This window comes from Phaethon aethereus (genome assembly GCF_964289735.1).
Source record: "Phaethon aethereus genome assembly, chromosome: 2".
In the NCBI taxonomy this organism is placed as follows: Eukaryota; Metazoa; Chordata; class Aves; order Phaethontiformes; family Phaethontidae; genus Phaethon; species Phaethon aethereus.
Genome location: NC_138582.1, coordinates 92,468,996 through 92,541,084, shown reverse-complemented (window position 1 = coordinate 92,541,084; position 72,089 = coordinate 92,468,996). Strand labels below are relative to the sequence as shown.

General features: G+C 42.7%; 1 protein-coding gene across 1 annotated transcript; it reads right to left on the bottom strand.

The window, feature by feature from the left end:
• Positions 1 to 17,171: 17,171 nt before the first annotated feature.
• Positions 17,172 to 53,773, bottom strand: CDH20 (cadherin 20; the record flags this gene model as incomplete). The annotated part of the gene is made up of 11 exons (XM_082014901.1): positions 17,172 to 18,640; positions 20,082 to 20,333; positions 26,063 to 26,180; positions 28,032 to 28,153; positions 30,687 to 30,823; positions 34,292 to 34,545; positions 39,057 to 39,244; positions 41,109 to 41,276; positions 44,851 to 44,970; positions 46,658 to 46,952; positions 53,531 to 53,773. The coding sequence occupies 11 exons, from the start codon at positions 53,771 to 53,773 to the stop codon at positions 18,141 to 18,143; spliced, it is 2,397 nt and encodes a 798-aa protein (XP_081871027.1). The 3' UTR covers positions 17,172 to 18,140.
• Between the last annotated feature and the right edge of the window lie 18,316 nt (positions 53,774 to 72,089).

Genomic DNA, 72,089 nt, shown 5'->3' with positions numbered 1-72,089 from the left:
TCTCCTGCCCTGTAAGGAGCAGCCTCTGTGCAACCTGATGCTCCCCTCTGACTACGAAGGCTTCACGCCACTGAGAGTGGATAGAGAACCAGCACCTTTTTCAGTTTGGCTTGCTTCAGTCTGAACCACAGCTCTGTACCTTGTATCTCTTGATTTCTCTTGGTTTCTTTCCTGCCAGGCAATGATAAGGTATCCTATGAATACCTAATGATAAGTTTTCAAAAATATTCTCCTAGGTAAAAAGCATTCCTCTGTAGGCTGATGCTACCTGACACGTGAAACGAAATCTATATGTTGTCTGTCTGCCTATATAGCTACTAATAATTATCTTTTTTCTTTTTTTAATTAAAGATCATCTATGTTTTGCCCATTTCTTCAACTTGATATCTCAAGTTAGTTTCTTTGCTGCTCGTGCTTTTCTTGTATGTCTGATTGGTGCTTAGTTCTGGTTCACTTAACATGCATTTATACACCTTACTTTTCAATTGAACTTTTACCCGTCACAGGCTGAGAGGCAAGTTATATTGCCAGACCTCAGTTAATTACCAGTGCCATTATATTTTTATTTGTGGTGCCTGAGCAAGCAGGAGAACAGCAGGTTAAGTCACATTTGCAAAGAGATCATGACTCAATTAGTGCTTATGAGTAAAAAAGAAAAAAAGGAATAATTAAGGATATGGCAGTAACAGCATTATATGCCTGCCTTAGTGCTAGGGAACCTGCCCAAAATAGAAGCCCAATAAAAGAATGAAGGATTAGAAAGGGTGCATATAAAGCCTGAATGCAACAGGGAATTTGTGCGAGAGAATTCTTCACACAGAGGAATTAAAGGAGTTTGTTAGAGCAGGGCACAAAATCTAGGCTCTGGTTTTACAAAACCGATGGATGCAAATGCCTTGGTTTTGGACAGTTTGCTGCATGGCTAGTTTAATTTGCGTTGTGAAAGCAAACCAAAAGGCACCAGATATTCAAGATCGTCCCTGTCCACTACGTTCAGAAAGGTCCAAAAGTGTCAAAGTTTAGCTTATAAGCTCTGCTGTCTCTCACTAGGAAAACTGTTTTTCCTTTTAGGTTCAGCTATGCTTCTGCTACCTCCAGCAATTTATAATTATACTAATTCACATTATTGTTAACTACTTGCCTCAAAAAGTGCCAAACTGTAAGCTCAAGGACTGAACGGATCACAGCATGGGGTTGGAAGGGCTGTCCATCGTTTTGTTCTTCGTTGGATGTGCTTATAACCTGGTGGTGCTGACGGTATGGACTCTGATGTAAAGCTAGCTATGGGCAAAGAGATGCAGCTCCCCTCGAAACAGGAGAGCTACAGCAGTTGGAGCCAGCTGAAAAGCTAGCTTTTTGGGTTACAGCTCCTTCCCTGAAAACTAGCTCGAGGAATATCACATACGTGCTATTTGTTAGCTTGGTGAAATCTTTCTGAATGAAATGGCAGTTAAAGGATTTTTTAAAGCAATCTTGGGGAAGAAATTATTGTACACAGTAGCAGGGATATACTGTGAAAGGTTCTCTAGCTTTTGAAACTAAGGTCCAAGCGTGTGCCTTTGAAATCAGTGTGCTGATTTCAGTGAGAGCAGGAGCTCCCACCATCACCACATCACCAGATCCAGCCAGTGCCTGGAGCTGCAGAGATGGAGCCACGGGCTCTGTCCCCTGAAAAATTCTCCAAGGATGACCCAAAGCCACAAAATGTGTAAGACCACAGTGTACAAAAAAAAGAAAATACCCCAAAAACCTGCTGTCCTCCTTTTGCTGGGGTAGAATCATAAAGTCAATTTTCTGTTCAGGAAAGCTGCATTTCTGAGCAGCCCGCAGCACCGTTACTGTGAGAACAGAGCTGGTGAGACACTTGGTTTTAGTTCGTGGCCAGCCAGGGCATGGGGGTTTCCAGAGTGCTCGAGGCCTCCAGCAGTCTCAGGTGGCCGGGTGCTGAAGCCGGGAGGAACGGAGGCCAAGACAGCCGACCCAGGCTGGCCACCAGAAGTGTTCCCTGCCATAAACCTCACGCTCACCGTGGGCTGGGGAGTCTGCTGGGAGCGGCTCTGTCTCCCGCAGTGGCTGCCGTCCCTGGAGGGTCTCACCCATCGCTCTGCGCTCCCCACGCTGGAGCTGCGCTGCTCCCGGCATCCCCCAACCCGCGTTCGCTGCTGGCAGCGCACCGCTCGCGACCACCATCTGGGCTGAGCACAACTCTATGTACTCGTATTGCTTTAGTATTAGTTTTATTGTTTTATTAAATCTGTTTCTACTTCAACCCACAATTTTCCTTGCTCTCCCCCATTTCCGTTTCTCGGATGGGAGGAAGTTTTTGGGTGGTAGCGCAACGGCTAGTGTTTAGCCCGGAGCGGGGCTAAACCAAGACACCTGTAGACCTCCTTTTCCGCTGAAGAGGCTGCTCTGGCTTGTCCTCTGCTTCCACACTGAAAGGAAACAGCCCTTGGCTGTGGTCTGCTCCTTCTCACACTGCGTATTTGTCTTCTAAGTTTGGCAGCTTGCTCGCTAACTGGGGCCGTCTCCCTCCTTGTGCAACGTACAACTGTTTGCCTCTCCTACAGGCTGCTGGCTGGGAAGATAAGACATCCTGCATGAAGGGAATCCAGCCACTCCTAAACCTGGATGCCTTGTGCTCACTTCTTTGTGGGACTGTTTTACCCTTCCTTCTTAGTTTTTTAAAAGCTTCTGTACAGCCCTTGTGATGTGAAAGTGAGTAATCAGGCTGGCAGCAATACACAGTTGGGTAGGGAAGCTGAGTTGCACACCTAGTGCTGTAAAAAATAATACTGGCATCACCACAGTCTGCGGCAATGACAAGATGGTGATTTATTTTAAGATACATTACAGTGACAGAAGTTGGTTTTGGGGTTTTTTCCCCCTTCTGTGTGTGTATGCACAGATCATCAGAAAAGGCAGATGATGGTGAATGTGATTTTTTTTTTTTTTTTTTTTTTTCCTGAGTGACAGATCCATCCAATGATAAGACCCTAGAGGAAGTTGATTCTGCAGTGGAGAATGGCCACTCTGCTGTTGCCATTTGAGTATGCAAGTACCAAGATGTTTATACCCCACGATGCCACGTAGCATACATAGGATAGCTCATTACCTAGCTTACCTACTGGAGCAGTACAGTTTGATATTGTGGTGTTCTGCTCTAGCACTGCTATGAAGCAGGGGATACTATTTTGAAAAAAATGAAATTTTAGTGCAGCCAAATCACAACTAATCAGAGTGTGAACTTTTTCTATGAAACAGGAGTACCCAGTAACCCATGAGGCCTCTGAAAACTCGTGCAAGGGAAGGTTTTAAATTTTTTTTTTTCTTTTTTTTTTTCAGGAGGGGAATGTGTGTGTTTAAAATTGCATGTGTGTCTTTTCAAAAGTTTGCAAGTATTTTCTGAATCTGGAAAAGGAAGCAGATTAGGAAGCATGCTCCTTCACAGAGCTGGTGACCCTTCAGGTGAGCTCAGTGCAACCGTAACCACCTGAGGGCTGCAGTGGTTGTGCTTGGTGCAGACATTTCAGTGGATCTAAACAGGCCTGAGGGTTTGATTACATTTGCTTTTCTTACAGAAACATTGTCACCAATCTCTTCCCTTGACAGATAAAACAAGTGGTCTAACTGTACACAGAATTAGCCATTGCTCAACGTAGGACCTGGAGCAGATTATTTTCTTAAAGGAGACATGGTCCTGAGTCAGTGCGGGCTGAGTGTCATCTTTCCTCTATCATATTTTATTCAAGGAGGATAAAGAGTTTTGCTTAGTGTGCGTGGTAGATAGATAGAGCAGAAAGTTGTCTATCAAGAGTGCTGAAAAGTGCGTTTCCTCATTGTTAAATGAGCAGCAGGGTGCTCTTATGCCTTCTAGCTGGCCTTTGGTAGAGGTGAAGTATTAACACTAGAGAGCAAAGGAGGAATATCAGTGTCCCTGGGTCATGGTATGTGTGATAGAGAGCCCTGTCAGAAATGTTTGCTGGTGGAAATCCTGACAATGCGATGGGAGATGCTGCGCTTCCCGCTGCTCCAGAAGAGCAGGAGCCCGTTGGCCTTCAGGGGCCGGCTGCCAGGTTAGTTATGCTCCTTCGCCCCGGAGCTGCAGGTTAAGATCTGGAGATGAACGGCTTCGAGGGACTGGGTGGGTCAGCTGGCTTTTGTTACTTGTACTTGGGGTTGTGCTAAGGGTATGTTCATGACCAGAGAATTAGGAGTTAATAGGGTACTGAGAGATGTTTTAATATATGGTTGATTAGTAATCATGCAGGCTGATTGATTGCCTATCTATTAAATCTTCTGTTGATAGACTTATAAAATGTATTACTCATCTGTAAAATGGTTATAACAGCTATAAATCATTTAAGGAAACTTATAATTCATTTATGACCCTATTCTTTACAGTAGGGGGGGATTGATCTTCATCTTCATGCACCGTATTTTTAAATTACACATATGATGACAGCACCTCATGTAAGTATGTCTGCCATACGGGGCAACTGAATAGAAAGGATCCCATGTGTTTCATAGCAGTTGCTTATTTTCCTCTCCAAGTTTTGGTCCTTGTCTTTGTGAAAGTTATCACGCTGCCTTTAAAGGTGCTCTATAGGGTTTGCTGCAAAACCCTGTGTAGCTATTGGAGCTGACTGGAACACAGCCATTTGCTCAGTCTGTGGGAAGTACTGCATTTTGGGCCGTTACACCACCGTGAGGACTGAAGCGTGCCTGCCAAATGCCAGGGGGTCCTTTCCAGTGGAAGCTGCTGGAGTTCTCAGTGGCTCACAGGGAATAACATAATCTCTTGGCCAACATGGGCTTGGTTTGATCAAGTTGTGGGTAGCCTGGTTTATCCTGGTGGTACTTCAGAGCATTTCTAGGGTTGTGCTCACTTATGCCTATTTGTGGCACTGAGGAATGGTTCCAGGGACTGTGGAAATTTGGGAGTGAAACTTGTTCCCAAGCCCTCTTTTTCCCAGTAAGGCCCTCTCTGTCTGAAAGGGTGAGGGCTTGTGCCAGCTTTCGGCCAGCTCGTCATTTCCCTGCTTTTGGAGAGACCCTGTGGAGGACTTGCAGAGCGTTTTACCCGACTTGGAAGTTGTGTGGTTAGGTTGACGGGGTAATTCCGGCTATTTTTATGGCCACAGTTTCTAGCACAATTTAGTACTTTGGTCATGCACTGGGACTTCTAATCCCTACCAGAGATGCCGCCGCTGTGTGCCAGCATGTCTCGGCAGGACCCGCTGGGAAGCAGCCGCACTGGCGCTACCCTGCTGAAGCTCAGCCAGCGATTCAGACAGCTCTGCTGCAGCGGGAGTGTTGGGGAAACTCACCGAGGGCTTTTTTTCTTCTTTTTTTTTTTTTTTTCTTTTTCTTTTTTCCCTTTTTCTTGTTTCCCTTTTTCTTTTTTTTCCCTGATTCACCTACAAATGTGCCATCCAGCCCCACTGCTGCTGCTGGGAAGAGACTGCCAGGGCATTTTTTAAAATGAAATTTTCAAATGCTTCCTTCCCACTCCTTTACTTTTTATATTAGCTTCTTGGAAATTGGAAATTGAAATCTGTTTCCTCCCTCAGGTTTTATTTTTCTTTCTTTTTTCTTTTCTTCCATATATTATTTGAGCATTTGATGGCTGCTTTTTAAAAGCAGCCTGTAAGTTCATGAAATGAAACAAGCAAAGAAACAAACTGTGCTATATTGAGATGGGGAGGATGTTAATACATTTTGCAGAAAGGCTTTGCGGACTTCAGGCACAGACAGGAAAGCAAGGACACTATAGATAATATTAGCATGGACTGCATCCCATAAACACCTCTGTGCTACTCTAGCGCAGAGGTGGGTTGCCAGTAAGGAGCTGGTGCCAGACGATGAAGTTTGATACATCTTTCAGGAGGTTATTCACGTAGGTCTGTCCTATGTCCTGGAGACCTCGCTCACTTGCAGAACAATTAAGAGTCCCAAATGAAATGTGTCTCATTATGGCATATACTACATTACGCCTCAGGATATGTTGTCATAAAGGCTGGATGTCAGAACGTTGGTCCAACAAATGATGCCAATTTCTCTCTGTGTCCTGTTAGTGCAGTGGGGTGTGATGTCATGCAGCCGTCTGGAGGTGACGCTGACTCAGCCTGGGCTTCCTGGCACTATGCCCCTGAAACCCATCGTCTCTCAGGATGCATCAGCACCACAAAGCGGGCTTATTTCTCTTTCCATGTGCCCTTCCCTCCTGTCAAGGGATTAACTTTAGGTATGAGATACTAAGAAAACCAGTCCCTTCTTTTATAATAAAAAACTGGCTCCAGGAGTCCTGGTCGGTGTTGCTGGCTTTGGGGATTTCATCACAAAATTCAAGCAATTTGTGTGTTTTCATTAAAAAACCAGCATCCTAAAAAAGAAGTTCAGCTTTTCAACTATTTAGAGAGGCAAGGTTTTCAGGAGCGGGAGCTATGGGACACGAGTCCAAAGTTGCCAGTGTTAGCGGCAAATTGTTAAAAACAAAATATATTTTTTCTCAAAAGAAAAACATATTATGACGAAGCAAAAAAGGTTTAATAATTTGGGGATAGATGACTTCTGGGTTTTTTTTTTGAATGCTTGTACCTGGTATAACTGTTCCCCCTTACAACAGCAACCACCAGGGTACAGAAAGATTAATTGTCCTCCACGTCTCCTCCTAATTCCAGTATGCTTTACCCTTCATCTGGATACTTGGTATTAATGACACTAAGAATAGAAATCAATGGGGTTTTTTTGATATTGTTGTGCACCTTTTAGCTTGATTATTGAGCACTTACCAGAGAAGGGCTTCTGGAAATGTTCAAATCAGCAAGCACAGTATGAGGAAAGGGGGTCCTTTTTTGTCTCGGCCCGTGGCTTTGCATGACTGTGTGACCTCCTCACCTGCATCAGAAATTCCAGCATGAAGTAGCTGCTGCAGCCATCGCTTGCTGTTCATCCTCAGGTCTTTGTTCAGGCATTTCTAACATGGTCATTACTTTGCTGTCTGCCCCTTTTCCTCTTCATCTAAAAGGATGTGAAGTGGAGTCAATGCTTTCTTGTCGTTCCTGTCCTGTCCTCACGTTCTGAATGTGCTCTTCGCAGGGATAAACTGAGCATCCTCACAGCCGAATACCTCCAGCTTCGCTCCTCTGTCTGATTCCCAGCCCTTTTAAATAGTGCTTTCTGTCCGATGTGCCCCAAATCTCCTGATCACACAGCAGCTTCCCCCCTGCTTCTGCTGCCCTTGGATCTGCAGCTCCCCTGCAGCCCTGAGGCGCCGCGTCCTCCCTTTTCACGTGAGCCGCGCTGCCCCTTGATACGGGCCCACTCGCACGCCTCTGGCGTGCGCCCTTGGGTCTTGGCTGCCCCGTTGCGTGGGTCCCACGGGCCTGCATGAAGCAACCGGGAGAGGCCGGTTGCACACGATGACAGTCGAGGATTTGTGCAGCCTCCATGGGGTCTTCACTGGCGACTGGGTGCGTTGTGACCGTCCCTGATGTTGGCGTTCCTGGCTGGAGCCTACCTGCTCCAGCACGAGCCTCAGGAGTTGATTACCCTTTGCCAGGGCTATCATGGATGCAAAGCAGTCGTTTTTCACCGTGAACTTGGCCTTGCCTGTCCCCTGCACATGGCCCCCTTACCGGCCATGCTTGAAGCAGCTCAGCACTGAGGGAAGTCCTCAGCACGGTTAAAACACACAAATGAGCCCTGAAGGCAGGAGCTTCCAGCCTTGAAAGACTTTGGTTATAAACTCAGCTTGTCCAAACACCTTAAAAATGTCACCAGGCTCCACAAATACTGCTGCAGTGCGTCAGCCCCGATGGCTTGCTGCAGGGGCAGCCAGGCTTTCCCTGTGTTGAGAGCGATGTCGTTGGAGCCGTCGTAGGGCCGGAGTGGACTTCATTAGCTACGTGGAGCACCAGGGAAGCCAAAAGGGATGGGGGGGGCAGGAGGCCAGCAGGTGCGGCGGTGCAGTTGGCTGGCAAGGAGATCCATTAGAGCCTGACCACGCTGCGGCTCCTGATCCCTTGCCTCCTGTTCAGCAAAGGGAGACACTCCAGCTTTCTTCGTGTATTGATTAGCAGGGAACATAACGTGCGCGGCAATGCTGTCGGTAGGCTCTCCCTGCAAAACTTGCCAGCCAGAACTAGGTCAGGTTTAAAAGCCTAACGTGTGCACTGAAGTGCAAAGGCAGCGAGAGGGGTGACTTGTTCCCAGTAATGATATTTTAAACAACAGGAAAGAGCAGGCATTCTCTTTGTTTAATGGCTGCAAGCTGATCGGGTATTTCACTACAGCTGTGTTTTGCTTTTAGACGCTATCGCAGTATTTACTTGCAGAGACAGGACAATGAGTTGCAGGCAGAGGCTGGCAGGGAGGATGCTACAGCAAAAGTAGCTAAATAGTGTAATTTTTCTTGCTATAGCTCTGATACATTGCAGCAGCTATTATCCACACACAAAATGAGAGATGCTTCCCTGGCCTTACAGGCAGCGTAGCTAAGGTGGAAGAGACCATTATCTCTCTTTTGTGGACGGGGATCTGATGCAAATGGAATAAATGACTTGCTACAGGTCTAAAGAAAGTCTTTACCAAAACTATGTACGAAGCCAGTGCCATGTTCTTGCATCTTGTCTTCAGTACAAACATATTTTATTTAAAAGGGATGTTGGCCAACTTGTTTTTGCTACCTGTCAGTTTGAGCAGCAGAGGTGGTGGTAATTGGTGCTGACAGCGGGTTTATCCACTGGTAGTGGCCGGTCTCACTCACCTCCTTTCTGGGCTGTACACCCTTGTGAAGCAGTGTGTGCAGCAGTACAGGTACCCAACCCGGCAATTTGGGCTCCTCTGAGATTTCACTCTTCACTAGTGTCTCTTGCACTAATGCCTCAGTGAAACCCCTCTTCATCCCTGTTGGAGATGTACAGCCAGAAGCCAGGATGCCCTCAGCAGTCCCCTGGACACCTCTGGCCTGCGTGGACACCTCCTGTGTGGCCGGCAGCCGATGGCCTGGGGGGTGAGAAACACTCTTCCAGGAGCCCACTCTTCCACTCCTGGGAAGGGTGTCTACTGTCTATAGAAGTGTCTCTATTGTGTACAGAAAGAGCTTAGACATTTAATTTTTAGATCTGTTCTACATTTTTCTGGAAAAACAGGATCTGCTGTATTATTGGTCTCAAATCCTGCTGGGCTGCACCAAGACACTCAGCTGATTTCCTTTAGCAATGGTATTAACATGTAATACTCTCCAAGGGCTACTGATAACAGAGTCACCATACACATCAAGGATGCTGTGCTGCTTTAGTAATTAATATTTGCTGTGTGCTTTGATGTTTTTGGAGAGTAGGTCTGACAAAGAAGCAAAATATTGTGACTACAACTGATAAAGTGAGACAAAGGGAATGGATTAGGATCTGGCTTGCTACAGCATTTTGCTCAAGCCTGTTCCAGGTAGGCTTTAAGGGAGCCTGCATCATCACTACAATCTCCAAGTTCCTTCCAGTAGTGTGTTAAGAGATGCTACCAACATCTGCTACTGGTGAGTTATCCTTATTTTCCTCATTTCCCAGAGCTAGAAGAGTATGTGCTTTCTGAAAAGAAATATGCAGCTTTATATCCTATCTAGCATGTGCCTGGGGCCCTAAAATGCTTAACAGTCTGCTTAAATAAATACTAAAACTCTTCACATTGTTACGCTACTTTAGAGCATGTAGCAAAGATGGTTATCCCTGTAGTATGCTGGGTGGAAAGCCACGGCACAGAGACACCTTAAAAATTCGTCATACTTGCATGTAGCATCAACATCAGAGTCAAAATCAGACCCCAAGTCTCGTAATGCCTTGGTGTTGCTTGTTAGGGGTGAGCTGGGATAACACATTTGTCAATATGTAGCTTATGCAGGGTTATGGCTGTTCACCGAAGTGTTGGTGGGAGATGCCTTGCTTTCTGTCAGCCCAGATATAAAAATATGATACTGGGATCTTTGGGGAAGGTTTCCACCCTTCCCTTCTCCTTCATCAGACATGTTATTGGGATGTCTGCTTACACTGGTTTATACAGTCTAACTCTGTCTGTGGGATGGAGCCATTTTCCTTACTGATACTAGTTTCTCTTGTGCCACGCTGCAACTGAAGTCAGGGCTGGCAAGGCACTGAGTCTAGCCCCCATCAGAAAATGCTGACAGAAGATGCTTGGTTTGTTTGGTCTTGTTCTAAGCAAAGCCAAAAGCTTACTACATCTTTGAATGTGCTGTTCATTTATCAAGCAGATCCATGAGATGGCTGAAATTTTTCAGGGAAGATGAAGGAGGCTCAGTGTCTTATAAATCGGTCAGTTTGGAACTCTCACTGTAAATGATGTTTCTAAAATGCTAATATCATCTCTCATTTCTCAAAATTACACATAATTTATGTTGTGGTTACTCACTACTCTAACAGTTTAGGAAAACACTTTAAAATTAACTCTGGATGATAAGATTTAATAAGAGCTTTCACACATTTTTGTCGTACTCATCTATTTTGAGTTGTAAATGCAACATTGACTTCTGATTTCTTTAGTGGTTAGAAGGCTGGCTGAATAGTAGTTGAGAGTTTCAAATATACAGGAATCATGAAACAAAGTTTCCTTGGATTAATAGCAGAGATAATTCTATGTTTTGGCACTATATTTCTCATTTAATCCATAGACGTGTTTATATTATCAGTAAAAAATAACTTTGCACCTGAGCTATAGCTCAAAATTACATTGCCCACCTGCCACCTATGGCATAGGCATAATTTACAAAGTCCTAAGAGGAGGATCGACAGACTGTTGGAACAGGTTATCATTTCTACAATTATTTCCTCTGAAATCTTTGTAATTTTTTAAACTTTTGTGTGCTTCCATTTATTTGTCTATACCCTCCGCCTCCAAGGTTTGCAAACACTTTGGAATCTCAGGACAAGAGCATACAGTCTAAAGGCAGAATATCCATGTTTTTCCTTCTAGTGGATCTTGCATCTAAATGCAAGATCATGGACAGTAGGCACAAGATTGCGGCTATTGAAAGTATGTACCTCAGCTAGTTAGTGTGCTTTTTGAGAACCTGGCTCCACACTGAAAGTAAACAAGAGTTTTCTAAACCAAAATGATGCCCCAAGGTTAGAAGAGGTCATATACAGGCTGGGGCTCTGTTTCTCTTGCCATTAAAAAGTAGCTTGATTGCTTTGTACCTCTCTTTTTTTCTACCTTTCCCATCCATGATACCTATGACCTTACAGAATAGTTAGTTGAGGTCCTTCAAAAAGAAGTGGCCATGTTGGACAGGTTGCCTCCCTTTGCTCCAAAAAGAATCCATGCAAAAAGAAAAACAAATAAGCCCAAACAACTCATCTTGTGTTAGCACTACTGCTTGGGAGAAGAGCAGCTTTTCTCCTCTGAGCTCAGAAACACTTTTCCTGTAAGTTCATGGTAATACATGTCATATCACAGGTAGAGAATGTGAAGGCTTATGAGGCTGTAAAAATTCTCATGTTCTGAACTACATCCTGGGCTACCCAGGGGCAAATACCTCTACACACGAAGGAAAAAGGGGATTCTTGTGTTCCCTGATTTCTCCCTCGTAACTGATTTGAATGGACCAGATTAAGACAATCTGGGGAACTTAGAGACCCACTGGGGACCAGCAGTGGCTCTGATGCTCTGCAGTGATCATGGCAGTGAACCCTCTTCCCATTGTAAAGGGGGAACAAGAGGTGCAGGGAGGTTTCGCTGTACCTGTAAGAGTGGCAGCAAGGAGAGTGGGACCAAAAGGGAGGACAGGTTCCCTTGCCATGGGATATCTTCGCTACAGGTTTCAAAAGGATCCCTCTTTCCTTTCCTTTGTCCTTCCTGCCTGGGAGGGGTGGCCCTTGTGCTGAAGGACTGGTGCCTGTGGAGCACAAGAGCATTAAGCTGTGCTGGGAGAAACAGGACACTGCACACTGCTCCAGGCTCTCTGCATGCTCCAAACAGCATCCAAATGCCATTTTCCAGATTTTTCTTTTTCTAGACTTGGTGGAAAAGGCAAATCTCATCTATACTCATCATGGTACTCTGATGCTGAGGAGGATCACATTGTACTCCGACTTACCCATGTTTGCTTGGCAGGATGAACATCTGGAAATAATAAGCCTTTAACTAGGGGTTCAGCTTCCTGAGTCCCATGATGAGTCTGGGAACTTTCACCCTTCTCATAAAACAGGACCCCACCCTGTTGAGATAGATGTTGTCATTATTATTTTGTTATATGGCATGGCAAGCACTTCTGCCTCTAATATTAAATGTTGTAGCTCATGCACCTTTCAGAAAAAATTATAGGATCCATCATTGTGGGACTGGCCTTATAGATGTTAAGATGCTAGCTTGAAAATTCATATTCCCCAGGAGGCCCATTCCTTAATAGCGGGCTTAATAACAAATGAAGTCTGAAAATGGTACTCAGACAGTGTACTGTCTTCTACATCAGCTCTTAAACTAATCACAATTTTTTAAAGTTGTTGTAAAGTGACTCTCTTCCACGTCCTCCACCATATTACCCTAATACCTCTTGGGAAATACAGTATTAGCGTTGCACTGCTGCTTATCCTCAGAGCCAGTGATGCAGGTGGCCTGGTTTGCCGCCGCTGAGGCCAGCAGTAAAATACCTTGCATGTCTGCGGGAGCAGGATCTTTAGAAGGTCGATATAGGAAAGCAAACCTGAAGATTTGTACCTAAAGCTCTCGTTTGGCAGTGAGGCTCCCCAGCCCTTATTGCTTTCCTCTGAGTCCACCTCAGGTTCACTGCTGCCCCTGCTAATTTTCCTCTGTCTGTTTAAAAAGGATGCACTGATACAGATTATTACTGCATTACAGTCCAAATGAGAGGCAAATCACTGACCTCTATGCATGGGAACGAAACCCTTAGGTGATACAGCTGTTTTGTAGCAGTGGCTGTCTTGGAGCACTCCGATGGCATATGCGCTGCCCTGAGAGAGACGGGGCACTGTTCAGTGAAGGGCAGCTCCTCCTCTTCTGAGTGCTGCAGATCTCAGCAGGCACAAATTAGGATGTCTAGGACAGACCCACTCCCTATTTACACCAGCTGCATGTGAAGAGAATACATTAAGGGCTATTTCTTGAGCCAGATGCCTCAGGCTGCCTCACATCCTGACAGACAGGAGGAGAGAGAGCAGCGACATATTTAGCTTGCAAGAGAATGGATTTCCTCACATGCTGTCCTCACTTGTTATTGAACCCACCTTCTCTCCTGGGGAGCAGCAGCCTCTCCTGGGTTTGGTCTAACTGATAGCTGAGCTGGCATAACCAAAGTGATCACATCTCACAGCACCTTAGTGAGAGACCCTGGCAACACAAAAGCAAAAGCAACAGAATATACTCAACTCTGAATTTTTCCAGGTCAGAACTTCTCTGGAGTCTGTCAGGCATCATTTGTGCCTTTTTTATGTTGTGCCTCATTTCTCTTACTCATGGCCAGGACAGGTAAGATGTGGTGCGTATGCAGGGCAGACCTCTGGGACCCATCTGTCCCACTGGTTTGATGGTTCCTGGGAGCTGTGGTCAGGCAACAGGCAATGAAGCAGGTTCTAGTTTGTGCTGTATGACACTTGCACCAAGCAAAACCCAGGCACAGGCTAGTAAATCATATTTCAAGGTGACCAAAATATAACTTTTGGGTCCCCTAAGGATCTGTGTCACTATTGGTTTTGATGAATGGCCTAAAAGGGGATCATAGGCAGCAAATGTGATGGTGGCATAAAGTGATTAAGAGCAATAAAAGCTGGAGGAGAAATGACAAAATCAAGAGGGACCTAATAAAGCTGGATAAATGGGCAATGCAGCAGCAAATGAAACGCAGCGTTGCAAGAAAATGTATGCCAGAAAGAATTATGTTAACTCTTTTTATGCATTCCTGAGTTCTGCATTTTGCTCTGAAGAGAACTGGGCTCTTGACGGACAGCTTAGAGAGAGCTGCTACTCAGAGCCTAGATGTGACAACCAACGCAGTGTAAGAGATGGCAGGTGATGCAATCTACCTTGACAAGACAGAGATGTGTGGTAGGAAGGGAAAAGGAACACATCAGAGACTGTAGCGTTTGCCCATGGTCACTCATAAAACCAAATGTAGAGCGGAGGGCTTGAGAATGTCATGCCTCGGGCCAGACTCTGAACCGCATGGATAAATCCCCAGGGGCCAGGCCATTAACTGAGAGAGAAGCACCTCCAGAGGGCCGTAGCATCATACAGATGGCCAAGACAGGGAACGAATCTCTCTCTGTCTAGCTCTGTTAGAGAGCGCGCGCTTAGATGGGTTGCTTAGGCCATATGCTCAATTTTTAAGTGGCTGGAATTAGTAAAATGACTTACACCCTCTGCTATTTTTTCCTCTGTACCATTTATTTTCAGCCACAGCTGAGACTAGGGGACTGTTCCTGTATGGTAAGTCCTTTTGTTTTTTCCTGAGAACTGGCAGTTGTGAGGGACAAAAAAAAGTCGTCAGAGGAACCAAATGAAATGAATAGTGATAAAATCTCCATGCACTGAGACTAGTCTTGGCGCACAGGGGGACTGGGGACACTGGTGAGTGGATATGGGATCTTGTCATGGCCCTCGGACACTTCTGCCCTTATACCAGGGTAAGGGGTAAGTCCTACACAGGACTGGAGCTGTCACTTGGAGGTGCCTGCTGGTGTGGCGAAGCCCGGTCTCTCCACCATGGCAGGCTGAGCTCTCTGGCTCTAAACCACTAGCAGGTTTTATGTGGTGCTGCAAATGTTCATGCACACGGCCAGGCCTGGCCTTGAGGAGCCCCAGGGCAGGAGACTGAGGACCTGCGTGATCAGCACGTTTGTTTCCCTGCTAGACATTTCCTTTGGGTTTAGAGTCTTCTCCCCTCTCCTACTTTGGGCCAAACCTGCTGAGCCCTGATGCGTCCATAAATGGATCCTTTTTATATCTCATCAGTAAAAACAGAGCATTCTTCAGTTTTGTTTGTGGGAGGGTGATAAATACAAGTGTTGGTTGTTTGCATAGAGATTTCACAAGCTGCAAAAATGCTGTCACCTGTTACATAAAACAGAAAAAAAAAAAAGCCAGGCTGTCAAGTGCCTACTAAACACCAGCTGGTAAGTGTCACAGCGTCAACCTGTCCGACTATGGACTAGGCTTACAAACTGCGGCAAACCTGAGGATAATCAGATAGCCTAGCGGTGACATGCGGCTTAGGAAGGTGGGTTCAGAGCCCACTTTCCCTGCAGACTCCCTTGTGGTGCGAGTGCAAGCTCCTAACACAAGATGGTCCTTCCCCACCGGGTGATACACAGCCCCAGAAGCTGGTCTCAGCTGCCTCATAGCCTGTCTTGCAGAGGCCACTGCTGGGGGCTTCTGTGGAGTAAAACCAGACCTTGGAGCAGATTGTCCTGGGAAAACCCTCAGTAAGTGCAGTAGGTATCTTCAAGTTGAAGGCAATATGATGCTGGACTGCATTTCTACACCCCTTCCTCCCACTCTGCCTGCAATGGGAGAAATAAACCATTGTAGTATCAGGACATGAAGAACTTTTTGTTACTGTAGGTTGTGACTAAAGGGAGAGACAGCAACGGTCTGGCAATGCCAAACCATGGCTCTACAGAGAGACGAAGTCATCTATGTGTGTTGCAGGCTTATATGGTAGCAAGGGATACTTGCCTTATACTTCCCAGGGAAGGCTTTCAATGCTGAATCTATTGATGCAATGGAAGATTGCCTAGAAAGGTTACAGAGCTTCAACAGTTGGGGGGTTTAGGAATAAACAGGCAGATGCTTAAAATATATAAAACTGATGATCAATTCAGACAGGGAAGTGGTGGAATAGACGTCCTCTCTATCTTCATCCCTGCCCTATGTTCTGTGATTCGTGTTGCGTCAGGAGGTGAGGAAGCTCTCAGAAGCCTCACCACCAGTTTTGTGTGCTGTACACCACTTCCTTGCTCATGGTGGTTGCAGTGCTTTGTCTAGTGTTATAAAATCAATGGTGTGATATGTGAGGGTAAGTGCTATGGGATGAGCAACGGAATCATTACCACATGATTTTCAGTGCTCTTTCTCAATAGTGTAAGGCGGGTTCAGGTGATAAGCAGAACCTATGGCATATTATTTTTTTGTGAAGGCACAGATTTCATTGTGTCAGATGAGCAAATGTTTGAGAAGTCGCTAAAACTTTTTTCCTTGCTGGATGCCTGGCTCTCCAGGGGTGCATGACTTTTCATGAGTCCATGGAAACAAGGCTCCTGTCTTAAATTGGTACAGCTTAAGATTGCGCAGAGTAGAGACAGCAGTGTTTTGTGCACATCTGCAACAGAAACTGAGCACTACTCTGCATATGTAAGTGTGGTAACCGGGTGGTTACATCTGCTCATTTATTTTCTGAGCAATTTGAGTTGGAGAGAGTCCTTAGCTAGAAAGAAATCTGCAAATGTCATTGCAGACTGTTCTGCTTTCAGAAGCCTTTCGCCACCTTCCATGAAATTTGCATTAGTGTAATTTCTCTGGCCCTTCCTATTTTTGCATGCAAACAAGGTAAGATCCAGGCTCAAAATTTTGATTGCAGAGTACGAATGACCATGAATGGATATTGCATGTCACAGTCTGTCATGTCTCTGAAGGCATGAGATTCTGTCAGGGTTGTGTAGCTGGGTTTCCAAGCTTCTCTGTGCCCCAGCCATAACGTTTCAAAAAAAAATTAAAAGAAATCAGCCAAGACTTTCTTTTGACTTCAACATGTTTGGAATAGAAAAGTAACTAGTCTGATGAACTGCACTTGGCTGATTCACTGCTAAGGACAATGTCCAAGTGAACACCGATAAAAGAAGCAGACAATCTGTTCTAACCTGTAATGTGAAGGTTTGTCTCCTTGACATGATCCTGATGAATCCTGTTTCTTGATGCTCAAGGCATGTAAAGCCACAGATAAGCACTAACAGCTGTGTGCAAAGTAGTCAATAAACTGCCATCAGACTTTCCCTTCTGTTTAACTTTTATTAAAAGAGGTGCTAAGGTACTGTACTGTATGCAGTACATCATATTTATTACCAAAATTAACAAATATACAAAACTTATACATGTAATTTTCTTACATCCATTTATTGGTCTATAATACTGCATTTGTTCAAGTAGGTTATCTACAGTATGTAAACATCCCTTGGATTGACTTCACACAGATTAGGAAAGCCCATCTAACCCATGTAGTTACCAAATATAACTTTTTCTTTTTTTTTAAATTTATTTGGCTTTCATTGGTAGAATCTAATCTTCACATTTGGCACATGGAAGAGACATCTACAGTGCAAAAGAGGCAGATTTTCTGGTTTTGTTCTGAGCAGTTTAGCAGAGTCATGGTTTTAAAGAGCTGAGAATAAATTTACACAAACTTGATAGGAGATGGATTAGTGTTAACACTTACAGATCAGCCATTTAAACTAGAGCAGAAATTCAAAGCCTCTTCCCCAGCTCACTTGGCCAGGTGGAAAAAAAACCCCTCAGCCTTCTTTCTAAAGGATTAAAAAAGGACTCTGTTAGCAACAGAGAGAGGAGGTTTAGTTTACAAAGAGCCCTCTGAGATTCCAGTTTCAATTTTCTGCTTTGTGGGATTTTTTTTTTTCCTCTTGTTAGCAAGCAATTTTTTTTTCCTTTTTAATGGGGGGAAGATAACCAGTGAGGAATCACTTTTCTATGCTGGCAATTTCTCAGTGAGTCAGAGATTACAGTTGGAGTTTACAGATCTTTGAACCCAGACATATAGAGCTCAGTAAGCTGCCGTGTACAAGGGGGAGAGAGAGAGAAGGAGGGAGGGAGAGAGAAAGAGAGTAATGTCATTATATTCCAGTCGTGGAGCTTTCCAATTTTTCTGTAAAAACCAGGAAAAAACTTTCTTCCTTCTGCTTCTCACTGTTTCAAAAACATGACAATTTAACTGAGTAAAGCTGATGCAGAGAGACCTTCATTCACACCCTTCTTCCCATTCTCATCCAAGCACCGTATTGCTATTTTTTAGGAGGCCTCACCCATGTTCATGAGAATGAATCTGATGAGAATGGACCTAACCAGACACTGTTTCACAGGGAAACCCCCCTGCCATTCCTCCACCATTACCACAAAGCCCCGCTGCTGTCCGTGGCACCGTACATCTCAGCTAGCTTTCTGAAGCGCGGCCCCCAGTCCGTCAGGTAGTCGTAGCTCTGGTCTGAGTCTGTCGTCACTGACTGTAGGGAGCTGAGCGACTCCGCCACCGAGCCGTTCCCTTCAAACATGTACGTCTGGAGGGAGTCGAAGGGAGGCGCCCACAGGTCCATGTCAGCTTCATACAGCTTGGCGAGCACGTAGTTGTGGACGTTGTTGTCCATGACGCACGCCTGAGGCACGTATCGGGAGAGGCTCTCTATTTCAGGGAGCATGTCCTGCCGGTTTTTCACCACCAGCTGGGCCTCCCGTGGGTTCCACATGGCAGCAATATCAAAGGCCTCCGTGTCCTCCTCCCCGCCGCCCTCGTCGTCGTACCTGACAATGTTCTCGTGGATGTTCTCCTCCTCGTCGATGATGTATGGCTGCTTCCGCTGGCGCCGCATGGAGAGGATGAGGAGCACCAGCACTGCAGGAGGCAACCGAGACACAGGGTGGTCAGTGAGGGGGCAGATCTTGCCAGGGCTTCAGGCTCTCCGCTGCCCTGTTTTCCCTCCATGAGCCCAGCCAGCCCCTTGGATTTAAAGAGCTGTGGTGGGGTGCAGGTAGAGGGGTACAGAAATCCACCCCCCTCGGTCAAAATGAGTAGCTTAAGCTTCTGCTGATCTGTCCCTTTTCTCAGCTTAATTCTTAACTCTCGGTGACAGGACAAGTCTCTCCAGTGGTGCTTGCCAACGCACCACAGCAATACTTGAGCTAGCCAGATCAGGTACCAGTAACGGTTCATCTGCAGCGGGACACAGCTCTGTAGAGATTATTTTTGCAGTCTGCTTTGGGGATGCCTCTTGGGCTGGGTTCTGCATCTGACATAGATGGATGGTGCTGAGGCACCACGGTGATACGTCTGCCTACACAGCAAAATGCAGAGCTAGCTCCTTAGTCTGCTCCAAAGCATTTTTTTATCTATCATCTGCAAGGCACTGTCTTGGGCTGGGTAGACCTACTGTCAGTTGCTTGGCGCTATCGAGATGCAGATGCTTCTTAGCATGGGGAGAAGTGGTCACACAGGCGCAAGAGGCCTTTACTATTGAAAATATGCCATCACCTGGTGACTGTATTTCCAGGGCTAGCACTCAGCAAAGGTTTTGAATGCTGAAATTTTGGACTGAGGTATCTAGGGTCCTTTGCAGAATTGAGGCACTTTCAGAGAATTTTTCCTGTATCCTACTCCACTGCTCCTCAAACTGGATCCTCTGAAATTTAAGGGAATGTTTGTTTTGAACTAGTATCTCATGACTCAAGAAAGTGAAGGAGGGAACTGAAGTTCTTTTGAAACCAACAGAGGACATAGCAGGCCTGGGCAAGGAAAGGATGACATTTATTGGTGGAGACAGAACACATGCAAGATGCTCAGCCCCTTTAGAGCAGCACAGGCGCCATTTAAATGTAGCGTCTCAAGGAAAAAGGATGGAGGTGGGGATATCTCCTGCCAAAGACAAGAGGTGGAACTGGACTTACCAATCCTGTCTCCTGTGGGAGCATGTGATCAGAAACTGCTGAGGATGAGAAAGTAACCTGTCCCCAGCCACAGCTCTCATTACTTCCTCCTGGCATACCCTTTCCAGTAAAGTGGGCCATACGAGACACCCTAGCACCTTGGGGATCTGGCAGAAATACTTGCAGGCCCTATTTTTCCCTCATTCCTACACCCCAGGGTCTGATGCCATATGCAGCTGACTACACCATCTGGTCCTTGATTTGGCCCTGTCAGTATGTGTGTGTCTACATATGATATAAACATACACATAGATATGTGTCTGTGTGTTTGCGTCCTTCACCTTGGTAGATCAGCAACCCCCTGTCCAGAACCGAAGAGTTTGTCCTCTCCCAAGAAGGCGGCAAGGGTTTACCTAGCAGGACAAAGATGCAGGCAAGGATCGCAATGAGTGCCCCTCTGCTCAGGCTGACGGGGAGGACGTAGGCCTCCGCATTGCAGGACATCACCATGCCGTCATCATCGCAGCTGCACACGTGCACCGTCAGTGTGCCCGTGCTGCTCAGCACGGGGCGGCCGTTATCGCTGATCAGGATGGGGAGGTAAAAAGTGTTCTGCTCATGTTGTCTGAAGCCAGAGCGCCTTGTCAAAATCCATGCCGTATTGTCTAGGGGTAGAAAATAAATGGAGAGATCATCTTATGTGCAGAGCAAATATATTCAGCAGAGAAGGAAGGTTAAAAAAATCAGCCCTAGGCCCACATCCCTCTGTCTTCTCTCTTTTTTGCTTTGTTTTTTATCAGTTTGTCACTAATCAGCATTTGGCCTCTGCCTCCCCTTTTCCAGTATCTTCTCAGGCCATAGCTCCAGACTTGCAAGGCATACACACCTTATGAGTTGCCTTTACCCCTTCTGACATAAAGTGCTCAGAGCAAAATCACAGCATTCAGATTCAGCTAAAGGAGCTTTCAGAAGGCAAGGCAGAAAGGAACAGTTGAAGGCAACTTGTTGCACCTCTTTCTTTTTCTTTGTTCATGCTCAGCAGCTTTTCTAGACCTTACTCTTAAGTGCTGCCACCATTTTGGAGATGTGAGTGTATAACCCTTGTGGACATGTTAAGGTTCTCTTTATGTTTTTGATGCATGGCATGGCCATCTGCTTGATGCGACAAGAAGACAAAAGGAAAAAAACCCAGCTTGCTATCCTAAAGTTGCAGAGTTGAAAATTTGTAACTAAACACTTTTCAGTGAAATACATGCAATTTCATTGGCACTTTTGCCATTGAAAAAAGTTGGAATGCTTCATGTCATCATTGTCAGAATTATTCTGCTTTGATTTGACCATCCTGCTTCATGTAGTGTGACCACTTGTTTTCTATAAGAACTTGAATCAAAATGAATCAAAATGATGCTGCTGAAACAAAAGAGTAAGAAAGAGGGTGACCTAACAGCCAGTTCCCATTTCAAGGGAAATTCCCACCTTTGTGGCTTTTTCCTCCATATTCAGCATGTTTGTTAAAATGTCAGAATTTCCCAGCGGCATTTGAATCCCTCTCTACCCCCTCCCTCAAATTCCTCAGACTGTGCATCAAGTTTCCTAATCAGAAAGAAATTGAATTCAGTAATTTGTACTTCTCAATACCAAAGCAGAATCTTTGGAGATCAATGATGATTTTGTTAGTGATGACTTTCCAAGCTTTTTGCCCTCAGAGACTTTTGGAAAGCGCAAGGCCGAATGTTTCCAATGTGATCTTGGGCCACCAGGGAGTCTAAAGGAACCTGCAGGAAAATTGTCCCTTCTTACAAACAGGTTTGTAAATCTTGGGCCAGCTAAGATAAATGGGGACCACGGGTACATTTTCTCTTTGGCAGACCTACAAGCCCTGACCCTGTGCAGTGATTCTATGGGATTTTGGGGAGCTTCACACAGTTTCTTTTACTACTTAGTTTTGTTTCCTGTTCCCTTGGTTCAAAAGAGGTCACAGTCTGGCCATCTGCATCTCCAGGTTGTTACCAATGTACATTTGCTATGCTTGGAAATGCAGGATGCCAATTAGCTGTTCCCAGGTGGATTGGCACAATGGAGCTGCTGCCTGGAAATTGCAAGAAACCTTCTGATCACAGGTAGACTGTAAAAAACCCCCGAAATATCAACAAGGGATTGTTCCATTTCTTTATTATTTCCCTGTCAATTCGCTGCTTACATTTAAATCTTGGGTGATTTTCTCCAGTGCAGAGACTCAGTTTGCATGCATGTAAATCAGCTGTATTATCTATCTGCTGTAGTCTGAACATCAGAAATGATTTGATGGCTTTTAGGAGTGAAATCAGGGGTGTTATATATAGCCAGCTATATGGAATATATGCAAACTCAAGCTAGACTCACTAGACTTGCCTGCTAGACTTAAATTATGCTTCAAGTTCCATACTTTGTGCTGCAAATCTTATGGCATCAGACAGTACTGGTGCACACAAGTATTAAGACGTCAGGCTCCACAGTTCATGAGATTAGTTTGAATTTGTGACATGTTTTTAAAAGGAATCTCAAGGTCTTTTATTTCTTGCATGTCAATGACATTTCAAGCTTTTACTCTGAAAGAAAAGATTCTGAAGGGTGCGTGCATGTCTGTATGCAAATATATAGTGAAATTGTAGTGTCTCATTAAATGATGTGATCCCAAGAGCTGGAGCTTTGAGGAAAAACCACCATGTGCAAGATGACATTCCCAAAGTTGCTTAAAACTGATTATGCGTCAATGTTTACTGATTTCACCACCCTTTGATATGCCATGCAGCTCTGAGTATGTGCAGCGGGTGTGGACAGACATAGATAATTTTCAGGAATGTGTCCCAAAATCTGATAGAGAGCAGCACCCTGCGGCTCCCGTGGCTCCTGTGCAAGGGGTGTGCTGTGGATAGGAGCCCTTGCCTCCTGCAAACCTCCCCCTCCTCTCTCCTGGGGCACATGCACGTGCTTTCTCTCCCTCGGACTCTTTATGTGCCCTCTAGTATGTGCTCCCCAGCTATTGATACCACATCTTTTCATCACTGGGTCTGTTTTACCATAAGAAAAAGCAGCCCAAAGGGCAGAAAATGGCAAACTGCCTGCATTTATCCTGTGTCAATGGAAATGTCTGAGTTGTCTTAACAGTGTAGTAATTTGGTTGCGTTTCTCTTTCCTGGGTGAAAAACTCACTCTCTTTAAGCTGTCTAACAATAGAAGCCACAACTTCTATTCAGGTGACAGCAAACCTTCATTTTATGTGAAATTGCTCTTTGTGAGGGAAAAATAATTAGCTATTCTGAGCTGGTCATACTTTGCCTGTAAAAGAAGTCACAGGCAGTGAACCTGACTGAAGCTGTGCAAAATCAGGTAGTGAGAGATCTCAAGTGTTTTTAACCATAATTCTTTTTTCAGGCCAAAACCAAGTTTTTATAATCAAATATTGAAAGATATATATGTTTTGTTTTGTTTTGTTTTATGCCCTACTGGAAGTCATGTACCTCCACTGTGTAGGTCCCAAGCCTGATGTCAGAGCTAGCCACCGTTCTCACAAGAAAGTCTTGGTTTCTTTCTGTATGCTTCTGTACAAGAACTGTGGATGATTAGCCCAGAACTTCTGTTAGTTTTTAAAAACTAATTGTAATAATTATGAATAATTAGGAATAATATAAAGAAATATTTCACCAGCATTGCAAGAAAGAGCACAAGGAAGCAGGTGTTACAGACCACCAGCTTGAGGAAGGGGTCACATTTTTTCTTGGGGATTTTCAGGTCACTGCTTTTGCACTCTACCAAAGCGTGAGGTAGACCACAGTTTTAGGGAAGGAAGAAATAGCTAAAAATTTTCCTAGGACAAATTTAAACCCAAGGGGGAAGACTGCCAAAGGCTTCCAATGACAGGCCTGGTGATGGTATGACACTGATGCCTACACCCATTAAAACGGCTACTCTCTTCATCAGTTCCTGGTACCCAAAGATGGAGGGCAGCAGTTAAAGTTCAACAGAAGATCATCTCAGAGTTTAATCTGGAAATGCAGCAAGCTTATTTTGTTGTTTATCCCATTCTTACAGAAAGCTTCTTTGCCAACTTTTTCCCAGCATAATCTCACCTAGATTCAGAAGAGGGGAAGATGGCTTGGCAATGCCCTACATCAGTAACCAAATAGATGGGAGACCCCAGCTCAATTCCTTGCTTCATCACATATATCTTATATGGCCTTGGGAAGTTGTTTAGGCCCAGATCTTTGCAGATACTTACATGTCTATCTCCCACTGATTTTACTGAAGTCAAAAGGAACCAAGCATGTATGAAGCTTAATTTCTCCGTCTATAAAGTGGAGAACAATAGGATTTCTCTGTCTGCCAGAGATATGTGGAGAATGAATAGACTGAAGAAGTTCTCAGAGACTAAAATGACAAGGGCCAAAGAATTATGTAAAACAGCTCATCAGAATGCAAACTGTGATCTATCTGTTGCTTAGTATAAATCAAGGTTTTAATTGTTTCCAGGAAGGCTGCATATCTTGCAGTTTCTCTTACTACTGTGTTGGGCAACCAAGTAATCAGCACAATTGTTAATCTTAATAGTGCCTTCCCACAGCCTGGGAAACACTGCTGTCTCATGTTTACGTGCACAGGCTGTGACTAGCAAGGTGGATTATGTTTCTTGTCTTGCCACCCTGGACAGAGTATAGCTACACTCTCTGTGAATAAGTCATATAATTTATATAGTCCTTAGTGGTCCCTATAAGAAAATATAAACATAAATTATTGTTACTGAAATGACTACTGCACTCCAAATTGCTGAGGCAGTAAATTAATCCTTAATGTGCGTATTTCAAATAGTCGGTGGTTTGATTCTTAACATTTTCATTTCAAATTTGTAACCAATAGTACCCTAAGCTTCTTGTGATATATATCTCTGGAAAATGGTATTTTACAGAAAGCGGGAGGCACAGCCATTCAGTTACTGCTGTCACTATAAATTATCCCAAGTATGTTCTTAGACAGAAAAAGTGCATCTGATGCTAGGAATTTTGTGAGTTACTTTACTTTTTTTAGAACAATGCCTTGAGGATGAAAAGAGCCTAGTTTGCCAAATGTTTTAGCAATAGTTGTGTTTTATATGTTCACTTATTTTGGCAATACATATTAAAAAAATAAAGAAGAGGGAGAAAATGAGAGAGAGAGGGATAAAAATGTGAGAAATTGTGTGTGGAGGTTTCACGGACACCATAAGAAAAAAAATGGTTTTGAGATGAAAACACAACAGCATGCTGTGGAGGGCTCCAGACCCTGCAAGAAGTATCTTTTAAGACGTTTGGTTAGTGAAGGCAGGGGGCTTCTTTATTAGCCTCTATGTTGCTCTCTCATATGCCTGCAGAGGCATAGATGGGGCCTTATGGAAATAAGTGTGACAAGTCGGCATGTGTGGGAGCAGGGGGAAGGCACTCTGCTTGAGACAGATGCTCCAGGTCCCTTTTTCCCCATTTATTCTGGAATTACATGCTGATTTGTGGTACTCTACACACTAAACTAAAATCCAGCCTCTTCATACTGACAAGCTCTGCACAAGGTCACTCAAGGTTGTCCGTCTTTCCCAATGAGGGCTGGTATGGACTTGACCTTGGCACCGTTGTCTGCCCATGGAGATCCTCTATCAGCAGCAATCATGTGAAGGCCTGCCACAGTGGGGTTTTCCTGCAGCTCCAAAACTGAAGCCTCCATGAAAGAAGCAAATTCCACTGGTTAGGACACTAACCAGCTAGTTAGCCACTGCTTTGCCATGAGTCTTCCCACCGGTGTTTCAGTTTCTACTTAGCACGTCTTACACAGACTTTTAGCTATATACCCTAAGGCTCTGCATCTCCTCCCTCCCTCCTTTCCTTTCCTAGGGAAATGAGGATGTGCAAAAAGGAAGAAAAAAAGTGCTTGGGGGAAAAGACTGGAACAGTACAAGAACCTTCTCTTTCTGTGCCTGGGAGAAAACATGAAGACTACAAAAAAAGAGCAATGTAATCCCTTTCAGATTTGTCTCCTAGTTCTGGTTGCTATCCTACCTTTAAGGACCTCCTTTTGAACTAATGCAGTTTCCACTCTGGTAATCTGAGATGCCTGCAGCCTGTCCACAAGACCTGAATTTGCACAAAACTTTGGCACATTTCCTCAAAGAAAAAGGGGCCTATTGCTAAAGAATATTTATAGAGAAGAAAATATCATATAACCTTCAAGTGTATTAAGTAATATGTCATTTTCTCACTGCCTTTAAGGAGCAGGTGTCACTTGGTATTATTTGAAATGGCAGTCTTATCACACACTGGAAGCCACAGCCTCTCAAGTCCAACTCAGGCATTAGAAATTAGAGTAGCTAACTGTCCGTGTCCACTCTGATTACCTTGATTGTCCCTTAGAGTAAAGTTGGGATTGTTGGCTGCCTCCGGGGCCAGGCTGTAGTAGAAATGCTGACCCTCCTGTGGGTCATCCCTGTCAATGGCGCTCACTGTCTGGATCAGCTACAGAACACAAGAACAAAACAGAAAAAGGTGAGAAGCAAAATATATATAATATGAATAAACAGATAACATATATATTTATGTGTATAAATAAAAGAAACTGGATGATTTGAATAAAATTGTCTTGCTGAGGTACAATAGATGAATCAAGAAGACACTCCAAACCTTGCAGGCTTCATTTATTTTGCTGTGATCATGCAAATCACTTTTAAACAAAGGAGGAGATAGTCAGTTTGGTTCAAATAACAGTTACTTTTCTCCAATGTGTCCCTATCTTCTGTTGCATGTTTCATTTTTCTTTTCAGGGCCCAGGGTGTTCAGAAGATGCATTGTGCATTACAGAGCTTGTAAGAAAGCCCATACTTATTTTCAGCTTCATTTTGCAGGTAGAAAAGGACTTCAGGTTGACTTAATTTTAAATCAATTAAATTCTTTCCAAGATGGCAGTGGAAAAGAAAGAAAGAAAAGGCAACCATGCAGACACTCTGCATAAGCAATAAATAACAACATGGAAAGCATCTAGGACAATGCTAAATCCAGAAAAAGATTTGTCACTTCAACTATAGAGGCTTGGTAAAGTAGGTCTAACAGCTTGAAGGACAGTGAGCTGTAGCTCTGTCTGAATAAACATTCTGACATCTTTTTAGACGAGGAAAAAACCTTCACCTGGATTTTTGCATTCAAAAGTTATTTTTGGATTCAAAGGCAAATGACAGACCCATAAAGTCTTATTTACCACCTTAAATCTGATTTCAGAACTTTTCAAAATGTGGCAACAGAATTTAGCTTTCTCCACCGAAGGAAGTAGTGTAAATTAGCACGCATTTCTTAGAAAGCTTAGGATACTCACTCTTCAAAACCAGGAAAAAGGCTAGGCAATGATTTCTATTCCTTATGTTATTAAGGACCTCTGTAAATTAGTGAGATGAAATTATCTTCTATATGATAGTTGTGAGGACAGTTGTCCCAGCAGTGAGTAGCTATTTCATTCTGCTTCATGGCAAGCTGGGAGAAGCTTCAGCAAACACACAGTGATATTACTAAAATAATTTTTCCTTCACAGATCATGAGTGCTGTGCATGTCTTTTAAGTCAGCTTTGCATTAGGAGACATGAGTCCCCACCGTGGACCCTGGGTGGTGAAGCACCAGGTCACCTCCCAATAAGTGATCAGCAGTAGAGCTCGCAGCAGCTCCAGCGAGGGAGAGATCATGTCTATGTGACACAGATAGACCTTGTTCAAGGGCTTTGATGGGGTTTTGGAAGGGACAGGAGCAAAGAGGCATCACCGCTTGCTTGCAGGTGCTGGTTTACAGTGTGTGGAGCAGCAAGTCCTGTGTTGTCTATGACTCGCTGTCATCTCCAGTTCACAGAAGAACAATTCAGTTTGTCACACCCCTTTGGAAGTGATGTAGTATGTTACGTCCAGCTCCCCTAAGTCCAGGAGTGCTTAAGGCTCTTTTAAATAGAGTCTTTTAACAGTAAGCCTTGTCTGTCACATGTGGGCTGGGCTGCCTCTGTGGCACTTCTCATAACTGTTCTCCTCTCTTTGTCACTGCTACAGGACGCAGCGGTGTTTGCCTGCTGGCACCTGCCCAAGGGAAGGCTTTATTTCAGCCGTGAAGTGTATCGCACAGCGAGCCTGGAAACTGCTGCGGGAGTAAAAAGAGGTGCTATATACGACTCTAATCCCGGTGCAATGTGCTTGCCTTCGGAAAGCAGCAGACAGCTGCTGGCGAGAGTTCAGATGAAATGTGTGAGTCCTCTTTCCAACGCGCACCCTTTCTGGCACGCTGTCCCCGTGTAGGACAGCATCCCCTCCCCAGCCCCTAGCATTACTAACATTTCTCACCTGCCCTGCTTTGGCGTTTTCACAAACAAAAGCTTCATAAAACCTTGCAAACTCTGGTGCATTGTCGTTCACATCCAGGACTTTCACTGTCACGGAGACGCTGCCCACCTGCGAGGGGTTGTCTGGAAGGACGAGGCACAACGTAAAGAAAGACAATGTATGGGAAGGGGATTCTCCTCACTCTGCTCAAGAGGTAAAGCAGCTTTTTCGCTACTGATTTGTGTTAAATGACATTTTCCCATTGGGAACTGCATCGCTTGTGGGTTGTGTGACTCGGAGTGAAGTTGTAAATGCTGCTCTGTCTGTCCTGTCCACCTAATCACATCTTTTTCAAACAAATTCCTTGAAAGACTTTGACCTGGTTCAGTCCAATGGGACTATTTAGATAACGAAGGTTTTAGACAATGCCCCATAGTTTTTTTATTGCCCCTTGTCTGGACAATACTGTTTGTTAAGCCTTGGTGCTGGTGGCACGAATTAGGAAGGAACTCTTTTTAAGGATAAGCTTGTTATTTAGAGCTTGTTTAAAGTGGTAATTCTGCAGTCCAGCTATGTTTTTGCTCAGAATTTATGTTCCTTGAACTCAAAAATAGTGTCAAGTTTTTGATACTTTGTACAAGGGGGTTCAAAATGTAATAACACATGAAATTGTAGAGAAAAGTTTTCAGTGAAGCTTAAAATTGCAATGAAAATTTTACATTCTGCATGACATCATTTGTGATATTTCTGTCCCACTGGTTCATTAGCTCTCTTTGCCAGTAAATCCAGACATCATTTCACATATCTTCACAGTTTCCAAACTAAGTGGCCACAGAATAACTTTTTCTTACTGTTTTTTTTTCTGCTCCAGAACATCTTTTTTCCTTTATTTAGTGATAAAATGAAACTCTAAGCAGAAAAAAAACCCCCATTATTAAGAGGTCAGAAAAGGTGCAAAAAGGTGAAAAAAAAAATTTGCAAGAAAATTCTTGAAAAGTAGTATTCTCACCTTCTTTTCAGTCATAGTACTTCATGCATTTATCTCCAAATATATCTCCCTTTATAGCAAGAAATGACATGTTCATATAAACAACAGAGTATTTTCTTACACTCTGGAATTTTCTTAGAAGTTCAATGTACTGTATCCATAACGTGTCACATTGTATCACTGAGATAATACTCTTAAACTATATTGTTTCTCCCTAATTTATAATTTAATCCTTCATCTTCCCACATATCCATACACATCTTGCTAACACACCTGTCATTGTGGCAGATGAATGCATTTACACTCTTAGTAATATTGATCTAACTTTTAAAACTAGGAGCTTTATTCAGGAATGCACAACTGCAATGTTTTTGAAACTATTCAGTAAATTGAAATATTGTGCTGCACATATACAGAGCAAAACTGGCAGAGGATCAATGGAGGATGAGTCGAAGGAAGACATGCCTTCATATTGTGCTCACCCTTGAGTGCTGCTACAGGGGCAGCTTTTACACTCACCTGTGTATGTGGATTTACATGGAATTGCAATGGCCATCAGTGGCTGAAAATAAACTAGCATCAAAATAGATGGGGGTGAGATCCTATCATGTCACCAACCCCTCTCACTACCTAAAAAAGGGGACAGGAAGGCATTGAGTACTGGTACAGCCCACAGGTATGTGGCAGAGTCACCCTGACTCCTGTGAAATATTCTTTCTGCTAACTTCAAGTTGGCTGATTTGGTTTTGGGCAGGCTTCTCAAAACCTTTTTCCTCTCAAACTGTCCCATATCTCTGGTACAGCCTGGATGTGCAGGAAGCTCTCAGGCATGAGGAATGGCTCAGCTATTGGCAGCAAACTTCTGAAAAGTTGCTGCCCCTCAGTAGCTGAACTGAGATCCTGAGCAAAACCTATGTGGACCAAAGGGATTTCAGGTGAAGACTGGGTGAATCTTTCATTTTATTTGCTTATATACCCCAAGCTTCTTTAGGAAGCTCACATCTGTTAGTATTTCAAATTCAGATACATTTTTCATACTGACACTATGCAATGATCAGCATGTCCTTGTTCTCATAGCCTTGGTACATACCTGGCACAGATGAATCCTGAGCTGAGTTTTAGCTCATTGTAAAACCCCAAAGCATAATGAGTTCAGCATACTAGACAATCCCAAAACACTCTGGCCCAAATTATTTATGCAGCAAGCAGATGGTGATTACATATACTTGCTGCTGAACCAGAGCAGAGTTCAACTAGTCATCTAGCAGTGTAGGATCATTGCTGCCTACCAGTCCCTGCACCGCTCAATCCTCCCAGGTAGGACTGGCAACTCTGGCAGGTATGCAGCCTTTGCAGCATCTGCTTGAGCTGCCTAGCCCTTCTGAAGAGACAGAGGTCTTGCAGAAACACATTAGGAAAAGTTTTAAATAAATCCCTGGAATACTAATGAACTGAAAAAGCAGCACTCTGCATTCAGTTGCCAGTCTCTACTCCTCCCACCACCCTGTGAAAAGGAGCACAAAAACCAAATGAAATGCAGTATTTGCTTGTTGATGTCAGAAGAGTAATTCAGTTAATACGGCTTCCCACTCAAAGCACAAGAACATGTGAATTGCTGAATTCAGGTCTCTCAGCCTGCTTTGTCTATTGTATCTCTTTAATCTATGTACAGTCTGCATTCTCCTTACTCAGCTCCACGGCCAGCACAGTGATGTTGTGCCAAGAAACATCCTCTCGGTCAAGAGGTCTTGCAGTCATCAGTGCTCCTGATGTAACGTCGACATAAAAGAACCGCCCCGGATCACTGCTCCTGTCAATCGAGTATCTGCAGGAGTACATATTAAAAATATTATGCAACCCTTGTGAAAACTGTGTGTTATAGCCAATGACGTACCCCACCAATGGGAATACTTCATACACAGCAGATCCACATTCTTCCACAACGGCATTATGTGCTCCATTGACTTTTATAGGTACAGAGAAAGGTGCTCAAAAAACTAGGAGTTCATGTGGCTAACAGCATTTAATGGTGAGTACTACTTGGACGGAGATGGAAGACAGGACGATTTAGAGGAAGAAGCCTCAAAGCAAGGCACAGCTCAGCACAGGAACATCTGCTTTACAGAGAAAATCTGTCAGTGAGGAGTGTGATTTCTTTTTCTAAGCAAAATAATTATGTCCTTTCCTTGGGCACATTTCAGACAGGGTGAAAAAGACTTTACATCAGCTTATTCTCTGGGTACCTAGGCTGATGAGGAGGAACCGTTCCCTTCCTCGTGCTTTTGTATTCTCTCCTCCTTCAGGGGAATAAACTTCACCTGTATCCTGGACCATCTTACTGACTGAGCCGTATCCAATGCAAGGGGAATGATGAGTGGCTTTCTTGTGTCATCCAGCCAGAAATACAACTCCCTCTGTGAAGTTGGTTCATCATAATTACTGAACCTGCCTGGCCAATATCATGTCAGTTTAATGCTGGGAACAAGCTTCTTGCACCTGTGAGCAGAGGAGTGTGGTGGTACCTGCAGGCCAGAAAACTCAGGCAGGGAGAAAGCTGATTGACAGCTGTCACTGCTGTACTCGGTCAGAGAGACTCTTTTGCAGGGCATGTAAAATACTCAATTTTTTGCATCACCTTGCTCTTAACAGCAGTTTGTACAAGTTGCCTTCCTAGCTAATGGTGTTGGCATCATAACGGATCCTTTGGCAAAAGCCCCACATGTGCCTATGTAAATGCCACAGCCTAGAACAGAGTTGTTGGTTCTTTCTTCAAAGTTGATGGGAATTGAAAGTATTGGTCATAACGGGTCCTGAACAGGGCTCGTTCTTCTGAATTTTCTCCTTTCAGCACAGATGCATTCATTGCAACAAGCATGCCAGGCTGATCTTTATATAGGGACTTATTAAACTGGGATACAAAATATTATTGAGCTATGTTGTTGGGAAGTTCTTTTACACTTCTTTTTCCAGAAAAATCAAAGAGGGTGGGATAGCAGGTGTGCTTCCCTTTCCTTCCCAGTCCTTCCCATCTTTTCTTAAGTAAAGAGATTTCTGAGGCATTTGATTTATTTAGGAAATAAATATGAGCGTTGCTATATTTTGCTATAATAATTATTCTTGTATGAGGGCTATAAAAAGAATTTCTCTTCAACGGTTTAAGGGCAACAAGTATCTGAAATTGAATATGGCCTTGTGATTAGTGGTGTGGTATTAATCATTGGTATCAAGAGGCACAGGTGGAATCTTTGTCTGGATTCTCCACGAAAGTTCTCCTGTTAATAACACCTGCTCCTTCACAGTCATTTCCACTGTAATCTTTAGGTAATCACTTAACAACAATCATGGCATATTTCCAGCCGTCAGAATTTCACAGCGTGGGAGCACAGATACTGGATGCTGGGAAAATGAGGATTTGAGAGTTCCCTTGTGTTTAGTCAGCCCTTCTGAAATGTGTCTTGGCTTTCCATACTTGAAAAAAATGGCAAAAGGAGGGGCCAGATCACAGGTTTAATTTCAGATGGATTTCAGCTTGTGTAACAAAATACGTATGTGGGATTTTGTTTTTTCTTATCTTGCCTTGCCCTGTGCAAACTGAATGCAGCGCAAGACTGATGCTGCACAGAGTTGGCATGGATGGTGGAGACCACATGAGAGGCAAGGAGAACCTATTCTTAACATCTGCATTTTAGATAGCATTACAAATGGTATTTGTTTTTTATTTTCCTGTTGCCTCCACCCCAATCATTTACATTTGTATGTACTAGGTGTGGGGGAAGAAGAAGGGAAGGAAGAAAGAAAGGGAAGTGGGAAGGGAGGAAAATGGGAAGAAAGAGAAGAAGGAAGTTGGGAAGGAACACAGTTACAAAGGAGTCTCTGCATATTTGCACCCGCTTTTTTTTGAAAAATATATCTTTGGTGATGCATTCTGTGCTTTACAGAGTGCTGTTTCATCAAGGGTAGTCACTGGAAAGCTCTGAAGAAAACTAAGACAGACCTCATTAAAAACAACAATGAACACTTCTACTCTCTGATAGTCCACAGAACTATTCTTATACTATTTTAAGCAGATTAGCACAAAGCTGTTGGCACTGCAGTGTTTGGATAATGCTAGACAGTAATCAGCAGAATAGGATGCAAGTGGAAAAAGTTTAGGGTAATGAAATTGTGATGCAGACAGTATAATACTTAGTATTATTGAAGAATTTGAGACATTGTCATGAGAAGTATGATAACCTTATAATGTAGGTAGAAAAGATAGTTATATTAAGGTAGCAGAGATGAAAAAAATTATTAGAGCAGCAACACAGAAAGCAAATGTCGTTAAGAAGAACAGGCTTTGTGTCTGCCCAGATCTCCTAGCTGAAGCCCACAGAGTTGCTCATACAGATTTCACTTTCTTCAGAAACTCCAAATACTCGATGTTTCGACTCCCTCCCATATTTCCCAGGACTGTTCCCAAACACAGGCAATTCAGAAGCTGGACTGACACAAGGTTAGGCAAACAGCAGCTCAACACCTGAAGTATTTCTCAGATGAGAGATGCAGCCGACCTGCTGGGATTATTAACTTGCAGTCACTCGGAGCTTCTGCAGGTTGTGAATATTAGTATGTGGGCTGGCCTCAGAGAAAAACAGTCTTCTCTGATAAACTGGGCTGACTTGGCAGCCACTATGGAAAAGAGCGCTGTGATCACACAAATCTGCTCCTTTGGCTCCTTCCTGAGTTGCAGCTATGAAGCTCCCGTGGCTGTAAATACACCTTTACCTTTCTTAACTCCTTATGGGAATATCTAGCTCTACAGCTTTGACCAGACACTATATAATTTAGTGGTTCATGAATATGTATTAGTATGCATCCAATCTACTCCAAAAGTAGCTGTGTATTTGAGCTGTTGACAAAGGCAGGCCTTGAAACAGAAGAGGGAGAGAGAAGTGATTTGATTACCTTCCCCCTGGTATGGCAGCAGATTCTCAGCAATGCTGTCAGGTTTTGTGCCAGCAAAGGCATGAGAGTCTGGGACTTGTTTTTAATGTACGCTGTCAGGACACACCTGGCCATTTCATTCCAATGCTAGACACAGACATTCTCCATGCCATAGAAAAGGCAAGGGCGAGCTCCTGCATTGCTTTGGCAGTCATAGCAAGGCCCTTCAGTGTGTGAGATCTGGTTTGACTAAACCCATTGATGATTACCACAGGCTAAAAAGAGAGTCCCTCCCACCAGCCCCATCACCACCCCACCAGCAGGATGTACCAGGAAGCGCTCCCGGGGGCCACCCAAAGAGAGGACAGACCTGATCGAGTTGTTGGTCACATCTGGGTCCTTGGCAGAAATGATCTGTATGGTGGTTCCAATCTCCACGTCCTCAGGCACTTCCACAAAGTAGAAGCTGGGCTCGAACACAGGAGGTTCGTCCACATCCTCCACGCTGATGTGGACGGTGGTAGTGTCACGGAAGGGACCCAGGTTCAGGAACCGCATTTCAAGGTGGGGGTTGGCACCCTCTACTTTCAAGGTGTAGCTTTTCTTGCTCTCAAAACTTAAAGGCTGAGGAGAAAAAAAATATATCTACCATTAGGCACACTGAACCATGTGATTTGGTCCACAGAATTTTAATTTGCAGAAGTAACAGATGCCCTCTAATATAAACTGATGCTTCTTTTTTTAAAAGAAATCTTTACCATGATTTTTAATCATAAGAGTAACAGAGATAAATATTTGCAGATGGAGACAAAGCATCGAGTGACAGTAGTATGAGCAATGGCACTGTCTACATCTTTTTTTTTTTAATTTGACAGTTGAACTGAAAAAGCCAGAAGAAATATTTGCAGATCACTTCAGAATACATATTCTTTCATCCTCCTTGCTGAAATGAAAATAAAAGTGGCTGCACCACCATTGCATTGTAATGCACACAGTGTGTTTCATTCCACTCTGGGGAAAAAAAAGGTAGAAACAGACAGTATTGGAGCACCTGAAAGTAAGGTAAAGATACGAAGAATCAGTTCCTCAAAAATGTGTCCTGGTGGCAGGGACAAGGGGGCTCACATGTGTGGTGGATGTCCCAGTTAGGATCCTCTTTTCTCTCTAGTGAGTCTTGTCTCCAGAGCACCCTGTCTGCCAGGTTGCTAAAGGGATCCAGTGGGAGCAGGGGACACAGTCAGCCTCTCTTGCTGGATCCTGCTCCATTTTTTATCAGTAATCCATCCTTTCCAGCACTGGGGTTTTTCATAGCCTCAGTAAGTGTCCTAAACACAGGTTCACAATATAGGTGTGCTGGGTTTTAGGATTTGAATCTCCTCCCTGCTTAGAGAATAGCTTAATTTCAAAGCACTGTGAACTACCCCTGACCTCTTCCTGCAGAAGCTCTTCCACTTTGTATGAAATACTCAAGTATTATTTGAAACAGGGAGTAGGAATGGCTCTTTTTTTCCCCCCTTCCCCCCCCCCCCAGATAATGGATAAAGAACCAGCTTCCTCTGTTAGTAGCTTCATTAATTTGATTCCCTTTCTAGATAAAACTACTTATTTGGTGAACATGGATATAGAAATAATTAATGCTGGCATTGAACTTTTCAATAAATAAATTTTTCATCTCCCTTCCCTCTTCTCTTCCCAGATCCCTGAAGAAAATAGGGCCTCTCCAAAACCTGCTTAGAGTTAAACAGAGAATTCCTTATTTAATGTGCAATATACCGTTCTTGGTAAGAGATGACTAAAAGCATCTGACAAATCAGAATGACAGTATGGAAGGATCAGTCCAAAGTATACAAAAAATTTTCGCCAGGTGATGTACACCTTACAGAGGACACAGTCATACTTCCCAAGTTGCAGTTAGTTAGAAGTTACAAGCAATCCCACTATGGTTAAGTGGTCACAACCCTTTACTTGTATAATCTGGGCAGTTTTAATGCTTAAAACCAGCACAATGGGATTCCCTTAGCTGGCACAAAACCCGAGCAAGACAAACTTTGTACCAGGCAAGAAATGGCCCAATTCTCAGGGCCACCCAGTGGGACATGCTCCTTTTTGTTACATGAATGGCTTTCAAAACATGTGGCTTCATTCGTACATAGGGATTTGAGCATTGTGTGTGGAACTATCACACACAACCTCTGTTCATTCAAGACTACTGTAAGATCATTGATGTTCCCATCCAACACCCTTGCTTTTCCTATTCAGCTCTTTCTCTTTGAAGACCTAGACTGGGGCAAGGAGATGAGTGGGAACACAGAGAAGGAGGATGCCAATGTAACAGAAGGACAAAGGTAGAAAGATCATTACTGTAGCAGTGAAGTCCTCCTTGGCCAGTCATAACCCATCTCTTTTCTGCCCTGCTCAATAGTGCAGTGGAGAAATTCTGCAGCTATGAGATGTGTATTAGTTTAGGCAATATCAGCAGAAGTTTCACATGCTCAAGCATGTCAGGAGTATATACTACGGGCCTCAAAACACCCCCCAAATTCAGTGGAGGCTTCAGTACTTGTCTAGTGCCACAACAGCTTCATTTTTCAAAAGTGGAAATATTGCAGTGACATAAAAAAGCTCATGCTTTCACAGTAAAATTACCAGTATGGAGGTCCTGCACAGGAATGCCTGATGAAAGATAGGAGTTCTTGAAATTAAAAAGACTAAAACTTACTCAGCATTTAGTATATGGGGTTAAGGAATGACGACTGGAGTGGGAACTGATTTTCTTGCACTGGGGGAGATGACGGTCCAGTATTTTTGGAGATGCTGTGCAGCAATACATTATGAACTGTGCAACCTGTAGCAGCACGTACAGAGGATCTGAAATTGCTCCTGCTGCCCTTAGTTCTACCTGGTAAATCAGTGATTACTGCAGGCATAGCACTTGTCAGCAAGGATTTAGCTTGATCTACAAACTTATTACCCATTACTACAGAGTCATTATGGTCTACCAGTTGCATATTTATGCATTGTAAAAATAGCAATAAAATATATTCACATGACCAAGCAACACTTTATTGTCCATCTGGCAAGAAATGTGCAATGCACAGCTGCCTAAACATATAGTAAGAAAGAGGCCATTATATCTCATGGTTTCTCATGTGAAGAAAACTGTGAGAAACATTGCACATACATGAAAAAGCTAAGATATAAAAAAAGCAGTTAAATCACAGAAACACTTAATAGCTATAAAACCCAACTACTTTAGGAAAAGACATAACCACCTACAATGATCGAGTTAGAAAAATGAGAAAAATCAAATGAGTGTGCTAGGCCACTACATTTTTGATGCTCCTGGGTTCAGACACCCGCAGTTTGCCTTGGACTCCTTCATCATCAACTGTGGCTTTACCTCCTGATCCTCTCATGTGCCAATGCCTCAACACCGCTGCCCCCTCAGATTTGTCTTCCATGGGTGCATTCAAACCTCTTTCCAACACCAGTCCCATGGGGAGGGCAAGCAGGATGCCTTCTCCTGTGAACCCAGCATGTTGTAAAACACAGCCAAGAGGACTGCTGAGACATACAGGCGGGATTTGGCAGGAGCTGCTGTGAGAAAGTGGTTGGCCGGGCAGTGTCTGGGGAGGAGGGCAGCGTGGGGGTCCCCAGGTGCTGGGCTCCGTGCTGGCTGGGTCACCCACCACCCTGCCTCCCATGGGCAGCGTGAAAGCGAAGGCAGGGCGAAGGGGTAAGCTCTCACTGGGGTGAGTATCAGCCTCACGGGCAGGGAGCTTGGAAGGAGCTGTAACTCTTCGGGAGGCATTTAATGTTTTGTGGGATTAGTTGGCTGAGATAAGTGGTCACAAGACTGCAAGTAGTGGTCTTATCTGTAAGTGCAAATTTGGACATTTTGTTGCCTATGATAGAAGTGCTAGTTACTTTGTTTGGGAAATCTGTCTAGAAAAATAAAAGGAAAGTTTTGCTTCCTCTCAAAGAAGATTTCCTTCAGGGTTTAGAAATCCCTTCTCTCTCTCCCTCCTTCCCCCAATTTTGATATCCTTTGCTATGTACCTGATGCCAGTACATCTCTGGTATGATTGACACCATAAATTTTTATAACTCCTCCTCCTACATACATGAACATCTAGTAAAACCATATTCATAATAACAGAAGTCAAGCTTATCGATACATTTACTCCAAAGAAACTATTTTCTTTCCTCGATAAATGAGTGAAAAATTACATTAGATTTTGCATTCAATATCTATTTCATTCTAGCAAAGCACTTAAGTACATGCTTAACTTTAGGGACTAGTGTGCATAAATAAGAGTTGGAGAAAGGTGACCATAAATACATGCTTAAATGCTTTGCTGTAGGGCATAGAGGCTTGCAGGGTCAAATCTCTCCCACGTGTTGTTCCATTTTAGTGCACAATTCAGTCCCAGGCTACTTACATGGAGGCTATACTTCCTTATTAGTACACTAGATATGCTTAGGCAGAAATATGGTTACAATTTCATAACCTAGAAAGAGAGTTGAACTTTTAGCATTTATGTAAGATTGTAGAATAAATATCCTATAGCAGGGAGTCTAAGCAAAATACTCTATTCCTTTCTGCATAGCCTACGGTACAGAGTACTAGCAGTTTCACAGTTGCCATTTTAGAGACAGCTTCTTCTAGCCTAATTAGCATTTATGGATCTTCAAGCAGCAATTAAAAAAAACAACTTCCTGGGTTTTATTGGTTTATAAATAATTCTAAGACATGCTTTACTGTTGTTTGTGGGACACCAGAGTGAAAAATGTGTACAGTTCAAATGCAAATATTGATCTAATTTCTTGTGTTGTAGGATAATTAAGCTACAGAGAATATTTAAATAGATAAACAGTGAATCAGAACATTCCTTCGGTGGGAAAAGACATGTTTATGCTAATACTGTCCCTACTTTTTAAAGGTTGCTTCTAGGAACACAGTCTCCCTTCATTTTTTAGCAATGAATGTTAAAGAAATGCGTTTTATAGCTGGAAAGGGGCTACTGTCATGTAATGGGAACCAGGTCACTACAGACATAAGGGAATACTGCACACATAAAATGTAACCAGGACTGTTAGCCATATAAATTACTATAAAAAGAAAACTTTACTACCTTTCTCACAGTTATGATGCCAACTTGGTAATTAGGATCAGTGTTAATATCAAAGACATCCAGTCCATCTCCATCCACAAGGCTGTATTTCATCTCCGCATTAATGCCTTCGTCCAGGTCTTTAGCAACCACGCGGCCCACAGTGGAGCTGACGGGAGCAGACTCCAGCACACTCATCTGATAATGCTCTGGCACAAGAGAGAGAGGGGAGAACAAAAACAAGCTGTGAAAAGGAACTGAAAACTGCACAGCAATGCAAAGAGTAGATCAGGGCAGGCCACAACACTGCATAACCTGCAGAGAATCCCTGATACCTTTCTCAAAGCTGCAACAGTGGTGTGATTTCCTTTAAAAAGCCACAGCTAGACTGAATTACCTGGGAAAGCTTCATTGAGGTGTTTACCATTATCATCAGGTTTGTTCAACAGGTTCTTTTTGAAACAGCAATATACTTGAAAATGGGAACTTCAACTAGAAAAATAGGGCAATTAACACCAGTGCTGTTGCAGCCATGATATAAAGCAGGATATGAAACAGACTTAACAGGACAGGCATCTTTTATTAGATCAGCTTGTACAGTGGGAATAAACACACAAGTTTTGAGCACCAGAAGTCCTTTCTCAAGTCTGTATAAACTTCTTTTCCACCCTGAACAAGGCTTTGAAAGCTCAGAAGCTTGTTTGTTTCTTCCAAATTTACCAGTTACTCTATTAAAATAAATACACTACTTCTCCCTACAAACCCTGTCTTGAGCACATTTGGTGCATCACTAATTTGCTTAGCAGCAAGCCTGGGGAAAGAGAAAGCTGCTATTTTAAAAATGTGTTTTAAAAGTACAAATGTTGTATCTAAAATACTTCTCTGCTGTCATAATTTATGTTCAAACCTTCCTTGCCTGCACTCTCTCTGTTAACTCCCCCGATTATTGAGCTTTACAAGGCATAATTACACCAAGGGTGGGGTTTGATCTATTCCCATTTTTCTTAATCAAGAGTTTGATATCAAACAGTTACAATTCATGCCACTTTCAAAACAGGATTGCCAATGGTGTGTTCAGCTAGTTGCTCTGCAGAAGAAGAAAAGTGGAAGTTGAGGCTTCTTGCTGATCTTAGTGGAGCACTTTGATTTAGCAGTGCAACATGCAGAAACAGATGGAGAAGACGAATAGCAACAAAAAGAACTGCAGGAGTTTTCATCTCTCAGCTAGATGAGAAAAACGGCAAAACTGAAAAGGCTTGAGACTGATCTACATCACCAAAAGAATCAGCTTTCTTTAAAAAAAAACAACACAACAGATTCCTTCAAAGATTTAGTTCAATCAAACCTGAAAAGCTTCTTTCAAATTTTTAACAGTAATATAGAATTATGTAGGTAAATTTGATCTGAAAAAATTTTAAAAAGAAAGAGAAAGCTATTGCAAATCTTGCTTTGATATTCACTTCTGTAAATAGAAGGTAATGTGTCTGATAAGAGTGGAGTTGCCTATTTTTGCATCCCATTAACTGTGACTGTTACCTATCTTAGGGTGTAACTGTATGTTGCCAAGGTTTAGATGAACCTCTCCTGGAGAGCAGCCTGTATGACAACCCACTCTACACTGGCAGCACCACCAGACGCTCCCCTGCAGCGGTCTGGCTGGGGTGTTGAATGAATTATCTTTCAAGTTCCAGTACCGCCACATGTCCCTGATTTGACAGGCATCCTTTTGGAGACAGGATGAAAAGAGAACCAGGGCAGCAGTTAGCAGCCAAAAGCAATGGCCATGAGGAGTCTAGGAACATAAAAGATCTCTTCTTTTTCTGCAAATTAATTTCCCACCCTTTAAAAAAAGTATTGGTTTTGATGATTTTGGCAGTCAGAAACCTCTTCTGAAAGACAAGCTGGTGAATGCTCCATTTTTATGTTTTCTGAAGGAAAGTTCCTTCTTTGAGCCGAAATTCTGCCCATCTCTGTCACTGTCCTGAGTTTGAAAATGGCTGCAATGAGAGCAAACAGCAGCCCTGCAACTCAGCCACCCCTTTTTTTCCCTGTCCTGACGCAGCAGGTACTCACTCTGTGGAAATCTGGGCGGGTTGTCATTGACATCAGAGAGGGTGATGTTGACTGTGGTTGTGCCAGCTAATCCTCCCAGCTGTCCGCCCATATCCTTGGCCTGGATAATCACTTCATAATATTCTTTCGCTTCTCTGTCCATGTTCATTAGAGCTGTCCTAATTAAGCCTGTGAGATTGAGGGGGAAGGGGTTTTGGGAACAAAAGAAATGGCAGTTAAAGAGTACACAAACAAGGTGGGGTGATCTCACTCCTGGCATCATACTCCCCCCACCTCCCCCAAGAATGAGACCAGGCTCTGCATTCAGCCTCACCTTCCCCAGCAGAGGAAAACCCACCCAGATTAAATCTAGGTTAGCAGAAGGTGTGAATTCTAAAGACAAGCAGTTAAAATGCATCAGCTCTGGGGCAGGCTTGGCTGTTCAAAATCAAAATGTTGCCTCCCAAGGCAGCTGGAAAAGCATTTCAGGAACAGAGCCCTGCTCAGGCTGAATATGTCCGCACGGAAGGTGGAAGCGATTAGTTAAAGGTGTATCCAGACGAGTTTTTTTTCCCTGGAGGAAACCTGACATAAGCCCGCGGACTTGGCTCGGGCCCTTCGGGACGCAGGCTGGGCGCCACGAGCGCCAAATTTGGGGAGCGGGCGCGGGCCGGGCCAGGGGCTGCGGCAGCGGGGAGGGCCGGCGGGGGGCGGCCGTCCCTCTCCTGCGGGGTCACACTACCGCGAGAGGACATGAGGTGGCAGCAACGCTTCTCTGATGGAGGCTGCCGCAGGGTTTGGCTGCTCCCCTTGGGCGCTCCTGCCCCTTCCCCCGCGCCGAGCCCTGCCCGTCCCCGCCTCTGCCTGCCGGGAGGGAGGGAGGCGCGTGGGCCTGCGTTTCAGAGCTGTCAAACCTCCAGTCACTGAGCCAATCTGTGACATCAGGGCTGGAAAGGACCTCTAAGATCATCTAGTCCCACTGTCAACCCAACGCCACCATGCCCACTAACCGTGTCCCGAAGTGCCACGTCCACATGGTTTTTGAACACCTCCAGTGATGGTGACTCCACCACCTCCCTGGGAAGCCTGTTCCAGTGCTTGGCCACTCTCTCAGTAAAGAAACGTTTCCTAATAGCCAATCTAAACCTCCCCCGGCGCAACTTGAGGCCATTTCCTCTCGTCCTATCGCTAGTCACCCGGGGGAAGAGACCAACACCCAACCAGTCTCCCGGTGCAACCCATTCCTCACACCCCCTCGCCCACAGCGTGCTGGCAGCTCGCTCCTTCACGACACGCCTGCTCAGCATGACGGCTCAACAGGCTGCTGGGCCGCGGAAGGGTCCCTGGGCAGGGGAGAAGCAGCAGCTGGTGGTGCAGTCCCAGGGACATACTGCCAGGGGACACTTTCCAGGGCACTAACGGTCCTTTGCTAGACATGGCAGTGGCACATTTGGGGTAAAATGTGGGGGTAAAAAAAAAACCCGGCTCGTATGGCTCAACATGCAGTACTTGCACATCAAGGGCAGTGTTAGCTTGAGTGGTCTGCATTTAGTCTTTATTTTTAGCAGGAAGACAATGTATGGATTTAATAAAAAAGCAGTAAAAAGATATTGTATTGGCAATTATCACTGTATGTAGAAGGGAAGAAATAGTGACCGGTACTGAACAAGTCACAGTGTGCTATTTTAATCTTGCTACATGGAGTCCTTAAGAGCCTCATCCTGTGAAGCTGACTCTCATGAAGTGCAGTAGCATTTTGGGAAGTATTTTCTCCATATACAAATACTTTGTAAGGAATTACCACTCTTGGCTTTTCCTTAATACAGAACAGGCTAGATCTAAAAAAAAAAAAAAAATCAGTACCTAAAAGTCAGGCTCTGCCATGCCTGTGTTTGGGGCTTCTGGTCCCTAGGGTAGACCCGGCCCCGGACACCAAGACTCAGAGCCAGGTCAGGGTTTATGCTCCTCCAGATGGGACACAGAGGAGCAGCCATGCTGAGCAGGAAGCCTCCGATGCTGCTGCACACAGCTGGTCAGCAAGGAAATGCTGAGGATGATGATGAACGTTAAGATGTTCCTTAAGGTTAGGGGGAAGGCTTAGATCCTCAGATCTTCTAAAATAAAGGTGCTGGTACCCTTTCTTTCACCAGAGTGAGGTTTGCTTTCTAAAAAGAAAGAGCAGAGGTGATGTCCTTTTGTTTCAATAGCAGCCAGATGGTTTCTTGGAAAGTGGAAGATTCAGGGGCCTTTGCCTACTCCGCCTGAGGGAATTTAAATCCAGATTTTTTAACTTCTAGGGGAATATGAACATGCACAGGCTGTAAAAGTATTCTGGAAAAGGGGAGAAGGCAGCTTTCAGCTTTCCTTTGAAGTTGTGCCTTCACATATATGTTCATTCAACACCTGTGAGGCCAGTGACAGAACAGGAACAGGACCATGCTTCTGGAACCAAGAGGTTGTGTCGGTAGGTGAAGGTAAGAGCCCCAAATGCTTTTAGCAGAGGAGCATATTGAAATGGGTTGCACACTATTGGGTGCTTTAATCACTACTCATCAATATAAAGGCACTGGTGATCGTTTATGTGCTGGTTCTGTTTTAGAAGAATGTGAGAGCTGCAGCTGCATTTTGTGGGTTACTGAATCCTCCAGGGGAGTTTGTGCTGGGGAAGCTGGTTAGAGTCCCGTGCCTGTGACGGGGAAATGGTCTCTGGCTCACAACTGCGCTTAGCTGAAACGTGTGCCCTGCTGCCCACTTGTGAAGGCTGAGGCAGCTCTGGAGATGTCCAGAGATGCAGGTCTAAGTGACTAGGAGATTAGTAAGTGGAGAAAAAGACCTTTTCTGGATTAAATACCAGTCAAGCACATGATTTTGAGCTTAATCTAAGTTGCACTCTAGCGGTTAAATCTGTACTGGATCTGACCCTGAATATTGCTGCTTTGCTTTCTTAGAAATCATTCAGTACTTAGCAAACCTATGATTATGCCTTTATTTGTTTGTGGTTGATAACCTGATTACAAAATGAACATTACTGTTTTATTTATATTGTAAAAAGCTGAGGAAATACCACACCATATACAAGTTTGTAGTTGGCTAGAGCATCTGCTCCATAAACTGCTAACTTTCAGAAATAGTTTATGCAGTGGATTTTCTATTTTGTCGCCTAGGGCTCAGCAGTGACTATCATCTCATGAGTTTCTGACCTTAGCACCACAGATGCCCTTTAGAAACTGTCAAAACCTGTCAGATTCCTCTTTTGGATATAAACCTTGGATATGCACAGAAGAAGAGAGAGAGAAAGCAAGCAAAACAGAGAGGGTGTCCTACAGATAAATTTAAGGTTATTAACAAGAACACCATAAGGTAAAACTGCTCCAGATGATAACTGAATCCTTTAGCCTGCACTTTCCAGGCCCGGCTGGTTCACAGGTGGCTTTTTTTTTCCACTAAACCTTGTTACCAACTAGATCTGCTGAAGACATTGTTGCAATGAAGCCCACAAGAATATTTACAGCATCAAACCCAGGCAGCTCCCCAGCTGCGGAATATGGTCATTCAGATGAATGTATCACTGCAGAAAGCAGGTCGTTCTTCTGCAGCTCATTACCACAGCCTTGCTTTAACCCTTGCACAGTGCTGCTCTATCTTGGCTCCAAGCATAGAAATACATTTTTCTGACCACAGTCATGATGCAATGCCTTTTTTTCTGCATGAAACTTTCTCTTTTGTTTTTCTGATTGCCTCATTCCCTGATGAAATAACATACCTGTCCGAGAGTCCACAGAGAAATATGGTTGACCTTGGAGAATACTGTACACTACTCTTGCGCTGTTCCCATAGGTTGGGTCATCAGCATCTGTCGCTGTCACCTGGATAACAGAGGTGCCTGACAAAAAAAAAAACATCTGGTAAAGACCACGTGGGATAAAGAGCTGGCATGAAAAGTACATGGTTCAAAATAAATAGAAATGCTAACAAGAGCTTTCCCACACCAAACTTCTTCCTTTGATGCTCATAGTGCTTGTACTTATTGCTCATACTTGTAACTCATTAGCACTAAAAGAATTAATAGGCATAAATTCATCATGCATCTGTAAGAAGATATAAAAGAACAAGTAGTCTATGGACCATGGTTACAGAATTGCTGATCTAACAGTACTTTGTTATGGTTTGCAGAGAGCTAGTAGTTATATACTGCTTGCTTATTTTCCCCTTTTCTTGATTTTAAATGTTATTTAAAGGCAGCTCAAATAAGATCTATAGCTATGCTGACATAAATCACAAATTGCTGCAGCAGGCCCATGGATGCTGTATGGTGACTAAGGGATGGAAATTGTACACAAATAGCACGAAGGGTTGTATCTCTCAGATAATCTTTCTGTGGGATTGGAGTTTACATTGCATGGCCTAGAGATTATACCCTGCTAAAGTGCCTTCTGGAACCTGTACAGATGCATATATATTTATTTTCTTCAATTAATTATTTTTCAAGGTCTGCTTCCTCTGAAGCTAATAATGGCTTGCAGGTGATGTAATTTATCAAGAACAAGGAGAAGGTAAGGCATAACTGAAATATATGTGTTCTGACTCCTTAAAATGTTAGACAATGCTTTTATGAATATATCTGGCTTTCTACACAATGTTTTGTGTTAGAAACAAATCTAGTGTTACTAGATATGCACTGAAAAATAAATCTGAATTCAAGCTAGCCATTACCATTAAGAAAAACTATTTCTGAATGGAACTTTTGTATTTGATACTTGTCCTTAGCTTTATGTCAACATAATATTGAAAAATGAAAAGTTGAAGCATATCTGTAACTTCAGGACATGTGATTTATATGGTATTATCTCTCTAACGATGTCACAGACCCAAAAAGCAATAAGAATCTGCAAAAGAAAGACAGAAGTCCAGGAAAACAGTATTTTATGTGACTATTGGATTTCTCATATGGAAATGGGTTCTCCTGACTTGTGTAAGTAGGAAGGCTCCTATTTGTCTTCTGGCTGCATTGCAATAACAGGACTGGCTTTGACACGATCCCACTCTCTAAATGTGGAGAGCAAACAGTACGGGAACTTTGGGATCCACCGAACTGTGCTTAGTGCAGACTTAAACAGATTAGAAGGAGCAAAGCCACTAATAATTGTTGTCATGTCTCCATGACTTCAAGGGCTCCTGGATAGTATTTCAGCTCTCAGTACCAAGTAGAATTGGTTCCTAAAATTGTGTTAATGGATGTCTAATGGTCGTTACTGTAGCTACCACCTGATGGCAGGCGGTAAGGGGCACTACGTTACTGCAAGTTGTCTAAAGATGGCATGTTTTAATGACACCTTTTTCAGCTCTCCTGCTTCCCTTGGCATGTTTTCTTTCAGAGGGGCCCAGCTGATGCTGGTGTAAAGCCTGCTATCCCTCTTCTGCAGCAGTCAGGCACCCCAGGGGAAGCTCTCCCGCCCTGCAACTCCTGCGCAAGGGGCAAAAGCTGAGTCCAAGGAGTCAGGGAATTTATGTTTTAGTGACCACCTCCAATTTGCTTATAGGGAGAAGAGACTCTACAAAATCTGCCTTACCCACAGGTGACATTTCTGGAACAGAGGCTACGTAAGGTCCATCCAGGAACTTGGGTTCATTGTCATTGATGTCTTGGATTTTGATGATGAACTCTGACTCCGGTTCCATTGGCCGGCCCGTTCGCCTGTCCAGGGCCTGCGCCCTCAGGGTGTACTGGGACCTTTCTTCCCGGTCCAGCCGCTGAATGGCATGAATGTCCCCTGTGGTATCATCAATTGTAAACACAATGCCAGCTCCTTCTCCCGAGAGGATGTATTTGATCGAACCATCTCCCCTGTCCATGTCAGAGTGGAGCTGTGGAAAGGAACAGGATTCAATTAGACCACGAGCTGGGCAAGCAGCTGCTGACACTAAACACATGAGCATCCTGAGTATTTTGGTCTCACTGTTGGGACTCACGGGCTGGTTTTAATGAACTTGTTTTGCTGAAAGAGGCAAATACTCAGTAAAGTCTGTATCACAGAGTTGCAATTAAAAATATTTTCCTGTCTTCCCGTTTCTGCACCCACAGCTGTGCCAGAAGAAAAGGCAGAGGCACCCAAACAGGAACAGGCTCTGTGCCTTTTTGAAATCTTACTCAACACAAGAATTACATTTTGCTTGGTTGCAATGGCCATTGAGAAGGACTCACTGCCAGGCTTAGGGTAAGATGGGGTCAGCAGAGTTTGCTTACTTGGTTTAAGAGGAGTCAGATATTCCAGGCGAAGCATAATGTTGGGGCAGATGAGGTAAATGAGTTTGGGATCAAGGGGAAGGCAGGATGGGAGAGCTACTTAGTAACTGTCATGATCCAGAAAGATTTTAATTTTTTTTCCACTGAAAATTTTAGCAATAAAAATTAGACTGGACCCTTGCATCTTCAGGAAAGGATTATTGTCAAACAGTAAAGTAAGCAGTGAGGGACATTTGATTTTGTCCATGGAAGGCTATAGAGATGAGAGGCATCCCAGATCTTCCAGGGAATTAGCAAAAGGATTTCTTGCATGACTGCTAATTAGTTCTGAGCAGCCACAGATAGCTGTGAATGCAACAGAACAGAAGAAAAGTAAATGCAGTGCTAATTATCATCTAAAACAGAGAAACAGATCATTCTTGGGACTACCATTCTGTTAAACACCTGATTCCCATGAAATGTTGGAATAACTATCAAAAGACAAACAAATCAATTAATTTCATTCACACTATGAAAAGCCTTAAACACTATGCTCATACTTCCATGCTTTTGAGGAATAGAGCATAAAGACCAATGCCCAGAGATGGTATTGGTTCAGTCCCAAAAGACAGGAAGGCAATAGATGAGAGGTGCAAAAATCAAAATGGGATTTTCAAGAATGGCTCAGTCAGGTGCGAATACTATTTTCCAGTGCGACTATCATTTTGAGAGACGATTAAAGAATAGATAAAAAAGTAGTCAAAGTGGGCTGGATTCAGTTAAGCGCATTTTAAAATGCATATATGAACTAATTATCTCAAGAAATATGGTCAGAATTAAGTGTATGTTTAATGCTTTGGTGAGCTCAAAGGACATATGGGTATAATTGTGGAGGATGGGGCCAAGCATAGGTAAATATTTGTACTGGAGAGAAAAATCTTGGAATAATAAACTGCATAGATGAACACAGAATTGGTAGGATTTGAAGAAAGAATCCAAATAGAAATGGATAATATGTGTGGAAAAGCAGAAGTCCAACCTGATGCATTTGATTACAGGCTGTTCTCTCAATAAAGAAGAAATCTCATCACTGAACTATTTAAAAACACACAGAAAACTATACAGAAATTTAGCACACAGGAAAAAGTTTTATAAGGATGTGGACAAATTGTCTTATCTGACCTAAACATTTCTAATGCCAGTGGACCAGCTCTTCAGCTGTTTTAGGGCATATAGTCCCATCCACTTCGGAGCTGAAAGACTATTTCCCCCAGTGGAGGGTCTGGCTGGAAGATGCTCTTTCTCTGGAGTTGTTTTCCTTACTAGCCTCTCAGAGTGTAGTTCATGACCTACTCAAGACTTGTGCCTACTCCTGATTTTAGAGTAAGACTTATTTCAGCTGAGGTGGCATCTATATTGTTTTCCATGGCATGTCCCACCCTGCAGACAGATCTGTATGTAGGTGGCCCATTGACTTTTAATGACTGCTGGGACAATGAATGTTAAGGCCACTCTAAAGTGGCTGCAAGAGCTAACGGCGCAGATTGCAACAACTGCCTTGCCAGGTCATTGATATTTCATTTCATTGCTTTGCCACTGGTCTCTGCAGTAGCTACTGCATCTGAGAGACATCGGTTATTCGGAGGAATGCTGGCAGCTCTCAGGTGATGTATCAGCTAAATGGAGGAAGAACAAGCCCAGAAAAATTTGGCAGTGGCAAACAGTTAGATTTAGATGACTGCCATGTGTATTAATTCACATGCAGGCACCAGGACTGCAAACTGGCATATCTTCAGGAAACATCATCTTGTGATTAATTTAAAAAAAGATAGTGGTTATCATTATTACCCTAAACACCCATAACTCAGGGATTATCAGTGTAGGAGCTAGTAAACAGGATGCTACCAGGAGGACACTATTGCAGCTTTTCGAATTGGTTCAGAACCACTACATCTCAGGCATTTGTTTTAGTGCCCAAGACAGATACAGATGTTAGACCTGACTGGGGAATTAGAGCTGGGCCTAATGGAAGAAAGTGTGTTTCTGAACATCAACAAGTCCTCATTAAATAGGAAAAAGGAAAGAAAAAAAAAGAAGTCAAATTCGAAGTCAAAGTCAAAGAAAAGGCAAAGGAGAAAAAATTATAAAAGAAAGAGGAAAAGGCAAAGAAAATTGAAAAGGAAAAAGGAAAAATACCCCCCCCCCGAAATTAAAAAAGAAAAAGAAAGAGAAAGAGTAGGAAAAGGGAAAGGGAAAGGGAAAGGAAAAAGAAAAGAAGAAAAAGAGAAAGATTCTTTTAAAATAGCAGAAGGTGTTCTGGAAAGCTCAAAAGACTTAGAAGATATTGAATCAAACTCATGGGTTAAATTACACCTTCTGTCCAAAGCCCTATTTGGAATGAATGTAGTTGTGTAGGGAGCAAAGAAGGAATGAACATGGCTTGCTAATAAGAATTTGGGAGTACAAGAGGATCTATGTCTAATTGTGATTTGTTAAAAGCATGGTGTCTCAACCAAGGCTAGGCAGTAAGAAATGCTAGCAGCACTTCAGCCGCTTCTCGTATAACATGCTCTTTCCAGACAAAGTAAAAAAAAGCGTAAAAGACTTAATACTTCCAGACTGCAGTAAATCTGGAGGAATTTGGAGTCTGAAGGGACTGAAGCTCACACCACTGCAATGACAAACTCAGTATCAGGACGCTGCAGTTTGGCGTGTATGTAGAAGTCACTGTGTTGGAAAGGTGATCCAGTTTTCATCTTGCTCTGTTTTATGGGTGGTGCAATAAATTGTGCTGCTCTGTGGCTGACACAGAAGTAGAAGGAATTCATTTTTATTTTCTCCTCCATATTAACAACTGGAGTATGAGAGGAATGAAGCCGATAACTCCTGAGAAATTGTTAACTGTGTCAGCCTGAGTTGCTTCGTTTGCTAAGGATAGTACAAAAGATTAAGGAGGCTATATCTGCATCTGAAGGACACATTTCCAGGCAAAGGGCACGTGGAAGAGGGCGGTACTACTGGCAGCATCTCAGGGAAGGACTTGTGCAGCTCTACTAACCGGGCTGTGACTCCATCCTCGACACACTCTCCTTTCTCTGCCTCTAGGGAGGTAGCACCTGCAGGGGATTTTTGTGAGGATATGTGTGTGAGTTAGTTTGATCTGCAATGATAGTCTGCAGACAGGATGCATTTTATTAACTCGTTCAGCTGCTGTGGGTCAAATGCCTCTTGCCTTTGAAACAGGGTTAGGGAGTCTCCAACATGGCAAAGTGGCGAAGTCTGTCCCCAGTTCAACTACTGATGCAGTTTAGGCTGCTGGATGAATGCGGAAATCACCTGATGCAGCAAATGTGGAGGCTTTGGTTTCCCTAGTTCATCCAATAATGGCTACCTCTAGGAAAGTTGAAGCCTTGTATTTCTCTGTGACAGGACCAGGAACCCTCTGAAGCTAAAATGCATTAAATTAGGATCATGAGCACTGGTGAAAAGCAAAAACTATACTGACTTCACCTCAGGAAGTTTCTTTTCATTTCCCTGTCCAGAAGATATTTTTCCCCCGGCCTTACAATTATGTAAGGAAGTACATTTTTCATAGCAGCCTTGAAAATCATATTAGGCAAGCCTGGACCCATGGTTCAAGTCAAGGTGCTTTTTGGGTTGCTCCAGTTGTACATAGGTAGCCAGAAACAGCTGTAAAAAAATATCAGAAGAGCCTCTCTCTTATGGCTTTCAGAGTATAAAGTAAATACAACTGGACCTATGCCGTGCGCTCTTTCTCCTTCTGACAGAGGCAAGGAGAGCGCCGATGGACAGAAGCAAGGCCTGGCCAGCAGGAGGTTTCAGGTGTGGTGGTTGGTATCGGTTAGAAGAGGTTCTGCCTGTCCAGGCCTGGGACCCGGGGCTGTTTGAGGGGCTGGTGCGAGCAGTAGGCTGGTGTTCCTTCTGCACCTCCACCCGGCGCCGCGCAAGCCCTCCCAGAGCCATTTCTGAGTCAGCCTGCAGTTACTCAGCCTGAAAAATTTCTGGCCTGCCAGAACAATTAATTCATCCCACAGCCTATTCCCTGCTGACCCCTTTCCTAAGGATCTCTAAGACATAGGCAGCACCAACACAGGCGGGGCGACGAACCATGGTGGGCTGCAGCTTCTTCCGAGAGCCTGTGCCTTCGGCTGTGTGAGACGAGGGGAAGCCTTTGTCTCATGGCGGCACCCACCGCCTTCATCCCACCGCTTGGCTGGCTGCTCTGCACCCAGTCCGGGGATGGGCGAAGGGGAAATGTCTGACCCCCAGAGGCCCATTTTGGCAGCAGGATTCCCTGGCGTCTGGTCTACAGGGAGCAGTGGGGAGTTAGGAGGCCTTCAGAGCAGTCTGGCCATGTCAGCTCAGCAGCGCACGGGGCTAATTGGCCCTGTTAACCGTGGGAGCTAATTAGCCCTTGCGCACCCCTATGCTAACACAGCAGTGGCGTAGGCGGTCCTGGAGAGAGTTCACTCATGGTAGCCTGGGCCTTCGTGTGGTGGACGCAAACCATGAAGAGTTGTCTCTGCTTCCCCCCGCTCCGCAGAGCTGAGCAGTAGTGAGCTCAAGAGCGCTGCCAAGCACACCCAGCTTTTGTGCTCCTAATGACACAATAATTTGTTCTAGAGCAAAGATGAGTCGGTTTCTCCCAGTACTTCTTTTAGCTAAAATTCAGCTCACAGTGCAAGTATGGAGTCGTTTCAGATGATACCAAGTATGTGAAATAATATGTCTGGCTCCTGTTCCAAAGCTGAGAATTGCATGAAAACAAATATTAATTTCTTTAATCAATAGAGATATTAAGAGCTGAAAAGCTAGGTGCAGAGATGAATGAAGACTAATGAGGTCTCATTTGGTGGCAATCACTAGTAATGCCATTGCTGTGAGAGGAAGGAGAGCACATCTTGCTGTCAGTCACACAGGGATGAATCAGGAGGAGGCCTTTTGGAGCCTATGCATTCATTTTAATTTATATTGGTGTGACTGAGGGCACAGTTTGACTCTATGGGGTTGTAGAATGATAAATACAACTCTGAAATGGGCCTCTGGGTATGTAATATTTTTTTCTACAGATGGATAACTTGGAAGGAAAGAAGGAGCTTTGATTACATAAAAATAAGCAATGAAATTTGAAGGAATCATTTTCTGACATCTTTCATAGTTCTTATTTGTCATATCTACCTATATGTAGTCTGCCCTCATCATAAAGGTAACTGATCTTCTAGGCATGTAAAACCTTAACAGTATTGTACAAACACTTAAGCACACTAACTCTCCACCTCCCCACTTTTTCCAGATTTTTCACCTTGGTGTAAACTAGAAGCAAACTTGGTGCTGTCCATAAGCTTTTGAATAGCAGAATCAATACAAACAATTTGGTCTTTAAAAACAGTCAGAAAACAGAAGGGAGAAGATGGTTATAGTGAGGCAGATTGTGATGGCAAATGTCACTGGTCTGACTTCCATCAGTTTGCTTCTCAAGGAGCTACAGGAAAGTGAATACAAAAAACTACCAGGTAGATGGGGTGAGCTTAGGAATACATTTTACACATATCTATACTGATGTGTAGGTTCTTGGGGCATAAGGGGTAAAAAAATAGGACCCTGCATGGTTGGATTTAATGAGCTGTCCCTCTACTCTTCTAGATCTGGAGCAACTTCTCTGTAGTCCACAGAATTAACCTGCAGTCAAGCTATGATAAGCAAGAAGATACTCTGACCCTAGAGATTTGCAGAAAACAAAAACTGAAATGTCAGTTTGCAAGAGAAACTGGCTATTTAATTTGATTGTGAATTTCAGCTTCCAGCTGACTTGATCCCAGACACAAGCATGACCACAAACCCCTCCTTTCTTTCCTAATCCTCGTATGTCAATATAACCCTGCTTTGCCTTGACATTGTAGGAGTCCCTGGAAAGATCTCTGCAGATTTTCTAACACTACCTCGATTACAGATGATGATGGGTGCAGCAGATCTCTTTGCAATAGGCAAATATATTGACAGCCCCTTGAAACAGAAATTATTCCCAACTGAATGTGACACTGGTCAAAAGCTCTTGGGAGCAGAAGTGAAATTAATGTGGATAAAATTCACTGTCACAGAGAAGGAAAAGGCACTTAGGGAAACTTCCTGTGTTTCGCCACAGTCCACAGGTACACAGATGCATACACTCTACCAGATATCCTCCTGGTGCCAGCCTTACCTTCCCAACGTAGAGAGGGTCAGTTCCTGTGTACTCCTCCAGAACGAAGAACTGGTTCCAAACCCAGCTCCGCTTCATACGCTGATGCAGCTTGTCCGGCAGGTTGTTTTCTTGCCCCTCAGTGAGGGGCCTGGCACTTTCTGACAGCACAGTTGTAGTAAGGTCCATCAGTCCCCAAAAATACAAGGAGACGCCAAGTCCAAGCAAGTTCTTTGCATTGCTCATTCTACCTGAAGTCCACATCCGTGTACTAGGGCTGACTTAAAAGTCAAACCACAGTATCTTAGGTCCCTTGAGAAGAAAGCAGGTCCTTTGAAACGTCCAAGAGAGATTCTGGTTCTGAGAATGGCAGTCTCCTGTAAAGTTAAAGGAAATTCATAGGAGGATGTTTTTTTTCCCAAGGTAAAAGAGTTTCCTCCATAGGCAAATATGCTATAAGATATTTAATCTTCTATATAAAAAAATAGTAACAGGATGGACATATTCTGAAACTAGGGATACTATTACCATATAAGCTGCAGAACTGGAGCCTTAGCTATAAGAATTGTCAAGGTTTAAGTAAGAGTTCTCTACTACTAATTTAGCTGTAGTGTTGCCTTATGGTATTGATTGTCATGAGTTAAGCGCATACTCTTTAGAAATATTTATGACAAGAAGTCCTTAGAGACTATTTAAAAATAACTCACTCTGGAAAATTATAATAGCTGCTGAACACTTTTTGGCAACTGACTTTCTCTTTCTGTTTGGAAACTATGTAATTGTCATTACACACATGTGCATGCACACACGTCTACATAAATACAGATATTATTGCTATATTGCCAACCTTGAACAGAATTTCTAGCAGCTTCAAGTTATTTCTAACTTTAATTATCCTTTCAACCTCCCCGTTGCTTGAATTCAGGTTTCACACTCTGTTGCTTCCTCTTTGAGGAGCTGATTGCTGGTACAAATGCAACATTTCTAGAATTTGAATGGTCAGTTAATCATTTTATAACCCACAAAAGGTTTCACAGTGCTGATGGTCACATGCTATTGTGTGATATGTCCAAGCAAGTCAAGCTAACACATTTTTTCCCCCACAAGTCTGAAAGACCTGTTTAGGCAGAGGAACGCTGACCTCTATCAGAGGACACTTTCTCATCAGTCTAGGATCTTTTGTTGTCATGAAGTCAGTTTAGTTGGTGACCTCACTCCCAGCTACAGGTTGTAGCAAATCTTTGCTTTCACCATTTTGCTGAGTTTAATGATGTGGTGCTGCACTCAAGTTATTCTGTTGAAACACTCCATACATCCTCTGTGGGTCTAGTATTTTTTCTGTTCTTTTTAAGAACTCTTTTTTTCAGGCCAAACAGACTCATTAGGAAAGGTGTGTGGGACTCTGAGGCTTAAGCAAGTAGTTCACACTTCATTTTACTGCTGTTCTAGACCTAAGTCTTTATGTTTAATTAATTGTTTTATCCTGTGGAAATAAAATGTAGCAGATGATGTCTGTCAAATATTTCTAATCGAAATTCTTGAAATATTTCAAAATCATAAAAAATACTTTAAACAGATACATAATAGTATTTTGAAGTGAAGACTGAGACAATGCAATGTTTTCAACAGAGAAGAGAGTGTTTGAAAATTCCCCACCATCCAAGCTGGTAGAACTGGAGAACTGGGTACACTTAGAAATCTACTGAAACAGAAATCAAAAATTTAATCCAAAAGTTGGCTGAAATCTTAAAAAGGCAGCTTAAGTCTGGAATAGATGTCCACAGGGGAAGTAAAGACAAAATAACTACCTATCTTAGACTAATTTCTACACAAAATAATGTTTCCAAGTAGAAAGCCCACAAGAAGTATGACTACACAGTGACGCTAGGCTATACAGTAGTGAAGTATAGCAAACAACTAACAGGTCCTTTACCTTGAAAAGTTTACAACCTAAGGCTCAACAGATACAACAAAGAAAGGACAAACTGTAAGCACAGAACATGGTAAATCTCTTCTAAGCAGAGCAATGTACAGAACTGCTGGTTGTTTAGACATTGGCTACGTAATGTGCTAGGGCTTATTGTCTGCAAAGCCAAAGAATGGGGATTTATCTAAGCAGTACAAGCCCAGAAGGACCAGGGTAATCTCTGTGTGTCTGTCACTTCACGAAGAAGCTGGCAACTGTTTGCGAGAGGCAGTGACGAAGCTCAGCTTGCTGGATACCCACAGTCAAAGGATTCCAAGAGCTGTGTGTGCAGTGCTTGCCTCTCTCTGTCTTACGAGTCCTTAGCTCCTGCTAGCTAACATACATTTAAACCGGGGAAAGGAGACTGAAGTCCTCTTCACACAAGGTACATCCACCTTGCTCTTGGCATGTTGTCAACAGCAAGTTTTTCTCAGCAAAGTCAGGGGGACATTATTGACAACCCGCGTTTTGCTGGCGAGTAGATGTGGGGAAGGGCCTTTCACCACCCCTCAACATGATTTGAGGGAACCCAGCATTGCCTCTGCCATGCAACAGGAAGGGAAAGCAGAGGCAGGCAGTGGCTAAGGTCCCACCTAGAGTTTATACTTTAAGAAATTCCATCTACTGTACAAGTCAGTTACATTTTTGTCCACATGACAAAAGAGGTGATACAACATGCTGGACCAATTCCTGTGGCAATGAGAATTGTGTTTGTAGGTGAACTCCCAAACTATGAATTCAAAAATAATGGTGCCAGATGTCTCCTGCAATTAAGTTCAGCCACCAAGGATCAACAGCGCTCAGGCAGGGTAGTATCAAGACATGGTTAAATGAACTTGCAGTGTTACCAGTATACGTGTAATGAGGCAATAGCAAAAGAAATCTGATCATCAGGATGTTTTTTCTGCACATATGCATTATATCAGCAGAAAGCAAAGTAGAAGCAGTGAAATAAAGGTCAAGAGTAGGGACATACATGCTTCAGGCTTCCTGTTATAACAGCTTTTGTCGTGTGAACGTCACTTGGCATCGCAGTGCAGTTCCACGAGGAACCTTCCTTGAAAATAGTGTGCAACTCAGTGGCCCCCAGGAACAGCATCCCTAGGAGCATTTCCTATTCCCGATGCAATCTCGTTTTGGGGTATAGCAACTATCAGGAAACTTGCCATTAAGTAATATAAAGTCTCGTAAAAGGATGTTCCTTCCCTGAGTACCAGTAATTTCTCCATTTAATGCCAGTCCAAGGTGACACAGTCATATATTTTTGCAGGAATGGAAGAAAGCACTAGTGATGAGGTGGCACACAACTTTTTTACGTTAATACCCGGATTTCTGGTGTCTCATGCCTTTCAAAAACTGTGAACAAGCAGGCTCAAACTTATCACATTTTGCTTCCTGCCTAAAGGCAAATTACTACTATTACTAACAGTGTTTTAATCAAAAATCATTCCTCTACCTCTGAGGCTGAAGTAGAAGACATTTTTTTTTTCCTGCCTCAGGTCCTCAGCTGGTATTAAAGGAATGAAAACCACCTTTGTTAACTTCTGGCCTGCTGCTGATCTCTCTGGGGTTCCTTTCCTGCAGCTTCACCAACCCCAGGTGTGTACTATTGGCCTACTGGTCAAGCAAGGTATTTCTTAGCAGTATAGAAGGCCCTCATGTACATTTAGGGTTCGAATTGTGTGGTAACACAAGTGGTGGCTGAGCTACAGTTAAGGTCATGAACGACTGAGTCTGTCAGAGGATTCATGCATATGGCTTCTTCACCAGCTGAGTGTGATGGATGAGCATGGGGTCACTTAGTCTGTAGCCACGACAGTTGGTTAGGATGATAGCCATATGCTTTGACTGTGCTAGCTTGATGGGATCTCTAGCCTCAAGTGGACCTTAGTGGTTTTTGCCACAGATGGATGACACAGGCTTTGAGGTAGAGTCTGTTCTTCTGCCTCAGGCTGGGTAGTTCCTTGCAGGGAGATCAGAGGGACCAGTCACACAGGAAGGCACTTGTTGGCATGACTGAGTGAGGCAGAACTGAACCTTTGATGTTCTCTTAATGCAAGCTGTTTCTTAGAGCCCTCCAAAATGGTTTCTTAAGGACATCTGCAAAGATGGAATTGATGAGCCCCTGCCTGTCATGAAATAGATTATAGAAACATGTTTCATGGCTCAGTATAGGGATGTGCAAAGGATTTGAAGGCAGTAAAGGGAGGGAAATATTGTTTTCCTTGCTTACACAAAAAAAAATTATTGAGCCCAGGAAGACTGCATAACCAAAATCTGTGGGATTTCAGCAGACTGTATTTTATTTTTCAAGAACAATTTAAATGTTTCAGAACCCAGTTCGTTACCCACAGTTGAGTACCCTATTGTAATAGGCTTAGCTGCATCTGTGCAGTTTAGATCCTTGACCCAAAGTGAATGCCCTTCTTGCCCCTGCTTTTGTCATGAGTAGTTGATTACCAGCTCAGTTGTTTATGTTATTTTCTCTGTTCTTGCCTTGCAGACATTGCTGAAAATCCTTTTTCTTGTCACTCAGCAGTTACAAATATGGCTTTTGGCTTCATAAAGACCCATGAAGATCTGATTGAACTCTGTGCAACTGGTGGTCTATGCATGGTACAAGGAACTACTACAAAAGAGCCACAATAATGCACTTTCCACCATGGAAAATACAAATTTCTCTGTTAGCCCATACTATGAATTAAAGTAGGCATATTCCAAGACTGAGCTACTCCGCATGCTCCAATTTTAAAGATCCTCCCCCCCCCACATATTTGTACTGCAATTAAACTATTCTTAACTGAATATCTAATTCTGGGCAAAGATGAAAAGGAAAAAGAAATATCTGTCAGAACCAACTTCTAGCATTTCTCGCAAGTGACCCATTTATCTTGTTAATTCTGAAGAGAACAGCACTTCTAAAGAAAGGATAAAAACATTAACAGTTTGGATGACCATATGGGTATCCAGAGAGTTCCACTGGGATTGAAATGTGTTGTGCTCAATACATACTCACATAAACACCAAGGATTTTATAGTCAAAAATCTCAGACTTGAAAAGGTTTATACACACGCTTAGTGTATTTGTCATGTTAAGTAAGCGGCCTCCCAGAAAGTCAGTGGACTACTTGCATTCATAAAATTAATTACATGCTTACGCCTTTTATGCCTGGTCCTTCCAATGGATTTTCATTGTGTGGACCCAGCACTCATGTAGAATGCTACAGACCTTAGTGGATCCCATGCAGGCATGTGGCCTGAGCAGAAGCAATTCATTTGCAGGAGATAGATTACACTGAGAAAGCGGGGAAGAAAGAGGCAATCACTTTCAAACTCCTTCCTCCCCTTTCTCTGTACACAAATATGTAAATACATGTGATATTTCTAATATGTATTTAAATGTTTCTTAGAAGCACATACACTGCACTAGGAATATATTAATGGAAAATTATTTCCATGTTCAATGACATATTTAAAGAGTTTTTCCCCACTATTTTGTGAAAAGAAACCAAACAACTCAGTAATAAACACAGTAGGAAGAAATTAAATTTGAGTGAAAAGAATTCTCCAAGTGAGTTATTTACTTTGTTCCTTGATTTTTTTGTAATATTTGAAAGCCAAGGTTGGGGGTGTGAGTATTGTGCAGTTTTTTACCCCCCATTAAATGGTTTATACTTTTATGTTTTTAGAGATTACTTCTTAGGTTTCCCATACCCTTAGTTGCTCACAACTTTGTCATAAAATGCCTTTGCAATAACCCCACAGGAGAACTAGGCCTGTAAGAAAGTGTAGGCTGTATTCTGCATGAGGTAGGCCATCCACCATGGGTGCCTAACATCAGCCTTCAGGGATGGAAGCTCCACTGAGCCAGGATCTAAAATCTCTTAAGCAATTTATGCAATCCTTGTCTTGTTTTAGAAATCCTAACGCCTGCAGTACCTGAGTTAGGTACCTCTCAACAGGCTGTTGAGTACTGTTAAGTAGAAATGTTTTTGTTCTACTTCCAGAACTTTGTATGTTTTATCCTTGGCCCAGGCCAGTCCTAGTGTTATTATTACCTATAGTTATACTTACTGGGCAAGTTTAAATTAAAAGGAAAAACCTAGAGGCATTTGTTACTGTTCTTCAAAATAGACTGAGCCTGAACATGTATTTTTATTTTTACTTCATTTTATTGAGGTCTTCATAAATACAATGAAACTTGACAACATACCATATGGTGCATAAACATTAACTCAGAATACAACCCTTTGTCATAAAATTACTTCTACAGACCAGTCAACAATCCCTCCTGGGACACATCAGTGAACTCATTTTACTCAAGATCTGAAGTCCTTCAAAGCTGCAGAGTGCCTGCACAGCAAAAAATCCCACAGAACGACAGAGGGAGTCCCATCGTATAAATCCCAGCCCTATAGTTATAAATGCATAAAAAGATCAAAAAGGATGAAACACAATCACAAAGTAAACATTTCCAAATAAAATTATGCTGATAACTTACATCAGATGAGGATCTGATCCCCAGCTTTTATTCAGTGTGAGGTACAGTAAATACTACTGTAAAAGAGCAAGACAGAAGGACAAGAGGGTTTCAAACCACCTCCTTGCTGGTCTCACTAACTCTGCTGAAGTCAGCCTCAATAGGAATTAAGTGAGGCATTGCAAATACCTTGGAAAATCCAAATAAATGCTGGATAAAACAAACCCTATCCAATCAAGGATGTGCAAACATATATAATACATACGAAAATCACACTAATTAAACTTTTGTTATTAAGGAAAAAGTCCTTTTAGTTCTCACAGTCTTCTGACTACTTTTGCCACCGTATCAAGAAAAAACCTGTATAAGTGACTCTAAATTGTGACTTGATGTTCATGTAAATTGTGATAACACTCTCAAGCATGTATCTTTTTTTAAAAACATAAACTCCCTAGTGTGACCTGTCTTGCTTGCTTTGCAGCTCTGCCAGGAGCCATTGCTCAGACCTGTCTCAAGGCTTCTAAGCAGTATAGGCAAAATCTGCCAAGAATGAGAGGGCTGGGTGGGAGGGGTGAATTTTCCTATGCTATAAAAAAGGAAGAAGAAGGATGGGTCGGGTGTGGATGAAGTGCTGGTGCCTGTCAGAGCCAGGGTTTCTGCAAAGGCAATGAGAAGATGAGATGGTGAATACTGCTGGGACCACCAAAGCTCTGCAAGCTGAGAGGCCAGCAGGTATAAAGCTCAGGGATGCAGCCTGTTGCCCTAGGCAGTGGAGTACTTGTGCCCTGAACGGGAGCTACTCACAACTGTTACAATCCTCTCTGAGAAAAATGTACTAATAACTTCCCTCTATTTTTCATTTGCTTCCTTCTGCCCATGTCCCTCCCCAATTCCAGGTCCTGACCAGATGCCTTGCCTCATCTGTTATTCCTCTGCAATGGGATAAAACCCGTTCCTGTTGCACACCTGGACTGCAACATTTTGAACCTGAGGTGTCCCTGTCTGTGCTGCATGGTGGCTATGGTAGCAAATCATGTTCTTTAGCTACTAAGCATTGCATTTTTGGGTATGCTAGTATGCTAGTCCCCAGAATACGGCATATTTCCATGTAGCAGTGGAAACTGGACTCTTTCTTATCCCACGATTGCTGGATAGATGATAAGGCTCTCTGATAGGCCCTAAATGCTAAAGACGAAAAAAGTGTTATCTCCTCTCTGGAGACAGATATGAGAAGCATCTGTCTGCCTGGAGCAGATAGATGTAATATTTCTTCCCATGCATGATGATCAAAAATAATGATAGCTAAGGGCCTATGTGCTGTCACTGGTGAAGACAACTTCCTAGTTTCATTATGACTGTTTTCCTGGTTCACTTGGCATTTCATAAAGAGTTTTGACATATTAGAAATGGACCCAAACCAACCCACTTCCAAAAGCAGCTGTTGAAGACAAAGAAGTGAATGGGTAATTTCTTTTTCCAACCTGAAAACAATGTTTGGCCATCTCTCGTAAAAATTGTATGAACCCACTGGCACATAGTGTTTTTTTGGTTTTGTTTCTGGTTTTTTTTGTGGGTTTTTTTGCATTAAAATTGCATCTGTATTCATAGAGAAAGGATTGTCTTTAACCTACAAAATAGCTGTAGGTGCTCTAAGAGGTGAAAATCTTTCATCTAATTCATATTTCTTGAGTCTGACATTGATTCAGCTGTACAACACTGGCATCTGTACATTGTCTTGACCTCACTGATTGCCTTGTCTGAGCATGAAGACATACTACTAACCAACAGGATGAACATTTTCAAGACAACTTCAAGCTGCTGTCTATGAAATCAAAACAGTAAAAGAAACGATAGTCTTACGGCCTCTTTCTCTACCTGAACTGTTAGAGTTTACCTTTTTTTTATCATGTAGCTTCAAAGTGTTTCTAGAAATATAGAATATGAGTGCTTGGCCTTCACAGTACACTTTCAAGCAGAAAGAATAAAGTAAGAAGGAATAAAGACGTACTGACCTCATTTGTCCCAGAACTGTTCTAATACAGCAAGAATAAGGTTCATAAAGCCTGAAAAACAATCTCAGATGCTTTGCATGCCAGCATCTAGATTTTGGTCTTCAAACTCAATTGTTGCAGTCTCCACAGGGTGTGTGTGAGGTATTACCTAATTGTCCTCTATAAATATGACATGCACTAACAATACCCCTCATGAAGAGGACTTCGTTATCTATTTTCCATCATATTCATAATCCACTGCTGGGACATGTTCCCAGCTTTCCCAGCCCCCTCCCATTTCAGAAGGTGAGTATTCTAGATGAAGCAGTTCCTCTGCCTGGATTACTTAATGGCTAAGAAAAACCAGCATTTACTAGAATATAAAAGATTTTTTAGGTTTCATCTTGCTGGCAAACTCTTGGCTTGGCAATTTGTTACAGGTGACGCTTTCAGAGGAGACTCCAAAACTCAGTGCTCCATCTGTCTTAGTATTCAATATGTAATGGTGATGGAATAGCAGCTTTTGTAAGAACTGAGGTATTCTTAGCCAAAATTCCCATCCTTCCATTATCTGCTGTGAACCATCTGGTTGCTGGCCTTCACAGGGGAGGATCTCTTGCAGCTCTTTTGAGCCTGATTTCCCAAGGAAATGAGTTTATGCAGTGATATAATAGCACTGATATTCCATTAACACTATAAAAGAGATACAGAGATCCCAAGGATTACTGTATTTCTATCTGCTCCCTGGGAATTAACAGGTACAGTAGGGAAGAGAGACCCAGATTAACGACCCCACTGAGGAAAAAATCTGTAGTTAATACAACCTCTTTGGCCAAGTGATCATCTTGCATGCAGTTCCAGAGTGTCTACTCTTCCAGAGTAGAACTGAGGTGTTTTAGCTGGTATGCTAAGGGAGCTGGAAGGAGCTGGAAGTATTGTGTGCATGAAGGAAAACTTATGGGGAAAAGATGTAACCATAGTAAACCAAGCTTTGTAGTTCTGCTCCTCTTCACTTCTTTGTTAATTGCCTTATAGGAAAATTTAATCCATATATAAATCCCAGGGACCACTCCACTGCTGAAAGCCTTCTTAGTGATCCTGTGGTGCACACCAGTGCAAACTCTGAGTATGGACCTGAATAAGGTATGGTTTCCATTCACTGTTCTTCACTGGTGGTCACCAGAAGGTCATTTTGGACCTCTTTAATATCTAAGCATACCTTGTCTTTAGGTAGGGAGACATCAGCCAGTCTATGAAGAATTAATGACCCTGACCACAGCACATAAAGACAAGACGACCTTACTGACAGCAACTGCATGGGGTATCAAGGCCCATTTCTGCCATTGTTGGTAGTCACTTCATGTAATCCCTCAAACAGTTTGAAGATCCTTTCTGAATCCTCAAGAATTCAGACACAGAATTGCAAATATGCAGTCAAAAGAGAGCAAGGAAATGCAGAAAATGCAGGAGGGCTTAAAATAAAGCAAATTAAAATACATTGCAGAAGAGCTTCTCAGATGAGATTGCAGCTTTGCTGTTAGCCCATCTGTGTGTACATTGCAGCAAAAAGATTTTTCTTACGTACATGCTAAATCTATTCTTTCATACTTGTGGATCTGCATTTTTATTAGCAAGTTCTGCTTTGTACCTTTTTGAGATATCAGGATTGCCCTGCCCAACCAGATCTCTGCTCTAATGCTGAGATTTTTACCTTTGGAAGTTGCCAATAACTGGTACTTCCAAATAGCTAAACTCCCTCTCAGTATGCTTTGGGGGTGATAGTTCAGAAATGAAGGAAATTTTGATAAAAGAAACTTGACATCAGAATAGCTGTGATTAATAGCAGCAAAGAGGATTATATCAAGAAGCTGGAAAGACAGTACCTCCCAAGTGGAAATGGAGTGGGCTTCTAGTCTGACATAAGTGATATCCTAACCAGAGAAGGTATAAGAAAAGGAAAAAAAGTGGTATTTTTCTGAGATATTGAGCTACGGGTAGTTGGGAAAATGTATGAGACTTGAAAGACATGTGCAGGCAAACTTAAATAATTTGCCTGAAGGAATAATTTGCCTCAAGGAAACTTTGCTTCCAGGTGAAGCTGAAAAATCCAGCCTTGATGTAATTTTGTTTCTTTCTCTTTGTGGGAGAAATTTCATTAAATATTTTGTATTTGAAGTTTCAGAGAGGGGAAGAAGGAGTGGAAATAAAGAACAATGGGAATAAGCACCAGTGCTCAATGTTGAGGTCAGTAATGTGATACTGCTTGATACATAATCCTTAGTTAATCATAAAAAATAAGACTGTACTGTTGTGTGATGCTGAAAATGGTGAGAATTCCTTGCTGACCCTTGTGATAGGTTTATGCACTGATGCATGAGTTTTGATTTCTTTCTTTTGACTGAAAAATCATTTTGCCTCTTCAAAAAAATCTAGCAGTATAAATATGACCTTCGGTTTCTCACAGATTTCCAGCCTTTTACTACATTTTCTCGTTTTAAATTTGGAGGAAGAATGAAGAAGGAGGAAGTATCTATTTTTACTTCATCAACTTAGCTTGATCTCAGCCACAAGCTTGATCTAGTACCCAGTGAAAACTGATGGAATATTTAGATATTATGTTCTGTCTTCTCTCAAGCTGTATAACCTACATTTTTGAAATCTCGTGCAAATTAATCAGTCAGCACAGAATTTACCCTTAGGTACTTCAGAAACCAGCTAAAGCAATAGCCAAAACATTAGTGATTAGCTTCATGAGCTTATAGAAGATGAGTGAGTTCCTAGAAGACTGGCAGAGGAAAACCATTATACCGATATTTAAAGGAGGAGGGGGCAGTGTGGAAGAGAAACTGGTGAATTATAGAGCCTTCATTCCAACTTCAATACGTGGAAAGTTGCTGGAACAAACAACCAATTTTTCAGCATCTAGGGGATAATGAGGTGCTAAGGAATAGCCAGCATGCATTTGTGAAAAACAAGCTGACAACAAAGCAGCCTGATTTTCCTCTCTTTGGTAAGATGACTGACCTAGCAGATGCGAGATGAGAACGTTCGTACAATGTTTCACACAACTCATTGTCAAAGTCAACATAGGGTGTTATGGCCCAGGTGAAATGAGAGTAAGGCAGACTGGAAAACAATTCAAAGAACCACTGTCAGTATCTCACTGTCAAACTGCGAGTCAATATCAAGTGGTGCTGCAGGGTTTTCCTTCATGACCAGTACTATTCAATGTTTACGCTAACAGTTTGAATGATGCAGTACCGTTACAAAATGTGAGGATGACATCAAGCTTGGAGACGTTGTAAGCACTTGTGAAGATGGGGTTAGAATTCAAAATGATCTTGATCAGTTGGAGGAATGGTAGGAAATCGATACCAGAAAATTCAGTAAGGACAAGTGGAATGCACAAGCCTTGGAACAGCAAATCAAATGCCCAGGCATAGAGAGGTGAATAATGGCCTAGGAGTCAGCATTACAGCACAGGAGCTGACCACAAACTGAACAGGAGCCCACACTTTGATGCACGGGTTGTTGCAAAAGAAGAAAATGCCACTCTGTGCTGTGTTAACAGGATGTTGGGCAAGTTGCATATGTTGCTTCTGTTGAAGCACATTTACTGGCATCCTCAGCACAGAAAGGCAGTGCATCACAGCCTAAAGGAGATATGGACAGACTCCCAAATTGCTGCCAGGAAGACAGCAAGAAATATGAGCAGAGGTCTGGAAAAATAGGGCTTGTGAAAAGGTTAAAAAAATTGTATGCTGAGTCTGGAAAAATGAGATTTGAGGGAGGGCATAAAAGACAACCTTAAAAAAGTGTAATACATACTAACAGGTAAAATAGGAAAAGTGGTGATCTACTTTTCTTCTTAGTTTCCAAGGACAGGTGAAGGTGCAATAAGCCTAATTTGAAGCAAGAGGAATTCAGGTTGCAAGCAAATCGAACCTTTAAGGATAAGGTGGGTGAAGTATTGGAACAGATAACTGATAGAAATGGTCAAATCTCAATTTTTTTAGTCTTTAAGAAAAAGCTTGAGAGTAGACTATTAGAAGTTGTTTAGGTGACCTCTGACCTTGTATTAGGAGCAAAAGACAGAAAGAATTTAGAAAAGTCCTACATTTCTATAACCCTGAAATGCATATAAAACCACATCTTAGCATGTAAAACGGAAGCTTTGGGTGCTCATTATGTCTAGTTTTCCTATATCACTTCTCTGGGCCTTTTCACCTCTTCCCCTCCTCCTCTGTTAGGCTGAATCCACACATGCTGTGAATTGCCTCTACTGTGTAAGTACTCAAATAAACCAGTCAGATTTACTAAGTGATAGAGAGAAACCTTATCAGGCATGGATAATATTTTTAAGCTTATGCAAACATACCAAATGAACCCGAGAATGACCCGTGCTTCTCATGATAATTAGGAAAAAACATGAAGAAAAAATCTCAGGTTTTTCTTGATCATCATAAGAAATTGGTCTTTCCAGGAAGGAGATGATCAGAAGGTGCTTGGTTGTGATTGCCATACTGTGAGGGTAACTGGGAATAAAGCATTCACTTCAGCTGCACACTTTGATTGCCTTCACAGGTCCCCATTTCTATCACAGCAATAATTTCATGACAGGTAAATCAGATCCAGCGCCTTGTATGCTTAAATGGCATTCTTTTATATTATCCCTTCAAGCGGGAGCTTGTACCCTTGATCCCATCTTAAGGACTTCTGTGGTGCAAACTACTCTGTAATCTCCCTAACCACACTGAACTGTCACCTTACTTCATAAAATGACCATCAAAAGATCTTCTATTGATTCAGAAGGGGCTTCTGTTTCTGCATGTGCTAATTGATAACTTATTAAAGTCTAAGTTAGCGTACAAAAGTGCTATCTAGGCCAAACTCCCCACAGCTAAATAATAGAATAAAAGACCATTATTCCCCATTACCTTTCAAAATCCTATATGAGAAGATAAGGATTACCTACCCACTTTTCTCATTGATTCCTGCCTCAGAATATAGGTTCACTGTCTATGTATGCAAGAAAAAATAATTAACCAACCTATTAAGTACAACATATTTTCAATAAAGCAAAGTTTGAACCCCAGTCACTCCAATCATAGCTTGCTGTACAACACCATGGGGCACAGTAAGACACTTCTCTTTGCATTAGTCAGTTAAGATATAAAAGGGACCCTAGCTGTTTCTGCCTTTTACAAATTGGCTGACACTTACTGTAAGAGTAGAAGTGTTCTTTTTCATGTCCTGTAAACTCCCTTTTCTGTTTATCGAAATCCACTTAAAGCTGGCATTGATTCTCTCACTTTTGGCCTATGCAGTCTTACAGCAATGCTCTATATTATTGCATTTGATCTTGGATTTGCCATGTTTCAATGTGAAGCAAAGTGTTTCATTGTGCATAAGACCAAATTTTCCCAAAAAGGCTTCTGTCCTAGTCTCTAGATTTGTACAGATTTTGCACAGGGCAAATCTTACTTGCTTTGCTCACTCGCACCTTCCACTTGACTTCAGTAAGAATATTTGGGTGAACAGAGCCATGAAGATATGACCTGCAGTTCTGCAGAGGCACATAAAAGACACATAAAGAATTACGACACCTAACTATATACTTTGTAGGTACAAATGTAGCTTTGGTATTCAGATGGCAGAGTTAAATGCCTATATTATATAATTTGTGCCCTTTAGCCTATTAATTGTCTCATTAACAACAATGAATAACTGCAGGCACAAAATATACCTGAAGAAACTAAAATTTTATTCAGGTACTATTTATATTACTGTGACATTATTTGGGATGGAAGTGCAATATAAATTCATAGTATTACCTGTCAAAAATCTATCACCTCTTCTCTAGCCACTAGAATATCTTTCCTTCAAGGAATATTTTTCCTGCCAATCACATGATAATAAGCAAAATACAGATTAAATGAAATTTGCTACTTTTTAACGTCAGAATGATCTCCATTTGCATAATATAAGAGGACTGGGTTTCTTAATCACTATTTCACTCACATAAAATAAAATAGTATAATACAATGTATTATAATATACTATAACGTGATATGATATAATATAATGCAATATAATATGACACTTATGGAAAGCATGGTGTCCGTTTTCCCCAGGAGATATGACACCCTCATAAATATGCATCATTTGATAGTCCCAGGAAGGGCAAACCCAACACCCACGCAGCTCCCATCCGTAAGTACTTGGACAGATCTAAGGCAGGGGCCTGTATGAGCCACCTTTAAGTCCACAGTTTGAGATGCACTAAAGAAATGATCAAATTTAATTAAAGTCAGTTGCTGCTAATTTCTAGTTAAATACTGAAGATGGAATAAGAAACCAGTGAATGCGACTGACTCAGGAAGCCCCAGCAAACAGTTGCATTTAAATAGGGAAGTGGTCTCATATAGGGAGCACATTGCAGGCTGCTGGAGTGACACAGAGATGTGGAGGGCTGGGCTGCCCTGGTCCTGCACAGAGGCAGCCTCAAGCATCGCCAGCCAAGGGTCGAACAAGGTCTTCCTCTTATCCTGTGGTTTGTCCACTACACCCGCTCTGCCCGCTTGCATCTCCCACCTGCCCTGGCTGGCAGAGGTGGTACCTGGGACCCCAGCTTTGAGAAGCACCTACAAATGCCCGTGGGCAATCTGTGGGTGCCTGGGTTACACCTTTCTCCAGACATTTTGAGATGGAGATGAAAGACCTTCTTGCTGCTGCCATGGGCAGAAGCTGGACACCGTGAGGGATTTGTACACTTAAAGTTTGGGCAGAGGAAAGCCTTCCTCCCCAGGAGCTGCCCCAGGGGCTGCGGGTCCCTACCCACTCTGGCCCAGGTAGGTCTCACAGCCCCCCTGTGATAGTGCCACCCCACCACGTGGGCAGCGCAGCTGGCTGGGAAGCTGGAGGGATGGCTCTGATGGAGCAGCAAAATAATCACTGCCCCTTGTGCTGTGCCAGAGGCGGGAGGCGGAAAGCGAGTATTTCCCCGTGTGCAGGAGCCGGACTGCTCCGCTTGCAGAGGGTTTTAACAGGCATGCACCTGTTTCTGCAGCTTTTTTTAAAAAATGCGGGAGTTTTTTCTCTAATAATAATCCCCACACACCATTAATTTCAGAGGGTGGACTCTGGAGCAGTTCCTAGTAATTTTGATATGAAGAAAAACTGAATAAACAAGAAAAATGTGAACAGTGAATTGGAAAGCAATATGTCAAGGACAATAAAACTTTTGATTTCTGGTTTAACATTCATTCAGTATTTCAAGAACAGCTATCGTGTCTGTCCAGCATTATTAATTAGCATGAGCTTCATTCAGTGTAACTCTTCTTTCTCTTCAAAGAAACACATATATTGTTATATATCCCCCATTTTGTTTTCCCGCAAGGCACATTTCAGAACAACATGTGCTGTTTGTGATGCAGTACCATATCAATCTGATTATATTGTACATAATAAGATATGCCTTAAGATAGAGCACTGCACAGATATTTATTTAGAAGGACACCTTTGATGCTGTGTGAACTAAAGAAATCTCCAAATTCTACTGAAATAAAAGTGAAACTCTGTGTCACTGTAATCAATCTTGATCCATTATAGAAGTCTGGGCTCTGCACAAGTGCCATTCTAATCTACTTCCAAATACAAGCTTCCAACTAGACACTCAAGACACAGATTAGTTCTTTGAACAGGAATTTGCTGAAAGCACAAATAGAAATGTATGTGCCTAATGCCTATTTTTCAAACCAACTTTTCAATTAGAAGAGTTTTACAACTTGTTTAAGAATAACACGTCCCTGTCACTAACTCTTAAATAATGCACGGGTTTAAATTTATGGCCCCCTTGAACAGACTTTGAGAAACAAATAAGGGAATTATTCCTGAGCCTGTTATATAGATAGCAATGACCGCAACAGACAGCTACCTAGTATTCTGAAGAACTGTTTCAGTTTGTCTACATCTTAGAGAACACAGCATATTCATTTTTTTCTTACCAACACAAAAATACAATGCTTTCTAAATCTTTCCTCTTTTCAAGCAATCTACTATATTCACCAAGAAGCAATATAGAAAATACACTTTATGCCACTGACAAAAAGTAGCGTTACAACATACCTTTCACTATGTTTGCGCTTCTCTGCTCTCCTGTCATTTGCTACAGCAGCTCAGTTTACATACGGCCTTTCTCTGGTGCACTTCTGGGCAGCATGTGCAACAGGCGCTTCAGCAGCTCTGTCCTCTTTTTAACTCGGTCCTCTTTCTTTAAAGAAAAAGTTTCGTTTGTATTATAGTATGCAGCAACTTTCAGGAAAAAAAAGACATCGTCCCAAACAGATCAGAAGACTCTTTGTCTGATGATCTAGCCTCTCTCTCAACTGATGCATCAGTATGTGAAGGGGTCCAGTAATCCGGGAGGTGAGGTATACAGACACCATTCACTAGAAAGGATGCTGGGAGAACATAAGCTACATGGGTGGATGGTGGGAACAATAGCAAACATTTCATGTTGAGGTGGCTGGGAATGAATAATGCATGTGTTGGGGAAACAGTTGCCCCATTCTGGTGTGGAGGGGATGGAAAGAGTGGGTGTGGGAGGTACCTTCCTAATCAAGTTAGCATTTCTAATTAAAATCATCATCTGCATAGACCCAGAAGACACCGTATGACAGGAAAACAATGTGCAAATATCCAAGAGGGTACAAGCTACCGTTATGTGGACCAACAGAGAACATAGCTCAGATGCAAAAATAGTATTTTATGTAGGCAAGCAGGTAGGCAGACATACACAAATGAAACCAAAGGACCAAGAGAAATGTTAGCAGGCTACATGTTCTTTTGATCTGGTATTGTTTAGATATGCTATATAAATGAATGCTTCGTCTCAGCTGAACCACCCTTTCAAATTACTGTTAATTAAGTAATAATCCCTGAGAAATCTGTCATTACCAACAGTTAGGAACTGGTTCATTATGCTTGCCCCAGGCTATTAATGCTCAAACACAATGGCCACTAATTGCAATAAGAACTAATTTCCCTAGAATTACACATGCATTTTTTAACTATCTGGCAGCATATTTTTTGTTTTTAAACTTTGCTTTTTAACTTACCTAACTAAATTAGAGCATTGGTCAGTCAGAAAAACTATTCTCTAATCATCCCACACAGAAATCACCACTAAGAAAAAGAAAGCTGATTTTTGTTAGGTTTGTACATAATTAAATTTTTGTTGCAGACAACAACAACAGCAGAGGTTATAATCCTTATAAACAATGCATCAGATCTAAATCCAGCAAAGCTAGCAAAAGCATTTCCAATCAATGCAATGAGCTTTGGATCAGTCCTGACAGTTTCTTTAAACACAAGACGGGGGTCTGTTGTTTTCTAACTTTACATTATGGCTCTTCTCCTGTAACATGTTATTAATGTAATGAGAAATCATTTCTGGGACGTCAATGACCAAACTTTGACATTTATTCCTGTCAGCTGTTTTCAGTGTAGACAAGTCAAGTGGCCAGAAGAATTATTATTAAGTATTGTTAAAGGGATAAACTGAGAAAATTAATCCAGAGGCAGGGAAAAAAATCTACCTGGAATTTGAAGTGATTTGCTCCACAAACAGTTATTCCCTTGGCTCAGGAGCAGGGTATAAGGAAAGAGCCTTAAAGAATAGCTGCCATTGTCATTGCATTTTAAAAGCATCCACATGACAATTTAAAAAGAACTGCCATTTCAGCCATTTCTTAAATAACCTCTTTCCTCCTTCATAATCATGTAATATATTTCTTTCACCTTTGACTAGCACTTTGGGTTTTTTTAATAAACTTACACACTCATTTTGCAGGAAATTATATTTTAAAATGCTTTTCAGAGGTGTTTTATCCTAACAGTTTCATTTGGGTTGAATTAATGTTGAATCCTGATTTGCAGAAATAGAGAGGAAGAGAGGGAGAGAAAGACAAAAAAAGGCCTAGTTTGTACCCCAGCTCCAAAACACACTTATCTTCAATTCACATTTCCAAATCAATCTTACAGTAACCTTTATCTGTAATAACAGAATTATTCTGATACTTCTAAAACACATACAGCAGCAGTGTAGTTATCTACTGGGCTAAATTGTCAAAAGAGTTTCCT